At 41.8% G+C, this 71454-nt stretch overlaps 2 protein-coding genes and 1 non-coding gene across 4 annotated transcripts; 2 read left to right on the top strand and 1 right to left on the bottom strand.

The window, feature by feature from the left end:
- Positions 1 to 3303: 3303 nt before the first annotated feature.
- On the top strand, positions 3304 to 14465 carry EIF4G2 (eukaryotic translation initiation factor 4 gamma 2). 2 transcript variants are annotated; one of them, XM_036260237.1, is made up of 22 exons: positions 3304 to 3549; positions 4893 to 5019; positions 5347 to 5412; positions 5923 to 6063; positions 6612 to 6714; positions 7384 to 7515; positions 7604 to 7670; positions 7764 to 7915; positions 8259 to 8369; positions 8560 to 8643; positions 8736 to 8834; positions 9016 to 9157; positions 9253 to 9413; positions 9778 to 9891; positions 10497 to 10622; positions 10923 to 11027; positions 11121 to 11336; positions 11419 to 11677; positions 11981 to 12185; positions 12281 to 12492; positions 12575 to 12696; positions 13637 to 14465. In XM_036260237.1, exons 8-22 carry the CDS (start codon positions 7832 to 7834, stop codon positions 13700 to 13702), a joined length of 2106 nt encoding a protein of 701 aa, XP_036116130.1. In that variant the 5' UTR covers positions 3304 to 3549; positions 4893 to 5019; positions 5347 to 5412; positions 5923 to 6063; positions 6612 to 6714; positions 7384 to 7515; positions 7604 to 7670; positions 7764 to 7831; the 3' UTR covers positions 13703 to 14465. The 2 variants fall into 2 exon arrangements, with proteins under 2 accessions (XP_036116130.1, XP_036116131.1); XM_036260238.1 differs by lacking the exon at positions 9778 to 9891 and having other exon boundaries at positions 3319 to 3549.
- Positions 9945 to 10087, top strand: LOC118629196. The gene has a single exon (XR_004959431.1). It is a non-coding gene; the product is annotated as a small nucleolar RNA SNORD97 (small nucleolar RNA).
- Positions 14466 to 31794: 17329 nt separating the features above from the next.
- CTR9 (CTR9 homolog, Paf1/RNA polymerase II complex component) lies at positions 31795 to 70772 on the bottom strand. Its single transcript, XM_036258561.1, has 25 exons — positions 70561 to 70772; positions 69306 to 69404; positions 66858 to 67097; positions 66159 to 66276; positions 65605 to 65694; positions 54619 to 54767; positions 53057 to 53164; positions 47472 to 47579; positions 47131 to 47367; positions 46818 to 46907; positions 46576 to 46704; positions 46291 to 46474; positions 44528 to 44616; positions 43572 to 43757; positions 43296 to 43383; positions 42971 to 43119; positions 41585 to 41701; positions 41312 to 41457; positions 39545 to 39616; positions 38903 to 39038; positions 38620 to 38766; positions 38047 to 38204; positions 36916 to 37012; positions 36603 to 36715; positions 31795 to 32875 (listed from the first exon to the last, which is right to left on the bottom strand). The coding sequence occupies exons 1-25, from the start codon at positions 70603 to 70605 to the stop codon at positions 32449 to 32451; spliced, it is 3522 nt and encodes a 1173-aa protein (XP_036114454.1). The 5' UTR covers positions 70606 to 70772; the 3' UTR covers positions 31795 to 32448.
- Positions 70773 to 71454: the final 682 nt, after the last annotated feature.

The following is a 71454-nucleotide window of genomic DNA, read 5'->3' as shown; positions in this document are numbered from 1 at the left end:
GATTCCTTTTCATTATAATGGGAAGATGATCAGTGACATACTGAATCTGTTGAATTTGAACAAATAATTCAAAAAAGCAAAATGGCTATAGAGGCCAGACAGGAACATAAATGAGTGAGTTGAGTAAGCTTAACTATGGTGAAATAAAAGCAAAATATCCAGATGAGGCAGTCGCTACTCAGCTATACTTGAATATCTGTTGGAATTTCAGACCCCATATTGTCATATTTTAAGATTTCCCATGAAAAGATGGAAATCTGGATTTGCATGTAAAATCTCCTAAAATTTGAATGTCAACTAATTCAAATGTTTAAAATTACTGTGTGTTTCAAAGTAAATATGGCTGCAAGTCTGCATGTCTGATCAATAATAGGCTGTTGAATATTCAGAATTGAAGTTAGTGAGAGATCTGGACTCGAGATGTATGATTAGGGAATCCTTAAGTTCAAAGAGATGCTCCAGGAGCTATGTATGTTAGAATAATGACCAGCATTTAAAATGATTACTTAAAATAATGCAAAAAAAAAAAAAAAAAAATATGAGTTAACAAGTCAGGACTCTAAGAGGTTTTCAGTCTTGAGAGAAAACTAACATAAAAGGGAAGCATTAAACCCAGCAGATTGGCTCTGGCTGGTTTGGCTCAGTGGTTATAGTGGCAGCCTGAGGACCAGAGAATCATGGGTTTGATCCCTAGTCAAGTGCATATACCTGGGTTGCAGGTTCAATCCCTGGCTTGATGTGTCTCTCTCAAATCAAAGTGTCTCTCTCTCTCTCCCTCCCTTCCTTCCACTCTATCTAAAAATCAATAGAAAAATATCCTTGGTGAAGATTAACAATAAAAAACAAAACCTAGCAGATTAAAGTGGGTATATTTAAAATTCAATTTTCTATAAACTAAAAGCTAAATTCCAGACAATGACTTGAATTTTCATACATCCATGATGTGATTCAAGTATATCAAAATTGTGAATATCTATCTTTCCCACCAATTGAGAGATAATTGAAAGATTGTTTTATCCATCCCCCCCCCCCTTTTTTTTTTATCTTGGGTTACTTTTTCCCAGCCCAAGTTCTCACATACACTTTTCTCACCTGCAAAGCCCATATCAGAGGGGTTTTCAATTAGCAAAGCTTTTTTTAAAGAATGTAAAACCTTTTTTAATTTCTAATTATTGAGCTTCAAGTTCCTCAATTAAAAGACCAGGTTTTAAATTTTTTTTTAATTGATTTTTTTAGAGAGAAAGGGAGAGGGAGAGAGAGACAGAAACACCGATGAGAGATAACATCAATTGGCCACCTCCTGCATGCCCCCTACCAGGAATCGGGCCCACAACCTGGGCATGTGCCCTGACCAGGAATCCAACCCGCAATCTTTCCATGCATGGGTCCTCACTCAACCACTGAGCCACACTGGCCGGGCAGACCATCCGGGTTTTAGGGCTCAGTAAATATTCTCTTTAAAGTCTAGACTGGAGTAGTTTAACACTATTCTGTCAGATTAACGTATTATTTAGCCATGAATGATGTAAACCAGTTATGCAAAAATAAAATATTACACATATGAGAGCATTTTTGCAAACTGTAAAGCCCTACAGAAATTATAAATATCATTCTGGTGTTATTTTGAAGTTAGAAGGGTCCTGAAGTTATATAGTGGAACCTTTTGTATTTGAAACACAATTTGCGCCTTTCCCCAAAAAAAGTTTTTGTTTTTTTTAACATGTAACTAAATCCAAGAGTGAGAATATATTTTCCAATTGTTAAAGTTTAAATGAAGTTGACTTAATAGCAATGATGTTGGTAATATAATGAGGGGAAATGATCATCTTAAAATATGGCAAAGATCTAAAGATGCTGGAATTGTGTTTCAAATCTTCAGAATTACACCACACCTAGGTAGGAGTCCTATGATCAGGTTTAAATTTCCTAGGAAAAAACGGGGCAACTCTCTTGAAAATAACAAGGACTAGGTGCTTTCAACCCCAAGAGCTGTTTTGACCGTAAAATGTAAGTTTGGGTCTTTGAAAATCTTGCTCTTTATCGAACACTTTCTTTAAAAGTCATGGGTGTTAATGTGCGCGCGCGCGCGCGCACACACACACACACACACACACACACACACACACTTGCTTTTGATTACACATTATATCAAAAACTATCTCCAAAACGAAGATGGAAAATTTTCTGTTGGTTGTTTAGTATATGGAAATATGACTCCATTTTTGGATAGCTAAAATGTCGCAAACGATCTAACACTTCATTTTATGGTACCCCTCCTTTAAAATATTACCTGAGAAGTAAAAACAGTTCAACAGAAAAGTCTAATCCTATTTGTTACGGTGGACCTTACATAAAATGGAAATACACAGCTGACAATCTTCAAAATGCTTACACACACACACACACACACACACACACACACACACACACCTAAAAACAAAAAAATCCAGGGGCTACCAATTAAAATCCCCCAACGCCCGCGCTCCGCAAACTCTTTTCCAAATGGACCTGGCATATTCTGGGTATTCCTCCGTGACCGGGGCCGGACATTTCTTTGGGAAAAGCTGTTTTTGTGTAAGGTACTGAAACAGACAATAAATTCCTCCTTTCAACCCTTTCTCATTCACTCTGCAAGGATTGGAATAAATGGGGGCTTGAATGAAGCTTTCTTTACGCACTTGGGTGCACCGTCTAGTCTCCAGCACCCCACGGTCCCGGCTCCCCACCCTAAACCAGCCTAAGCGGAGCACCCGGAGCCAACAGTGATTCCATGCGCTGCGCCCCGGGGGCGCCAGGCCTCATCCCACAGGCCCGTCCCGGGGAAGCCCGGCCGGCGAAGGGAATCACGGCTCCTCGGAGGCGCCTAGGAAATCAATGCTCTGGCCGGTACGGACAGGACTCGGATAGGGCGGGAGGAGGGCGAGTTTTCTTCCCGCATTCCGGCGAGAAAACGAGGGAAAGGGGGTTGTATAACTCCAACGTGGGGAACGGACTGCGGGAACAAAGACTGGAGGAAGATGAGACAGCCACGCCAACGCAGACTCAGAAGGGATCTCCGACTTTACGCAAGTGGCCCGCACCTCCACGCTGCCCGGCTCCCCTTACGCCACTGGCTCGGCTCCGAGCCTTCGCGAATACGGCTTTGCGCACTGCGGCGGGGCTGCGCCGCAACCGAGCTTGGCCCCACGGCTCCTCCCCGCCATCCTGCGCGGATTGGCGGTAAGCAGCAGCCAGGCTGCTGATTGGGTGGCGCAGGAGCCATTCGGGGCGGCTCTGGCGGGTTCGGCTGCCCCAGAGTGATAAGTTCGGCTTCAGACACGCCTCAGCGCCAGCAGTGAGTCGGAGCTCTATGGAGGTGGCGGCGAGTACTGGGTGGTGGCTGCAGCAGCGACTCCTGTGAGCTGAGAGTTTCCAGCCGTTCCCGACTCCTTCCTCCCCCTTCCCTCCCCCTTTTTTGTTTTCCGTTCCCCTCCCCCTCCCTTCCCCGTCCCCGACGGCCGGATCCTGAGGAGGCAGCTGCAGTGGCAGCTGCTTGAGTTCTCGGTGAAGGTGAGTGGAGCCGCCGCCGCCGCCGCCGCCGAGTGGAGCGCTCTAAAATGGCCGCCGTCCCCAAGCCGCTTCTTCTCGAGCGGTACAAAATGGCGGCCGCAGGCGGACCCGGGCGGGGCGACCCTCTTCAGCGTTTCCTCCGCGCTTCGGGCGCTTGGAAATTCTTCGCCTTTGTTCTCCCTGTCCGATGTCGACGGAGTAGAAGACGGCGACCCTGGAGGCCCCCGCCGTCCTCGTGGCTGCGGGGCCGGGACCCGGGCGGGCCATGGAGCGGGTGTGTTCGGACCGGGAGAGAGCGTGGCGGGGCCGCATGCGCCGCCGCGGGGAGGAACGTGGGTCGGCGGGAGGGCCCGGCCGTTGGCGCGGGACCAGCGGAGGCGCAGGAGTCCCGGAGACCGGCCTCCCGGCGGGGAGGTGTGTGAATTCCCCACGCCGGCCGGGAGCGGCAGGGCTGTGCTTCGTGGGGCAGCGAAGGGCATCCCCGCGGGCCGCCCCTGAGACCGCGGAGGGGAGGGACACGAGGGCTGCTGTCCTTTGTCAGTTGGGGGGGGGATGCGAGGCTGGTGTCAGCCCCTGGGGACTCGGGTGGAGGGCGCCCTTTTGGAGGCGGCGGTGGGAGGGGGCCCCTTCCCGACTGGAGAACAAAGAGCCGGGCGCTGGGCCGGCGGGTCGGCCTCCGCTCCTGCTCGCCGGGCTCGCCCCCCGCGGCTTCGCGGCCCGGCTCGGAGACACTCCCGGGCTCGGGCCTGGGCCCGGTAGCGAGGAGCCCGCTGCTCTTTTGTTCCCAGGGAGGGAAGAGACGGGCGGAGGTGCCTGCTGCCATGTTGTGGCCCCGGCCTTCCGCCCGTTTAGTGCCGCCGCTGCCCACCCTGGCCCCTCGCGCATCTCCTCGGTGCCCCCTGCGGAGGGAGACTCGGAGAGAGGACGGGCGGGCAGGCCGCCTGTCCCTGGTCGCGTCCGCCTTGTCATTGGGGCGCCGACCTGTTGGGACGTTCCCCGCGCCGTGTGCCTCTGGTGAAAGTTAGATTTCTACGGCCGAGCTCATGCTCAGCTTGAAAGGCGGTGGAATGTGGCTTTTTCTCAGATTCGGTCCTAGCAGTTGAGATGTGCTTGTATTGCGGTGAAGGCTCTTTGCATTCTTGAACACGAGGGAATCTCCTGGCGGCTGAGCGGAACAAAATTGGACTGCCTGTTGGAGTACGCTTGGTTTTAGTCTCCGGAGGCTGCAATGCAGTGAAAGTTCCGCCGACTGCAGTGCCACGACCCGAAATAAATTACAATTGAGGGGGATGTAGGTTTGTATGTGAAATGGTGTCTAATTGTGTTATTCTTTCTCATTCTAGGTTTTTCATTTCTCCCATCCCCATCCCTCCCCACCCCATCCATTAATATTATTCTTTTGAAGATTCTTCATTGTCAAGCCGCCAAAGTGGAGAGTGCGATTGCAGAAGGGGGTGCTTCTCGTTTCAGGTAGGTGTACGTTTACTTTGGGGCAACTGTTAGAGACCAATCACAAAAAAACAAAATCACACCAAATAGTTCTGAATAAATGTGTTGTACATTTAATTTATCGTGTGTCTTGTTCGTTTTTTTAAAGTCCTTAAATTTTCACTCTCTTCTGTTAATTGCCATGTGAAAAATAAATGTGCTCAATGATTTGGCTTTCCATTTGGCCCAAGTTCAGTCTCTGTCTGTGGTGTAATTTCTCAAATACAGGATACTTAAAGAGATCTTTTGTCCCTCTGAATAAAACATACTTGGGGTATAGTTTTTAAACATGTTTTTTCTTTTAATCAGTGCTTCTTCGGGCGGAGGAGGAAGTAGGGGTGCACCTCAGCACTATCCCAAGACTGCTGGCAACAGGTATATAACAAACATGAAAACAATGACTTTTACAAATACCAGATTTGTATTAATAGTCTTTGTCATGCATAACAATATATTTATGGCAGTAGACATCAGGAATCCTAACCTTACTGGGCATGGTTTTTGCTACATAGCGTAAATTTAGGTTATATATGTGACAAGGTCATGAGACATTAGAAAATCTTGGTTCCCAAAGTGGGGCAGCATTGACATCACTTAGGAGTGTATAATAGAAATGTAAATTATCAGGTCCTCTCCAGACCACTCAAGTAGAAACTGGGAGTGGGCCTAGCAATCTGCTCTAACAATAGCTCTTCAGGTGATTCAGATGCACACTTGTTTGAGAACCACTGTGGATTGTGAGTTTTTAGTTGTAAGGGAAGTTGAGAAACCCTAAACTGGAATTTTTGTATTTAGAAGGATTTCTGATCATTTTGACAGTTGATATATGTAACTGTGTTACATTTGAAATTGTCTCAGTTTTAATTATAAATTTATTTTTACTAGCGAGTTCCTGGGGAAAACCCCAGGGCAAAACGCTCAGAAATGGATTCCTGCACGAAGCACTAGACGAGATGACAACTCCGCAGCAAACAACTCCGCAAATGAAAAAGAACGACATGATGCAATCTTCAGGAAAGTAAGAGGGTGAGTTTATAAGTCTATTTGGTCCTTTCACTAAAAGGAATGAAAGAAGAACGTATTTCTTTTGTGGATAGGCTATATTACTTAGAAGGGAGTGTTTATGCCCAAAGTGTATATTTAACAGATGTCAGTGTTGACAGTTTTATCTTAAAGAGCAGCACCATCAGTATTAGGGGGCATAGAGTTGGTTTCAGCCTGTTGTGCTGACACTGCTCACATGTAGTGTGTAACCCAATGAGGTACACAGAACAGGTCTTAGGTCTTGTATCTAGCCTTGATAATAAGGAGGCTCTTGTTCTCTGGGTTTTGAGGATATGTGAAAGGATTTCTTGTCAGACAGCTGGGGACCCCCAGTTAGGTACAGAAATTATCGTCTAAATTACAATGAGAGGTTTATTTAAATGTCTCTGGTTAGGTTGGTAAGAAGAAATGTCTTCATGATACTAAAGGGAGATGGTAGAAGAAAAAAGTTACTGCAATTTAAAAGCTGTTTTTCAACTTAATTCTTTGTGTGTTGGCTGACACTTAAAGTGTGATTCCTTTTCCCCCAGCATACTAAATAAGCTTACTCCTGAAAAGTTTGACAAGCTATGCCTTGAGCTCCTCAATGTGGGTGTAGAGTCTAAACTCATCCTTAAAGGGGTCATACTGCTGGTAAGTTAAATGTTGGCTTAACTGAAAGGGAGAGGAAAATATTTAACAAACCCATGTTGGTTTTTTTTACACTTGTATTATTGTTTAAAACTCTGAGGTGTGAGCTAGATAAGAGCATTTTTGAATAATGGTGATTTTTTTTTTTTAAACCCACTAACTTTTAATGGCATCAGATTTAAGAGTTGAATTTTACATTGTTCATACTATATGTATGCTTGGAAAGTTAACAGGCTTATCATAAGCAGGCTGTGTATGCATTTTTGTTCTGTTTTTCATTCTGTGGAAACACCATATTTTGATCTTGGGGTGAATTGTATGATAATAGATAGGACATTCAAGTGTCTGTTTATAGTTTTGATTTTCCACATATTTTCAACTCTGGTGGGGGGCTGACTAGTATGAGATCTGTACAACTGGACTTTTTAAAGACATTGTAATAGCTAACATTTAAATACTTGTGTATTTCCAGGCTGTGTGCTAAGCACTTTACATGCATTATCTGATTTAGTTTATTAATCCTTACAAAAGAAGTTTTCTTATTCACAAAATATAAATGAGGTATAGGGAATTTGAGATCTAAGATTATTAAGACTGCAGAGAATTAAGTTATAAAGGGAAGGGTTCTTTAAGTTGTCATATTTAGTATTTAAAATATGACATTTCCTGTAGATTGTGGACAAAGCCCTAGAAGAGCCAAAGTATAGCTCACTGTATGCTCAGCTATGTCTGCGATTGGCAGAGGATGCACCAAACTTTGATGGCCCAGCAGCAGAGGGTCAACCAGGACAGAAGCAAAGCACAGTAAGTGGTAGTGTTTGCTTTGCCTCCGTTAAAGTTGATTTGAAAGACATCATTAATAGAACTTGCCATATGTCTTTTGTTTCTATAGACATTCAGACGCCTCCTAATTTCCAAATTACAAGATGAATTTGAAAACCGAACCAGAAATGTTGATGGTGAGAATTTATATTTGATACTAAGCTGTAATAGTACTGTACGTTGTCAACTTAATCCTGAATGTTGACTTTATTATTTCGTATTTCTTCCAGTCTATGATAAGCGTGAAAATCCCCTCCTCCCCGAGGAGGAGGAACAGAGAGCCATTGCTAAGATCAAGATGTTGGGGAACATCAAATTCATTGGAGAACTTGGAAAGCTTGATCTTATTCATGAATCTATCCTTCATAAGTGCATCAAAACAGTAAGTATGATTAAGAATTAGGTTTAGGTAATTCATGAGTACACATAGTCATTTGGGGGAAATGAGTCAACTATAACTGCCTTTGCCATCTGAGAATGTTAGTAGACTATTTTAGATGGCCAGCAAAACTTTAAATGTTCTGAATACAGAAGCAAGTATGCAGTGTATGAGTTAGGGTTAGAACTGATGACGGACTTACGTTAAATTGCTTAATTTGGAGGGATTTCTTCAACACAGACCAAATAATAGTTCCTAGACACCATAGAACTATGAATCAATGCAAAATAAGGGGAAGTATTACATAAATGTAAGATATTTGTCAACATAGCATTTCTTTTGGTAGCTTTTGGAAAAGAAGAAGAGAGTCCAACTCAAAGATATGGGAGAGGATTTGGAGTGCCTCTGTCAGATAATGAGGACAGTGGGACCTCGATTAGACCATGAACGAGCCAAGGTATGTGTGTTACTAACGAATAATACAAGTAGTTTGTCTTAGTTTTATTTAAATCAGATGACATTTTTTGTGATATTTTAGGGGGTTGCCGTGTTTAGTCATTAACCTTGACTAGAATCTAGTAGTCCTAAAAGCTTTAAATAGTATACATTTGCCATATTTTAATTACATATTTTTTTTCTTTTATCAGTCCTTAATGGATCAGTACTTTGCCCGAATGTGTTCCTTGATGTTAAGTAAGGAATTGCCAGCGAGGATTCGTTTCCTGCTGCAGGTAAAACTGGTTTCTTTAATTATGTTGGCGAGCGCACTTTTTCTGTTTTGAATATTAAAATGAAACTTATTAGAACTGTTTTTCAATTAAAGGATACCGTCGAGTTGCGAGAACACCACTGGGTTCCTCGCAAGGCTTTTCTTGACAATGGACCAAAGACGATCAATCAAATCCGTCAAGATGCAGTAAAAGTAAGTTTTTTGTTTTTTTCTTTTATCTAGTGGGTTTATAACCAAGGGACCCTCTTAAAACTTGTTTGAAACTATCAGCTAGCTGGTGGAGCTCAGAAATTATATAAGTAGCACTTTGATAATCTACAATTTTTTTTGTTTTTCCCCAATATAAGTATTTTATTCACTTTTTTCCCCAAAGGATCTAGGAGTGTTTATTCCAGCTCCTATGGCTCAAGGGATGAGAAGTGACTTCTTTCTGGAGGGACCGTTCATGCCACCCAGGATGAAAATGGATAGGGACCCACTTGGAGGACTTGCTGATATGTTTGGACAAATGCCAGGTGATTTTGAACAAAACAGTGGTTTGGTTAAATTAAAAAAATTAGTATAACATAGTAGTAGAGTTGTAAAAAGTTGTCCGTGTATGTATTTCAAGGTAGCGGAATTGGTACTGGTCCAGGAGTAATCCAGGATAGATTTTCACCCACCATGGGGCGTCATCGTTCAAATCAACTCTTCAATGGCCATGGGGGTCACATCATGCCTCCCACACAGTCGCAGTTTGGAGAGATGGGAGGCAAGTTTATGAAAAGCCAGGTAAGAAGACATTTACGAATGTTTAGGCAGCAAGTATGAAACCCTGTAATGTGTGCTTTAGTCTTGCTTTTTAAAAAATGTAAATACTTGAGGGTTGTGTGTGTATTTTTCTAAACCAAATTCCCATCTGTGGCAGTTGTTTTAAACTGGGTGAAATGAAACGTTTATTAGTAAAGTACTGGTAAAATCACTTTATTTGACAGTTAGGTTAGATTTTTATTCTTCCCTGTTTCATCTTTTTTTACTTTCTCTGGGCAAATTCAGTTAAGCTTTTCTTAAGGCTTGGCTCATCCCTTTGGTACTTTATTACCATAATTTGTGGACCCCTTTTTATCTAGACTTTCTTTCTCCCTTTCTGAAATAGGGGCTAAGCCAGATCTACCATAACCAGAGTCAGGGACTCTTATCCCAGCTGCAAGGACAGTCGAAGGATATGCCACCTCGGTTTTCTAAGAAAGGACAGCTTAATGCAGATGAGGTACATTTGCCTATGTTACTTAATATACCACAGTTTGTCAATTCAGAAATCTATTGCCCGATGATTATAAAAAGACGCGTTGTTAAGAGGACTTCATGCTGGAGTTCTTTACCTTCTTTCTCTCTTTTCTGTACTACTTTTTCTTTCTTTTGATGTCCAGCGTCCTGTGAGCGAAGATTATGAGATATGAGGGCAAGTCTCTTAAAGTGTTTTAGCTGAGAACAAGGAAAATGGTTGTCAAGATTTTGATTGTAATTTCCCTCTAAATAGAATTACTTAACTAAGAGTAAAGCAAGGTATTTTCTAACTTACTGAATTTGTTATTTTAGTGATGCTAGTTCTAGGAGAATTCTGTTAAGTACAAGATTTAATAGTATCTTATCCTCTCGTGTATCAGATCTTTAGTTTTTTTGCCAGAAATTAAACCTGTTGACAAAGGAGTACCTTTTTTGTTATTAGTGAAACTTAGATTCCTGTCTTAGATTCTGTCATGTTTTGTATATACTGAATTAATCTTAGGCTTTTGGAATGTTGTTGCCTTTAGTATCTTCTCCAACTGCATGTTGTTAACTTAGATTTCTGTTTTGATTTGTTTTCAATTCTAGATTAGCCTGAGGCCTGCTCAATCGTTCCTAATGAATAAAAATCAAGTGCCAAAGCTTCAGCCCCAGATAACTATGATTCCTCCTAGTGCACAACCACCACGCACTCAAACACCACCTCTGGGACAGGTATGGGACTCTATAGTATGGCAACTTTTTCTACTTTGAAGATTAAAGATTTTTTTCCTTTTTATTTTTTTAAAATTATTTTTGTTACAGATGTTTCTCCTTTTCCCCCCATTAACAATCCTCTTCCCGATCCCGCCCACCCCCCCAGCACTGTTGTCTAAGTCCTTCGTTACACCTACAGGCATATAAGTTCTTTGTTTTGTTTTTTTTTGTTTTTTTATGTATTCCCTCTAAGTTCACAAGTTTCATTTTTAAATGTTTATTAAACATTCATACCTATTATGTTGCTGTTTTGTTTAGACGCCTCAGCTTGGTCTCAAAACTAATCCACCACTTATTCAGGAAAAGCCTGCCAAGACCAGTAAGAAGCCACCACCCTCAAAGGAAGAACTACTTAAACTAACTGTAAGTTTCAAATAATCCCATGGTCTAGTTCTTGAAGTATATTTGAGTTTTAAAAAATAAAAGCACTGAAGACATTTGGATTGTTCTTTGCAGGAAACTGTTGTGACTGAATATCTGAACAGTGGAAATGCGAACGAAGCTGTCAATGGTGTAAGAGAAATGAGGGCTCCTAAACACTTTCTTCCTGAGATGTTAAGCAAAGTAATCATCCTGTCACTAGACAGAAGTGATGAAGATAAAGAAAAAGCAAGTTCTTTGATCAGTTTACTAAAGCAGGAAGGGATAGCCACAAGTGACAACTTCATGCAGGTAGACCTTTTCTGATTCTGTGAGAACGCTTTTCATTCAGATTTGAGAACTAATAAGCTGACTGTTATATCTTCCTTTTAAGGCTTTCCTGAATGTATTGGACCAGTGCCCCAAACTGGAGGTTGACATCCCCTTGGTGAAATCATATTTAGCACAGTTTGCAGCTCGTGCCATCATTTCAGAGCTGGTGAGCATTTCAGAACTAGCTCAACCACTGGAAAGTGGCACCCATTTTCCTCTCTTCTTACTTTGTCTTCAGCAACTAGCTAAATTACAAGATCGAGAATGGTTAACAGAACTTTTTCAACAAAGCAAGGTCAATATGCAGAAAATGCTCCCAGGTAAGGGAATGCTGGGGAGTTGTTGGTGGGGTTTGGTTTGGTTTGTTTCTTTAATGCTGAGTCTAGATTGCTTGGTACCTTGAGTGGGTTTATATAGGTTAGATGGTATGATTGTCCACAATAAGCATTACCTACCACAAGTATATTTCACTTTCATTAAAAGCTACGGTTTTTACCTACTTTAATTTGCTTCAAACGTCAAAATTGAGTTTCTTTTGTTGGGTTAGTTCTTTATTCTTTTTCAAGAATTTTGTACATTTGGGAAATCATTACCTAATGATATAAATGGCTTTGTCTCTTCAGAAATTGATCAAAATAAGGATCGCATGTTGGAGATTTTGGAAGGAAAGGGACTGAGTTTCTTATTCCCACTCCTCAAATTGGAGAAGGAACTATTGAAGCAAATAAAGTTGGATCCATCCCCTCAAACCATATATAAGTGGATTAAAGATAACATCTCTCCCAAACTCCATGTAGATAAAGGATTTGTGAACATCTTAATGACTAGGTAAGAAAAAGTGGGCCTTCTTAAAAAGTCTATAGGACAAGGGACTAAAAATTGTCTGTTTCTAATTAGAAAATTTGTTTTTGGGTTCTCTGTAGCTTCTTACAGTATATTTCTAGTGAAGTAACCCCACCCAGTGATGAAACAGATTCTTCCTCTGCTCCTTCCAAAGAACAGTTAGAGCAGGAGAAACAACTGCTTCTTTCTTTCAAGCCAGTAATGCAGAAATTCCTTCATGATCATGTTGATCTACAAGTCAGTGCCCTATATGCCCTTCAGGTGCACTGCTACAACAGCAACTTCCCCAAAGGTGAGAGACTGATACCAGAAGAATGGCAAGGATGGGGTGATTTTTAAACAGCACACTAAATGAGATTATCTTTTGTCTTTAGGCATGTTACTCCGCTTTTTTGTTCACTTCTATGACATGGAAATTATTGAAGAAGAAGCTTTCTTGGCTTGGAAAGAAGATATAACCCAAGAGTTTCCGGGGAAAGGCAAGGCTTTGTTCCAGGTAAATCTTCTAGAAGTTGGGTCTGCTTTTTCATTTTACTTTATATTACTTTAATGAAGAGACTTTAAAACTAAAACTGAAAGAGCCTTTGAAACTGAAATACAAGCAAAATAGTCTTAGTGGTTTGTACATATTCTGCACTGTGTACACACTATGGTAAAGTAGGCAGTGAGCAGCAGCAAAATGAGGTAAAGCTATGAACTAAAAGACTCCAGTCCTGGTGTGGTGTGTGTGTGTAAGATGTTAGATTAGAGGTGGCTAATTATTTTTATTATTTAAGTAAAGCCACTTAGAAAGATTGAGTAATTGTGCAAAATTTGGTTTAGACTTTATTAAAAATGCCAGTGAAGAGGAAATTGCTTCTTCTCATAGCTTGATTTTGAATCTTAATGGAATTCTAGCCCTAGGGGATTCTAAAATGACAAAGCAAGTTCCAGGCTAGATCCCAGAGATTCTGACTTAATGGGACTGTGGTTCATAATCCAGGTGGTTACTATACTAGTTTTCCAGGGGACCAGGCTTTGAGAAACAGTGGTCCACAGTGTCTTTTTACTCCTAAGATTCACAAATTTCATGAGGATCCATCACCCTTGAAGCATTTACACTTTGCTCTGTGCTTAGGGAATCTGATCTAGCAATTTTGAGATGGAGCTAGAAGTCTATTTAGGAATTTTGAATCCTCACCCAAGGACATATTTTGTTGACTAGGCCTGGGGATTGAACCTGCAACCTAGGCATGTGCTTAAAAAACAACTTTAAAACTAACGTACAAATAGTACATTTGCAGTATGTTCTGGAGGCTGTTTGCAATTATAAAAGGTTGTAGTACATAAAACTGCCCTTTGTTGGGTTGTGGCTAGTTGTGTCCTGGATCAAAGCTTCTGTTTTGAGTTTTCCTGTCAGTACTACCTATTTTTTTACATTACAAATTAATTTACAGGTGAATCAGTGGCTAACCTGGCTAGAAACTGCTGAAGAAGAAGAATCAGAGGAAGAAGCTGACTAAAGAACCAGCCAAAGCCTTAAATTGTGCAAAACATACTGTTGCTATGATGTAACTGCATTTGACCTAACCACTGCGAAAATTCATTCCGCTGTAATGTTTTCACAATATTTAAAGCAGAAGCACGTCAGTTAGGATTTCCTTCTGCATAAGGTTTTTTTGTAGTGTAATGTCTTAATCATAGTCTACCATCAAATATTTTAGGAGTATCTTTAATGTTTAGATAGTATATTAGCAGCATGCAATACTTACATCATAAGTTCTCAAGCAGAAGGCAGTCTATTGCAAGGATCTTCTTTGCTGCCAGTTATCATAGGCTGTTTTAAGTTAGAAAACTGAATAGCAACACTGAATACTGTAGAAATGCACTTTGCTCAGTAATACTTGAGTTGTTGCAATATTTGATTATCCATTTGGTTGTTACAGAAAAATTCTTAACTGTAATTGATGGTTGTTGCCGTAATAGTATATTGCCTGTATTTCTACCTCTAGTAATGGGCTTTATGTGCTAGATTTTAATATCCTTGAGCCTGGGCAAGTGCACAAGTCTTTTTAAAAGAAACATGGTTTACTTGCACAAAACTGATCAGTTTTGAGAGATCGTTAATGCCCTTGAAGTGGTTTTTGTGGGTGTGAAACAAATGGTGAGAATTTGAATTGGTCCCTCTTATTATAGTATTGAAATTAAGTCTACTTAATTTATCAAGTCATGTTCATGCCCTGATTTTATATACTTGTATCTATCAATAAACATTGTGATACTTGACATCGTTGTGTGACTTGAAGTTAGCATCCACCAATTTATGAAGAAACAAAAACTTGAAAACTTTTAATTCTTATTACTCTAACTCCCTTTCCATGACAAAACCATTTCTCCTCAGGTCAGGTTACTGGAAGTAACCAACATACAAACAATTCCTATAATCAAAGGCAGTGCTGAGGTCGCAAGTCTCATCGATTTGGAGTACATTGCTAATGGATATCAACAGACTTTTCATACTGACATGGTGACCTCTGAGAGACTAACCACCCTCTTGACCAAGACGGCATGGCGGTTCATCCTTCAGGCACTCCCAGCGGCTGCTGGTTCTCTTAGGGGAGGGCCTCTAGGTAGACTAGTAACCCTGACAGAACTTTGATGTCTTCGGTGCTCTATCTGCTGGCTTATTCTCCAGGAGGGGCAGTGAGTAGAACCAATGTTTGTGTCCACTGAAATTTTAACATAACATTCCTAGCTTTGGGTGGATATTCTGAGTACAGTGAAATTAAGGCTAAGCAAAGACTTGTACAAACATTTTAGATGAAAGATCTCTAGGAAGCTGACTGCCAGGCTATGGAAAGAATGAGCTCTAAATCACATTATTTCTAGCCCTCTCCCCAACCTTCCCCATCAAGGAAACTGGGTTTTAACCTAGCAAATGTGTATCTTTTTTTTTTTTTTTTTTTATCCTCACCCAAGGATATTTTTCCATTTTTTGTACAGATAGAGTGGAAGGGAGAGAGAGAGAGAAACATCGACGTGAAGGGACACATCGAGTGGCTGCCACCCGCACGACCAACCAGGGCCGGGGACAAACTGCAACCGAAGTACGTGCCCTCAGCGGGAACCGAACCCGGGTCTCTCCGGACCGCAGGCCGACGCTCTAACCGCTGAGCCAAACTGGCCAGGGCGCAAATGTGTATCTTTAGAGAAGTAGATCTTTGGTTTACAGCCAGAATTCTCCCAATTCAGCTAGGGAACGACCAAAGGAAGTCTTAGACCTCATGTAGTTGTTACTGGTTGCCTAAGACAGGCTTTCACACACACCATCTCCCCTCCGTGCTTCAGCAACTCATACTGATGACCCTTTGAATAACACTCCCATCTTAACCCAGACACTGAACAGTGTTCTTCATAACCTATACTATGGAACATTTTTGGATGTACTCAGCATGCACCTTGTGTGAATAATGCCATTAGTATCAGCAACCAGATAATTCAGTGACTTATCTAAGATTCACGTTTACTGCCCCTTTGAGAGAATTGTCTATTTATTTAGCCAGTTCCTTTTCCATTCCCAGGCTGCACTCAGAACACACCAAAGCTTTATCAAGATTAATAACCAGTGCTATATTCAGTTTTCATCATTTTGTAGGTAGCACGTGAAAGTAAATTATTCCCTGAGACTTCTTTCCAGGTCAACAAACTGTTTCTACCTTGTCAGCTGTTCCTTCTCAGACTTCAGTTACACGCCTCAAAACACCTCAATTGCTAACTGTCGAACCCTATGTCTAAATCTAGCATCAGATCTTCGGTTCTTGTTGGCTCTCCTTCCAAAACAGAAGTCAACTCACCTCTCCAATTGCCACTCATTTATCTATTAGATGCCACAGTAGCCTTAACTGGAGTCTCTGCTTAGCCTTTGCTCTCCTTTCAGTCTCAATACAGCAGCCAGAAGAGAAATCCTTAAATAAGTAAAAAGGCATCACTTGGCCCCAAAACCCACCCAACAGCTTTCCACCTAGATTTTTAAGAATACTGAGTGGTCTACACAGCCCAACATTTGATCTAGTCTCCCCTACTCCCCATCCTTACCTCACACCCTACTTCTCTGTTCCAATTTCCTGGGATACCCTTGCTCATTTGTTCCCCGCCTCACTGGCCTGGCCTCCATTTGGTTTCTGGGACATGCCAAGCACTGGAGGTTTTCTGTTCCTACTTAATGCCCGAATGTAACACCTGACTGGCTACCTCAGCTTCATTAGGTCTTGGCTCAAATGTAACATACACTAGTAAAGTCCTCTACCCTCTTTAAAATGTAACCCTGCATACATATGCCTTCTTTTCTGCTTTGGGTATCTCTATGCCTACCATTATTATATGACAGGCTGAATATATCTGACCCCCTTCCAGAATGTGAAGAGATGAACATCTTTTACTGTTTTGTTCACTACTGTATCCCCAGCACCTAGGACAGTGCCTGTCACACAGTAAACTAAATCATTTGTTGAGCCAAACCACAACTTAATAAAATTATCTTACATCGCCCAGCCAGTGTGGCTTGGACTGAACGTCATCCCATGGACTGAGAGGTCCCTGTTCAATTCCCTGTCAGGGCACATGCCCAGGTTGTGGGCTCGATCCCCAGTGGGGGCCAGAGGCAGCCAATCGATGTTTCTCACACCAATGGTTCTATCTCTCCCTTTCTCTCTAAAATCAATACAGGCAAAATATTTAAAATATATATATATTATTATTAATTAATTTTTGTTACAGATGTTTCTTTTTTCCCCCACTGATTCCCCCCTCCCCCGCCCTCCCTGCCCTGTCCCCAGCTTTGTTGTCCATGTCCATTGTTCATGCATACGTGCATATAAGTTCTGTGTTTATCTCTCCCCCACCACCCCTCTTCTGGGGATTGTCAGTCTGTACCCCACTTCCACGTTTCTGGGACTACCCCATTCCTCAGACTGTTATGTTTATTATATTCCACAAATAAGTGAGATCATATGATACTTGTCTTTGTTTGGCTTGATACTTTCCAGGTCCCTCCATGTAGTCTCAAAGGATAAGAGATCTTTCTTTCTTACAGCTGCATAGTACTCCATTGTGTATATGTACCACAGCTTTTTTATTCATTCATCTACTGATGGACCCTTGGGCTGTTTCCAGATCTTAGCTATTGTAAATAGTGCTGCTACAAACATGGGGGTACATATATTCTTTCTGATTGGTGTTTCAGGCATCACTTAACTTTTGTAGCTCCAATTACCATCTATGTGCTGATGACATCTATTTCTTGAATCCAACCATTTTTCCAGAATGTCAGACTTGCACACCCAACCAGGTCCTAGACATTATCTGAATGTGTCCTGTGAACTTCAAGCAGAACATGTCCATCACTAAACTCTTCCTCCTCTCCTGGCTCTGATATCCCCATCCAAGCCAAAAACATGAGTCATCTTGACCTCCCCTCCTCCCTCTCAACTGACCACTGCATTCTACCAGTTTTATTTACATTATGCTGTTGAAGCTGCTTTTCTCCATCGCTCTCCATTGCCCACTAGTCCAAGCACCATCACCTCATGCCTGAATTACAGTGACAGACATCCAGTTGGTCTCCCTGCTTCTCATCTTGGCTCCAGTCCATTCTCCACATTACAATCAGAGTAGTCTTTCTTAAGAGTCTGGTCTTTCCTCTGCCCTTTAGTGGCTTATGGTTTTCCTTAGAATAAAGCTCAGTTTCCTTAATCTAACAATCAAGGCCTTGAGCCATCTCTTTTCCTCCTTTCACATTTTATTTTTCATCTCCTTGTCTCTGGGCCTTTGCACAGGTGTTTCCTTTACCTGGAACATTGCTATTCCCACCTCTTCATCTCCCTTCATCTCCCTTGTTCTTACTCTCCTTCGGGTATTAGCATAGATGTCCTACATTTTTTTTAAAATACGTTTTCATTGATTTTAGAGAGAAAAGAAGGGAGGGGTGAGAGAGAGAGAAAGAGAGAAACATCGATGTGATAGAGAAACATCGATGAGCTGCCTCCCGCAGAGCCCCAACCAGGGATTAAGCCTGCAACATGGGCACGTGCCCTAACTGGGAATCAAACCGGCAACCTTTTGGTGCACAGACAATGCTCACCCAACTGAGCCACACTTTTCCACATTTGGAAAGCTTGCCTTCCTCTTCCAAGGTTGAATTAGGAGTTTGTTCTAATCAGGGTTCTTGGTTGCAAAGAAGAGAAACTGATTAAGTAGAAGAGGAATTTATTGGAATTCCACTTAAAGGATCCACAAGCAGCCCAGAGAACCAGCGTTAGAAATGAATGGTGACTAAGAGAAGCTGGATAGCCTGAACCACAGAAATAACCTGGGTAGGACAGTGGTGTAACCAACCCCATCAAACCCTGCAGCTTCCCCTGCCAGAATGTGAATGAATTCTCCAGTGATATTGGGTGCAGGTTCAGAGTCCCAGGCAGAAGCCCACAATAATTGAGCTTGTACCATGTGTCTACCCCTTGCTACCTTGGTTTTCTTTTGCAAACAAGGATCGGGCCTTTTGGGCCCCTGTTGTGTCAAGCAGACCCTGACTCCACCAAGAATTACAGTATAAGGAAAAACAAAAACCAAAAACTTTGTAAGGGATGTCCGGGGACTGTCTTTTTAAAACAAAAAATTGCCCATTATGTGGCCTCTCTGAACCTCACTCCCCATCTGGCACTGCATTGTGACCACCTGCTTGCTGCCATCTTTCCACTGTACGGAGAAGGTTCCAGGAGGGTCAGGAGAGTTTCTTACTCATTGCTCCATTTCCAGTGCCGAGCACAGTGCTGGGCACATACTAGGGATCAATAAGTAGTTATTGAATGCAACAATAAATCCAGGTTTTGTGTAACTTAATTTGATACAATTGTGTGGAGAAGGTATGTCTCAGAGAGTTAGGTTCTTGCCCAGCCACTGTGGCTCAGCGGATTGAGCGTCATTTCATGGACTGAGAGGTCCCAGGGCTCATGCCCGGGTTGCAGGCTCGGTCCCCACTGCGGGACATGCAGGAAGCAGTGATCGATGTTTCTCTCTCACATCCATGTTTCTATCTCTCTCTCCCTTCCTTTCTCTCTAAAAAAAAAATCAATAAAAGATATATATATATATATATTTTTTAAAAAGTTAGGTTGAGGGTCCAGAAAGAGTCCTGTATAAGAGGATGGCTTTGAAACTTTCTTGATGTTGTGGTAATTCTGAAAGACTGACTAGAGTTGATACACTACCTTATAACAATGTTTGTACCTACCTACACCAGTACACTAGATGGAGACTGAAAACAGGGTAGTTACCAACAGATGCTTGTTGAAGTGACTTCAGTTTTTTCATTTGTGGCTGCCCCGGCCTTCCTGGTTCCCAATGCTTCCAATTCCATTACAAAGCACCCAGTTTCCTACATTAATTTATTCACTTGTACATTCGAAAGTGAGTGAGTGAGTGCCTCATCACTGCCAGCCTTGTGCCAGGGGCTGGGACACAGCATGGGTAAGACAGTGTCTCTCCCCCAAAGGAGTCTGCTGTTCAGCAGCGAGACAGGAGCAGACCATGTGGCCATGGGGCAGGGCCACACTGAGACATGAGCAAGGTGTCACCTGCGCTGACAAGAGGAAACATCCTGGAGAAGCTGAGACTTCAAGGAAGAGTCATTTTTCCAGTAAACATTCAAGGAAGAGCTTTCCAGGCAGTCAGGGAACCCAAGTGTGCTTTCTCTTAGCTCCACAGAGCTCCCATCTTCCTTCTTGTCTATACCAGGAGACAGAATATGAATGAGGAGACGTCTTTCATCTTCTTTTGGAGGTGGCTGTGCAGAGCAGCTTCAGCGATCAGCTGTGTAGTGGGGCTAGGAGGACAGGGACTTACAAAGCTCTTTCCCACGTATCTCACTAGGTTTAGAGACAGCCTTCCAAGGGGTGTCCTCCAAGGAAAGCCAGGTCTCTGGCCAAGGCCTGCCTGCCCTGTGTGTCTGCCACCTGAGCCAGCCCTTTAAAGGAGTTCCTGGAATCCTATTTCAACCAATAGGGTGAAAGCTGTCCTCATTCAATTGGAGCGGCATAGCTCCAGCCAATTAGTGAGTCTCTATTCTGACCAACCAGGACAGCATCTTTTGGACCAATCAAAATTCCAGGATTTGGAGTCCTCATTTGCATGAGGATGGACTGATCAGGGACCAGGGGCAGGGACTTCTGTCCATATAATCCAGGAGAGGGCACTTTCCTTTTCCACAGAGGTCTATGTCTCCTTGGTTGAGCTGAAACACTGAAGATGTCTTGCCAGAGCAGAACAGAGCAGAACAGAGCAGACCAGCAGAGCATGAAGCAGGCTGGCATGGAGCAGGGCAGAGCTGCCTGGCCGGGGCTGCAGGCCGTGCTATTTTACAGTGAATGAAGTTTCCTTCTTCACTGCACCCCAGTTTGGGGATTTCTGTTGACAATGAATTGGTGCCAACAGCCATTGGTTGACATACATTAAACTGACATGGTCCAGTCAATGCTAGTTTTTGATGTTTATGGAGGTCCCCTGATGGGCGTGGTGCAAAACCAAATCAACAAAACACAAAGAAATTTAACACAGTTTTAACCATTATTCCTGGAGACAAGATTACATAATCTAAAGAGTTAGAAAACGTTATAAGCAAGCATTTTAAGGATTGCTTTAAAAAATCATACACTAAATGGAGATTGAAAATACCCACTTGGACAAAAAAAAAAAAATGGCCAAATGTCCTGGTGTGATCCAGAAGGGCACTTGTAGTTCGGCGTTAAGATTTCCAGCTGAACACAGGCAGACTGTCGGGCCTGGACCTCAAACAATGCCATGGAAGGGAATGGAATGTTCTCTCGAAAACCATGTTAGATGTGATTTGGAAAGTGGTTTGCGACTAAGACCCTGCTCAAAGAGTTCATCATGGATTAGAATCAAGTTATTTTATGAAATGTGAATGACGTTCTTCATCTTTATATGCAATTTTAAATTGCATTCATAATTAAATTAATACAATGAAAATTAATTGGTAGACATTGAACAATTTTGCCTATGTCCCTAAAGTTTATACATTTAAGTTAATCGAAACGTGAGGGACAGTGAGAGACTGCTACAGTGAGGACGGGGTTTTGATTACGTTATATTCAGTCCACCATATATTCGGCATATATGATATTTGCAGCTCAAAACACAGTTATCGCTTTGTCTTTGGAAATGTTGAGCAGTGAATACAAAGTCACCCGTGTAATGTGGACACTGCACTGTTTAACTGTGTTGCTTTAAAAAAGAAACCTCGCCCTGGCCGGTTTGGCTCAGCGGTTAGAGCGTCCGCCTGTGGTCCGGAGAGACGCGGGTTCGGTTCCCACTAAGGGCACATACCTCGGTTGCAGTTTGTCCCCGGCCCTGGTTGGTCGTGTGGGTGGCGGCCACTCGATGTGTCCCTTTCACATCGATGTTTCCCTCTCTCTCTCTTCCTCTCTCTCCCTCCCACTCTGTCTGTACAAAAAATGGAAAAATGTCCTCGGATGAGGATTAAAAAAAAAAGAAACCTCACCCCTGGCCAGGTAGCTCAGTTGGTTAGAGCATCGTCCTGATACTCCATGGTTGCGGGCTCAATCCCTGGTCCAGGCACATACAGGAACCAACCAATGAATGCATAAAGAAGTAGAACAACACACTGATCTCTCTCTAAAATCAATCGATCAATAAGAACTTGAAATAAAAGACAACATCAATGGCAACATGCACGGAGCAGCAAGGTTGCATCCATACGCCTCAAGCTCCGAGGCCATGATACAACAGGGCCCCAGAGGAGGATGCCCCAGCCTCGGGTTCCAAGAGTGACATCGCTGCTATAGTTCTCACGCCCCGCTCCCCTCTGCCCCTGGGAGAAGATGCGTGCATTATTGGGGCTGCAGGGGAGGGCATCGCCCACGGGCCCCATGCAGCCTGGACTCACTATCCATCTACCCATCTTCTCCCGATGCCTCGCTGCCACCTCAGCCCACCACAGCCAGAGGCCTCCTGCTCATCCGCTCTGGACCCTTACCCGTAACTTCTCCATTGCTATGAATCTGTCCCAATTTCCCAACCCTTCTCTCTTGAATCCCTCCTCCTCGCCCTCTATGTCCCACAGTCTATCACCAGCAACTGTCCTTGTATCCTCAATCTCTCTCTGAACATTCCTGCCACCTTCCTGCTCTGACGGAAACCGGGCTGTCCCCCAGTGCCATCGCTTCCCCTGCTGGTCCTCCTCTCATGCCAATGGCCTTCCTGTGGCCAGTGCTCACACTTTCCAACCACACCTGCCCCCCTTTCTTCCAAGGACCCGGATCCTTTGAAGTTCCCTCCATCGGACTTCACGACTTCCCTGGTAGGCTCACCGTCCTGCTCTTCAAAATGTCCATTTGGCATCTTCTCTTTCCCTAGCCTTCTCTGACTCTTCCTCCTCTTCCTCATCTCTACACCGCAGCCCCACCTACGTAATTGCCTCATCAGGCCTTTGAGCTACATCAACACAAATTGTGGGTGCTCCCCCAGCAAGGATGCTTTTACAATGACATCCAACCTTGCTGCTAGGTGTAGTCTTTGGACTTGTGCCACCAGGGAGCTGGTAAGAAATGCAAACCATCTGGTCTCGCTCCAGACCCACTGGCTCCGAACCCCTAGGTTCTTCGTTAGCCCATTCAGGTTTGAGGAGCCCTGATACACAACCTAATACAAGCCCCCTAGCTGACCACCAAGGATTGTACTGTGTCCCCAGCCATGGCGTCCTGGGACTCAGCTTCTATACTTCACAGAGAACCAATTCTATCCCCTTCGTTTCTTCCTACCATCGAAACTACCAACTTGTCGACAATGGCCCTGAAATGTGACTTCCCTCTTTTTTCTATGGATGAAAGGTCATAGTGCTTTCCAAAGGCCAAACCATCTCCCCCTTCTCAGACCCCATTCCCTGGACCCGAAAAACTGTAAGGTACCTGCCATCCCCTCTGCAGGGAACAAGGGACCACGGGCCAGGACCTGCCGGTCATTGGGAGCACACTGCTGGCTCATACGACGGCTGCGAGCTTCAGGGTTGCCTTGAAGAGGGGCTGTGGAGACAGCTGTTTGCAACGTGAGATTCCAGCAGGAAGAGACCCTGAGTCCTCCTGGATGGTCAGAAGAGTGGAAACTGGATTTCTGCAATCGCTGTGGACCACGGAAAAGAAGAACGCTTGGTTGCGACGCCAGAGAGTTCAGACTAGCCCCGTGAGAGGGCTGCAGGTTGCTGAAGCAAGGTTCTCACAGCCATTGAACTTCTGGCCTTCACACAGCTGCTCGAGGCCAAGGAATACAGTGTCCTCCCTTCTCCTGCCTCCTTGGCCCAAGAGTGGGCCCTCGCACTGCTTCAGCTGCCACTCTGAGCAGCAGGAGGAGAGAAGCGAGCAGTGTGTCTGCACACAGGCCCAGGCACACACAGGGGGCCAAGACAATGCAGCAGCAGGCTGAGGCAGGAAATGAAGTCTCCATTTCTTTCCAGTCAAGGAAATTGAAGCACCAGCTCCCACTGGAGAAATCAAAGCAGCATTGTTTCAAACAACAAAACGGTCCAGGAGAGAACAAAGGTTTTGGCATTGATCCCCCTCTGGAGGAGATACTATCATAGACGCTCCACCCCACTCAGATGAACCCAGCCTGTTGGGGACTGAAGACCAACTGACAAGTTTGTTTATTAGGATCATGCTCAAGGGTGGTGATCCTTTGGTAGTTCGACTAACATGCAGTGCCATTGCAGTTGTCAAAACGGGAACAGAACCTGATGAGCAACCAGAATGGTTTCTAAGATACAGCAGCCTGACCGTTTACAGCCACGTGGAGAGTCCAGCAGCACGTCTGAGGGTCAGCATGTCTGCGACCCATGTCTGGGAGCAGATGCCCCTGGACTCAGACCAAATGGCTGCTGCTGGCAGCCCAAGATAAACATCAATCCAACAAAACGAATTTGCTGGAACACCTTGTGAGAGAGAAGGATGGAGCTACCAGAGATCGCAGCGTACAGAGTCCAATCCTTTGCACAACCTCTATTTTTAGATAAGAACTTTGATTTTTAAGAACAAAATATCAATGAGCAACTACTTCTTGCTGAGTCTTATGCTTGGCCCTTGGAAAACAGATGAAAAAGAAAGATATAATCCATGTCCTGTTTGGTGGGGACATATGAATAGATCATTTTAATCAAAAGTCTATGATCACTTAGGGCAGAGGCGAGGAGCACACACAATAGTCAATGTCTAAATTATGACCCTGAGCCCTGGCCGGTTTGGCTCAGCGTTTAGAGCATCAGCCTGCGGTCCATAGAGACCCGGGTTCGGTTCCCGCTAAGGGCATGTACCTCCGTTGCAGTTTGTCCCCGGCCCTGGTTGGTTGTGCGGGTGGCAACCACTTGATGTGTCCCTTTCACATCGATGTTTCTCTCTCTCTCTCTCTTCCTCTCTCTCCCTCCCACTCTGTCTGAACAAAAAATGGAAAAATGTCCTCAGGTGAAGATAAAAAAATAATAACAACAATAAATTATGACCCTGAATCATCAAAAGAGGGTTAAATTCCTCACTCAGAAGTAGTTATATGGAACTGGAGAGGGGTGCAACTGCGAAAGGGTGCACAGGGAGCTCCTAGGGACACAGGTGCTGTGTTATTTCCACATGTTACTGCATCACATTTTCTTCTGTATGCCTGACAAAAAGAATCAATGAGGGGGGAAGAGAGAGAGAGAAACACCTGCCCTGGCGGGTTTGGCTCAGCGGTTAGAGCATCGGCCTTGGACCAGAGAGTCCCGGGTTCAGTTCCCGCTAAGGGCACATACCTCGGTTGCAGTTTGTCCCTGGCCCCGGTTGGGGTCGTGTGGGTGGCAACCAATTGATGTGTCTCTCTCACGTGGATGTTTCTCTCTCCGTGCCCCCCACCCCATCTGAAGATAAATGCAAAAATGTCCTCAGGTGAGGATTAAATAAAATTAAAAAAAAAAAGAATGAATGAGCTGATTCTGATAACACTGTCTTCCGAATGAACTGTGCTCTCTTTTCCCCAGTCCCCCCATGTCCAGGGCGGGATCTGTCCTTACCATTAACTCAGTTTGAAACTGTTTTCTGTGATTTGTCACCCAAAGCACCCTAATTGCAATCGGGCTATAGAACACAGCATTTTAAAAATGTATTTGGTTATCCCACTGTTTTTTGAGGAGTGTTTTCTAGGACTAGTGTTTCACAGAAAACACTCTGGGGGACACACTGGATTAGAGCTCTAGTCAGGAGATCAAACTGACAAGAATTCAAAATGTAGTGACTTCTGGATAAGAAACTTGCCGATCGAGCCCCGTGTCTTGCACCAGAGTGTTCTCTTCACTACTTAACTGTGGGCCGCACGGAAGACACAGACGTGCCCGGGATGCTGCAGTCCACCAGCCCCCAGCTATGTCGAGGAAAATGCATAAAAAGTTGAGATATTTTCCAGATGAAAAATGTTACAAAAACATTTTTGCTGTAGTAAGCACAAGAAAAGCAATAAAAGAGCAAATACATATATTTCATAAGCGGAAAAAAAAAAAACAAAAAAACGTAACTTATCTGTATCTTTGGAAATCTTAGGCCTAAACTAGCAGACATAGTTTTCAATTATTGAAACAGAAAGACGTCAAGTTACTGAAGCAGCCGAAGCCGACTAGATAGTCTGTTTGAAATTCTCTGCAGTGGAGACCACAGACCAGACCACAAGTCCTGCAGCGGCAGCATGTGCAGAGGGGAGAATGCTCACCAGCTGCACCTGGAACCAAAGAGCCCCCCCACCCCCCACCCCCCATGGAAACAAAACAAAGGACTAGGACATAAACGGAGCCTGAACGCCAGAAGTGAAGGGTCTGTTGTCCAGGAAGATGCAGTGCAGATGCCCCTTACCATGAGTGGCTAAGGTCCAAGGTCCTCCAATTAAAATCTGTCGCACCAGCAATTCCACGTCCCTGCTCCTCCTAACTCCTTAGAAACTTTTAACCTAGTCCAGCGAGCAAGATGGATTTGAGGCACTATCTTCTCGGTCTGTCACTTCTAGGTCAATAAACCTTTATTACTCAAACAAATAAATGAATGAGTAAATAAATAAATAAAACTCTGCAGTGACCCTGGAATGTATGACTCGAAAGGATCGCAATCTTATTTTATAGATAGGGATACTGAGGCTGAAAAGTGAAGCATTTTGTCACATCAATGTAAGTGTCAGAGTTGGGCTAGAGGCCAGGACAGCCTTCCTATTGTCAGGCCCGGATGCAAAGTGAGACTCTGACGACAGGGTGCAGTCTGCTGATTTGCTCCACTCAGATCAGAGGACACACCGAGATCTAGATGAACTTGATTTACCTGTAGCACATACCCCTTCTGTGTTGCTGATGTATATGGCAAGCATCATGACTGACCGGTACTGCTCTACACATCCGAAAACCCAGAGCACCAGAAACCACCTTAAGGAAAAATCTGCACTGGCCTACGCTCCAAATTCTAGTTTTAGGAGCTGACACTAGTCTCCTTTAAAAGGTCTTTTCTTGCCTCTATTGGCTACTTACTCTCCCAGGGAAGAAATTGTTTATTAATGGAATCAAAACAAGGGATACTTAAAACGCTCCAGGAAAGTCATATGGTCTGTAGATTAAACATATGTTTCTCAAGGGAAAGTAGGAAGAAGCAAGCATTTTAAAAAGGACCTATAAAAGAGCAACTGACCCAGTCCCCTGCTGGTCTGAACAAGGCTCAGTGAGCTTGGTGACTATTGCTACACATTCAGAATCAACTGGATTCTAGGGAGGACTTTTCTAGGAATTCACCATATATGCTCATCACTGAACCTGCCTTCATAATCCTTGCAACAATCCTAGGAATTAGGTATAGTCTTCTGCTATAATGGAATAGTTGCTCACTTAGGAAACCTCATGTTTTAAAAATAGTTATGTCAGCGGAGGAAGTGATTTAGTTACACAGTCGGAATAACAATGTGGGTTTTCTTGCCTAAATTTAGGCAAAATTTATTTTAGAATTAAATAGCTCTAATTATGGTTGTGGTGCTTGGTTTGTTCTGAATGAACATCAAAGCCAATGTAATTCACATTGTCTAATTATGACAGATCCAGCTGAGCCTTTCAAAGCTGACAGCATAGGGCCCACTTCGGCAGGGACCCCGACAGAGAAGGTTAGCATGCCCCACCCCCGGCACAAGGATGACACGGAAACTCTTGAAGTGTTCCATATTTTTAGTAAGAAGTACGGCTTGGTAGTTACAAAATAGTCACAGGGAAGTAAGTAAAGCAGAGGAAACATAGTCAATGATATTGTGATAACTATGTATGGTGCTAGTTGGGGTACTGGATATATCGGGGGGAACACTGTAAAGTATAGGATTGGCTCACTGTGCTGGACACCTGACACCAATACAAAATAAAACTGAAAGAAATAAAAACTTACAGTGTAGGAGAAATGGCTCGTTTTAGATGAGGGAAGTGGCCTACCCAGGGAAGGGACTTGCACAAGGTCTCCAGGCCTGGCAGCGTCACAAAGCAGGGTTCCAGGGCCATCCCGGGACCCCTGATGCAGCAGGTCTGCTCTTAAGCAACCACCTAGGCGTCGCTGCCCAATGGAAGCCGAGGTTCGGCTGGAGATGGCGGCAGGGGAGCTGCTGAGCTCACCTCCTCCTCCGATGCACCAACACCCAGCTACATATGGCACAGTTTCCCCTAAAAAAAAAAATCCCTAAAAACTAGCCGAACGAGAAAAATCAAGCAGGTAGGAACGGCTGACAATCTCACCGTAAAGCCCACTGCCACCCACAGTCAGGAGGGCACTCAGCGCAGAGCTCCTCCGAGGAGCGAAGGCTTCATACCCACACAGGGCACCCCAACTCTGAAGAACTGCGCTGAGAGACGAGCCCCCCAACACCTGAGAACCGAGGCCGCTGGCGCCCAGACCCGCGGGCCAGGCCCAGGCGGACAGAGAACCTGCGCGCGCAGCTCCGGCCCAGCGCGGACCGGCCCTCGGCACGTGGCCGCCTGCCCTGCAAGAGGCTCGCCTGCTCGGCCGAAGCCTGGGAGGAGCGCAGGGGCCTCTGGGCCACTGTGCGGAGGAGGCTGGTGGGTCCACCTTTGCGCGCTCCCTCTGCCCTGCTGAAGCCCGGGCGCCACTTACTCCCCGGGCCGCCGCCTCGCCGCTCCCGCATGCCGGGGCCATCTCCCTGCTCCCGCCTTGCTGAGGCTAGCACGCACCATCTTTTTCTTTTTGCTTCTATTTTTGGTGGGTGCCACTGTTGCACCCCCCTCTGCCTTGGCCCTTGTCTTGCCCTCCCTGGAGGCAGACGGCTTGTGTTCCCTGGTCTTAGGGAACTGTAACATCAGACAGTTCTTGGCAGGTTACCAGCCCCTGGGCCCTGCGCAGACAGCGGTGACACCCCGCACCCCTAACCTCCCTGTGAAAGAGGCCTGTTTGCCTGTCTGGGAGCTCTGGCCTGACGGGAAGCTTCTGGTTTGGCACACACCGAGGGCCAGGGAGCTGCTCTCCGAGAACAGAGGCTGGAGCACCCAACCTCTGCCTTCTCCCTCGGCCTCGGCCCGCTGTGCCTCCCAGGCGTCCACTCCCAGGGCACAGGAGAGGCGGCAGGCCAGGCTTGGTCTAGAAAGAGGCCTGTTACTAGCTTATCGTCACGGTGCTGCCTGAGGGTCTGCCTTCTAATATATATAACATTTCCTTTCCGCAGCTATTCATCCATGGACGCCTAGGTGGTTCCCATGATTTAGGTTGTAAATACTGTTGCAATAAACACAGGTGCAGATATCTTTTTGAGTTAGTGGTTTTTTTGTTTGTTTTTAGTTAGCTTTCTTTTTATCGGATAAATCCCAGGCGTGGAATTGCTGGGTCTTATGGTAATTCTATTTTTAATATTTTGAGGAACCTCCATACTGTTTTCCCATTTTGTAACTATGTATGGTGATGGATGTTAACTAGACTTAATGTGATCACTTTGCAATATATACCAATATCAAATCATTATGTTGTACACCTGAAACAAATGTTACATGTCAATTATACTTAAAAAAAAAAGCCAGGCTAATCCTGAAGAGCAGGCTTCAGGACAAGGAAGCTGCTTTGAGTCCCCCAGGCCAGCAGCAGCAGCAGAGCAAACAGGTCATCCAGCTCCTTTGTCAGAGGAGGGACCTTCCCCCTCCTCAGTGGGCATTCCCCCATCTGTCATTTCTGTCACCTCCAGTTTCCAGAGGGGAGCTACACCTAAAGAAATCACAGTGGCTTCTGACTGTGGGCAACGTGACTCAGGGAGAAAACCGCCGTTCTGTTAATTTGAGGACACACCTGGGAGAAATAGCCACAGTAAGGCGGAACTGCCTCCAAAAATTGCCAATGAGAACATGCATGCAAAAGCACCTTTGTACCCAAGACCTGGAGCAGGTACTGAAATTACTGTCAGCATTAGGTTAAATCCCTACATAAATGGCTCTCCAAGGGACCATCTACCAATGAACGTTTGTTTAGATACTGCTGGAGATAGGTGAGTTATCAGTTGGGAAATGTTTAATTTAGACGGACTTTTGTTATTTGGGGATTAACTAATTCACCTGTTATATGGGACACTGGAAAACGCAAGCAGTTTGAACCTCACCTTTAATAGCTGCATGAACTTCTGAGTCGCAGGCTTTTCACCTTTCAAAGCCTTGCCTCCCTTGGTTATTCCACTTCCTAGAGCTGCACATGCGACTACCACTGCCCGCAACACCCTCAATTCTCCACTTGGCCAGTCCTTTGGTCATCTCAGGTCTCCTGTCCAGCAGGAAACTTGGCCTTGACTTCATCCTACCTTGTGCTCCCACAACCTGTGCAAACATTACCCTTTTTTTCGTACCACAGGGACAATGAACTTACCTTCCCCACTAGATTTTTCAGGATAGAAGACATTTTCTCTCTCCATTCTCAGTACCTAAATAATGTATTTAATATTTGTTGACTGTATTAATTTCAGCTTTTACAATCTGTACTGTGCTACCTAAAAATTTTGCTCCTGAACTGTTATTGAAAGTAAAACTCATACTAGTACCTCAGTTTTCTTGCATCTTTAAAAATAAAACTCCATTCCAAAATATAGAGTGCTCATACAACTCAACAAAAGGAAGACAAAGAACCCAATTAAAAAATGGGCAGAGATGCCCTGGCCCGTTTGGCTCAGCGGTTAGAGCGTTGGTCTGAAGTCCAGAGAAACCCAGGTTCGGTTGCAGTTTGTCCCTGTCCCTGGTTGGGTCATGTGGGTGGCAGCCATTTGATGTGTCCCTTTCACGTTGATGTTTTTCTCTCTCTCTCTCTCCCCCTCCCACTCTATCTGAACAAAATATCGAAAAGTATCCTTGGGTGAGAATAAAAAAAAAAAAAATGGGCAGAGGACCTAAATAGACACCTCTCCAAAAAGGACATACAAATGGCCAAAAGACATATGAAGAAATGCGCAATATCACTAATCATCAGAAAGATGCAAACTAAAACCACTATGAGGTATCAACTCACACCTGCCAGAATGGCTGCCATCAACAAATCATCAAACAAGTGCTAGCGAGGGTGTGGAGAAAAGGGGACTCTGGTACACTGCTGGTGGCAATGCAGACTGGTGCAGCCGCTATGGAAAACAGTATGGTGTTACCTCAAAAAATTAAAAATTGACCTGCCATTTGACCCAGTGATCCCACTTCTAGTAATATATCCTAAGAACCCTGAAACATCAATCAGAAAGATATATGTACCCTTATGTTCATAGCAGCACTATTTGTAATTGCTAAGATCTGGAAACAGCCCAAGTGTCCATCAATAGATGAGTGAATAAAAAAGCTGTGGTATATATACACAATGGAATACTATGCAGCTGTAAGAAAGATTTCTTATCTTTTGAGACAACTTATTTGTGGAATATAATGAACAGGGTGGACTGATGATCAAAAAAGACCCAAAGACATAGAAAGGAGTATGATTCAGACTGACAAACCTCAGAGGGGGGCGGGGGGATGGATGAGATGAACCAAAGAACTTATATGCATGTGTGCATAACCAATGGACATAGACAACAAGGCTGGGGGGGGGGGGAGGGCAGGTTAGGGAGGAGGGTGTCTAGAGGGGAAAAAGGAGAAACATCTGTAACAAAAATAAATTAATAAAACTTGGAGAAAATAAAAAATACAACTCCACAAATCTACAAAGAATTACTAAAGTTTTGAGTAAACAAACTTTGGTTTAATTCAGGTTCTTCCAAATACTTGCCTAGTTTATTTATGCTAAATTTTCATATACAAATGTAGCAAGCAAAAAAAATGACACAGGCCCAGCTGGTGTGGCCCAGTGGATTGAGCATCATCCTATGGACTGAGAGGTCCCAGTTCAATACCCGGTCAGGGCACATGCCTGGGTTGCGGGCTCAATCCCCAGTAGGGGGCGTGCAGGAGGCAGCTGATCGATGTTTCTCTCTCTCCCTTTCTCTTTCTCTAAAAAAATCAATAAAAACATATTTTTAAAAAATGACAGAGTTGTCCATAAAAGTTGGTAAAAGAATTTTATTATGCAGCTTAGGTAGGTCTTTGCATTCTACTAACAGTAAAGCATTTCTCCACATCGTAGTCAACCTAATGAATTATGTATTTGTGATTTTATCAACATGGCTGCAGTATTACACTACTGAAGAAAACCTTCCTTTCATTTGTATTTTGGTACAATTATACAGTAGGTACCTCTCTCTTCCTCCAGAAAATAAAAATATTCTTAGTCTAAGATTAAAATGGAACAAAAACATAAATTCCAAGTTTCTTTCACCACTTGGTAGAAGAATGCAATAAAAATCAAAACTGGATGCTGCTTAACACACAAACAGGATGAGACATCTGCCACAGTTTCAGTCAAACCTTTGTAGGAATGATTTAGCATCTGGGTTTATTTTCACTGCAGTTTTCACATATGATAGGTGGAATTGTACCATAATGAAGAATAGTCACATTCTTCATTTGCACAAGAGATTCAAATGTTAGACTCACACAAGGAAATGTCTCTTGAGGCTTAGCAATATACAAACAGATAAAAAAAACTGCCTTAGGAAAAATTTCACAACTGTTTTACTAAACATTTGAAACATTTTAATCACAGCTTTCATATATTTAAAAAGTTTCCTCCAGAGATGAAGCTTATTTATGACATAAAACCTAGTCACTATCATCCGACCCATGTTCTGAGCCCCGATCCGAGGCCTCATTGTTGGATCCCTCTGGTTCTGATTCATTTCCAGAGCCTCGGCCAGAACCCTCATTATCAGATCCTCTCTCCGAATCGCGATCTGACTCGGCACTTGGAGAAGCCGGACGAGAGTCCATCTCCGAGCCACCCGAGCGGCTTCTCCCAGACTGCAGAGATTCATTGTCAGACTGTTCGGAACCCGAGGGCCTTCTCTTTCTGGATGGCTGGTCACTGTCTGAATCCTCATCTGACCTCTGTCTCCGGGACCTTTGGGGGCTGCCAGCCTCACTGCCAGACTTGTTCTGGTTCTCATCTGAGTCGCTCTCTGAAGAGGTGCGTTTCTTCCGAGGTTCTCCCTCGTCCGAGTCGCTGTTGCTGTTGCTGTTGCGGGGATGTCTGGCAGAAAGACAAGCACTGATTAGACACCAGGATTCTGGCCAACCAAGAACTAGACAAGTAGAGAATGTGCTTTTAAAAATAAGGGCATTTAATATTCTGTTTCTTGACCTAAATAGTGTTTATACAGATGTTCATTTTTGTGATATTTGTTTTGTGTACTTTTTAATAAATGTGATATATTTCACAATAAAAAGAGGTTAAAAAGGAAAAAAGAATACGGCACTTTAGCTACAAGCAATATAAACAGTGAAGGATGATTCTCACTAGGCTTTATTAGGCACCTTTCATCAGAACGAAGCATTTAATTTCATATATAAAATTATAAAATGGACAGTTTTGCTTATTTTTATAAACAAATTCATAGCAGTAAAGGTAAAACCCAGGATCTTGCTTGGCTGTAGAAACTCTGGAGATTGACCCTCTTCAAGGGCTGGATCAGTGGGCCACTTATATCCTATGACCACCTATGCTCTGTGTCTGAGGGGCAAAGTCACTCTTTTTTTTTCCCATCTTCACCCGAGGACATTTTTGCATTTATCTTCAGATAGAACGAGAGGGAGAGAAGAAGAGAGAGAGAGAGAGAGAGAGAGAGAGAGAGAGAGACAGAGACATCGAGTGGTTGCCACCCACACGACTCCAACCAGGGCCGGGGACAAACTGCAACCGAGGTATGTGCCCCCAGCGGAAACCAAACCCTGGTCTCTGGTCTGCGGGCTGATGATCTAACCACTGAGCAAACTGGCCAGGGCCAAAGTCACGGTTTCTATCCAGGGTTTGCCACTGCTCTAGCGCCCTCCAGACCAGACTCACTCAAGCTAGGACGCTGGGCTCAGAGTTCTGCGGCTTGTTTACTTTCGCTGTGAGCCCCACCCCCTCTACTTATCAGCTGTGAGGTTAAATGAAGGGTACTGTGCTTATGGTTGGAACGGTGGTGGCACCAGGGAGTCTTGGGTTCCTGGAGGCTCTGGACAAAAGAATATTCCTTTAACCACTAACCCCCAGAGCTCTGGAGAGGGGACATACTTCTCCTCTGGCATATTCCTCAGTTCTGGTTCCCCTTACAGATATGCCAAGGTAGGAATATTGAATCCTATAGGGTTCAGTCTAAGAAGGGTGAGGGAGGTGAATATATTACTTTCTTCTGAACCCAACACATACATCATGTAACTCGGGTCACTCTGAGAGAATATGAAGAGTGACTAAGAAGAGGACATTATATATTCATTCTGTATATATACCAAAGGCCAGGGATCCAATTCACTCCATTCCATCTGGCCACAAAAGCAAGCACTTCACAGTGGTCAGAACACACTTAAACTGATGCAAATGGCTCAAATCAACTTGGCCTTGGCCTCAGGTGTAGGTTTGGCAGCAGCTCAGACTCACACTGGACCTTTCTGGCTACACATTTTAACAGTGCTCATTCTGAAATCACACTTCATTGCTCTGATCACACATGCCTCTAACCAATGGACCAGGGCAACACTGTGGACAAGAGCAAAACAGTGCTGTAGGGAAAGCAACCCCAGCACTGGTTGGTATCAGCCAGTGTCCTCAGAGACACGGAGCTGCAAATCTTTACAAATGGTTCCTCTACATCCTACCCCACGAGGCCAGCCTCTCACCAGCACCCTTAGCCCCTCAGTGTGTGAACTTCTCACCTCTGCCTCACCTGGAACTAACCAGGACTATGTATTCTTTTTTTTTGCATTTATTTTCAGAGAGAGCAGGAGGGAGAGAAAAAGAGAGAGAGGGAAACATCAATGTGAGAGAGACACAAGACTGCTTGCCACCTGCAAGACCCCAACCAGGGCCAGGGACAAACTGCAACTGAGGTACGTGCGCTTAGCGGGAACCGAACCCAGGTCTCTCTGGTCCGCAGGCCGACCAGAGCCAAACCGGTCAGGGCATGTATGCTTTTTCTAACACTCAACTCAAAACAGCCTCTCTGTCACAAAAAATCTCTCTACAATTTCCTTACCAGTCCTACTCCAGATTAGCTCTAGTCCCTGGAAAACAATAAATGCAAAACCTAAGTGATAACACTTAACCTACTATAATGTGGTCTTTATCTGTGATTCTCTGCTGCTTCTAAAGCATACATTCCTTGGGGTGGGGTCTATGTCTTTCCCCTCTCTATTCCCAGTACTTAGCACGCTATCTCATACAATGGTTTTTCAAATGTCTATTGAATGAACAAATGCAGTGACGGCCATCAGAAGATCATGGTGTAGTACAGAAATATGAGTCCTAGTCTTAGAATTCCAAATGGGGGGGGGGCACCTCAAGCATGAGGGGCAAGTTTAGGACAGTAAAATCAAATATTACTACACTGGTGGCTTTGAGGTAAAGTGTGCTGGACAAGCCATCTAGGATAAGCCTCCACACAGCGGGCAGAGCTGCGTCACCACTGCTCAGCATGGGAGGAAACAGTCCAGCAAGTCCCCATCCACGTGACCAGGATCAGGCTACTCATGATGCTCTTAGCTAGTCAATGGCAGATATATCTAGGAGATGTCATGTAGGGCATTTCAGCTAATATTGACGAAGAAATAAAATTTCAAAATAGATTTTCTTCTTCGAGGGACGTAGCGGGTTGAAAGGACGGATTAGAATAAAATGGGTGTGAAGGTTTCTTCCAACTATAAGATTCTAAGAAGCTGAAGATAGTGTGGCAGTGACCACTCTTCCTTCCTTTCTTCCACCTTTCCTTCCTTCCTCCCTTTCTTTCCCTCCCCTCCCACCCTCCATCCTTCCTTTCTTTGCATTTTAATTGTTTTTATTATTCAAACAAGCTTCATTTTTATTTTTTAAATCCCCATCCAAGGATATTTTTCCATTGATTTTTTTAGACAGAGTGGGAGAGAGAGAGAGCGAGGGAGACATTGATCGGCCACTTCCCACACAACCTCAGCCAGGGCCGGGGATCAAACCTGTAACTGAAGTACGTGCCCGACTAGGAATTGAACCGGTTACTCTGGTCCGTGGGCCGACATTCTAACTGCTGAGCCAAACTGGCCAGGCACAAGCTTCATTTTTAAATTTAGCCTTTTGACTCTGCTTGTGCCTTCCACACTTTCACAATGATTTTCTGCTCCTCGATAAAAGCATGCTTGATGCTGTCACAGGCACAATTTAGCACAAGGGGGCCCACCACAGACCCTGCTGACATGTTTTCACTTTCGAGAACCTCATCAGAACTTCAGGTCTCACAGCACAAACTTCACGAAGTAGGCCTGGGCATGCACCCCAAGCGGGTGTTGTGCTTTCCCACCCTTTTTGGAGGAAGGTAAACAGCTCTACTGCCAGGGGCTTGGGCCAACCTAGTTTTGTTAGGCTGTCTTGCAGGACAGCCTACGACGGTATGTCAAATGCTGGACCATTCTGAATGCCTGTAGATCATCCCTGGAAGAATTTGGCTATCTTTTTTTTTTTTTTTATTCCTCACCTGAGGATATTTTTCTATTTATCATTAGATAGAGTGGGAGGGAGGGAGGGAGAGAGAGAGAGAGAAACATCAATGTGAAAGCCACAATGACTGGTTGCCTCCTACATGACCCGACCAGGGCCGGGGATGAACCGCAACTGAGGTACGTGCCCTTGCCTGGAATCGAACCTGAGACTCATTGGTCAGTGGGCCAACACTCTAACCGCTGAGCCAAACCGCTCAGGGTGAGCTTGGTTATCTTTCATTAGAAGAATATATCAAAGAAAAATTTCCTACCCTTCATCAGCAATCTTAAGTTTATCCTCATCCGAAGAATCATCACTTGATGATATTATGGCTTTGGATTTTATTTTTCCCTTCATTGAAGGAGGCAGACGTTCTGGCTTAGGCTAACGAGAAAAGATCACACATATTAGTCAAGACTCTCATTTCAGGACATCTTGTTCAACTGGGGTTGCACTATAATGATAAAATCAAACAACAACCAAGAATTGGTGCTTGAAGAAACTGCAGAGAAGAATGTATCCTAGCATATTACAATCTCTTAGGTACGTAGGGGGACATAAAAACCACAGTGTTATAAACTTACCGCCTTCTTCCTCTCTGCTCTCGGTGGGCGGCGCTTTTTCTGTTTGGGGCCATTTTCTGTGTCTTCATCATCAGATCCTTCTTCTCCCTTTGGAGGTCTTAAGTAGTGAACAATAAGAAAAAGTCTGTCAAGATTCATCGATGCCTATAAATTCTAAGACTACTCGCCATCAAAATATTCATTCTGATCATCCTTTATGTGTACTGTCCTCAACGAGAGCAGAAGTCATAACTTATTCCTGCTGCACATGGCCCAGGAGTCTGAAAAAAACCATGTACTTATGCAACGTCTGCTGACTAATTAAGTCACTCTTGGGTCCTCTTATTAATCTAAATGAGTTTGAATCTTGCATTTGTTGGATAAAGGATGCAAGAAAAGACTCAGGTTCACACCTCAACATCTCCCTCCCCTCTTTCTTCCTTCCCAGCCACTCATTCCAGGCCTGCTGATGTCCTAGTACAGCTTCAGTTCCAAGGGTCTGTGTCTGAATGAATTCATCAGGTTCTTTCCCAAGTATAGTCATCCACCGGCTGAGAAGTACAGGTCTAGGCAAGACAGCTCACTGAAGGTTCCTGGGCAGGGAGCACCATGGGAGAAGAAGGGGCACCTTAGAGGCACCTCCAGGTGAGAGATGGGCAGGGCACTACTTACCTCAACAGTGGATGGCTTTGGAGGATTAAAAGACCCTTCTTTCACATTAATTCACTTTTAAAACAACCAGCAAAACCTTGAAGTGGGCATCACTATTACAGTTTTACAGAGGAAACCGAGGCGCAATGACTTAGTCTAAGACTGCACACGGGCAGGTAGTAGGGACACAGCGGGTTTCTCATTCTAAACTGCATACGTCTTCCAATAAATATCACCATTTTAAAGTTACAAGAAAGGCAATTATTAGTTCTGACTAACTTGCAGCTCTCAGAAGGGAAGCTGTGAAGATCTGTGGTGATTTCAGTACTCAGGGGACTGTGCAGTGGGTTCTATCTTAGGGTTAAATAGGAAGTGAGGTATCAAGAGGCTTTACTGTCTAAGAAGATCAAATGACTTCCAGGTGTTTGCAAATTCTAAACATAAGAAAATGAAAGGTCTTTCGTCACCTTTATAAGGTTCTTTACAACACATTAATGATACCTTCTCCTCTTTTTCTTCTTTCTCTCACCACCTTCCTCTTCTTCGCCTTCTTGTTCACTACCACTGCCCTTTCTCTTCTTCTTCTTTTTGGATACTGGCAGGTCTTCATCGCTGTCATCATTGACAAATTCATCAAACTCGCCTCCCTTCTTAGAACGCTGAAATCCAAATAAGACTATAATCAGCTCTTTCCTGGCTGATGGACTGTGGCTAGAATTCTAAGGTGAAGAAAGAGGCCATATCCTCTCAGTCATGTGATAAATGAAGGATCTTGTACCAAGTCACATGTTAGAGGTGCTTGGTGAGGCCCATATTTTAAAGACTTCTAATTAGGATAAATGTTTCAAATGGCAAAAATCATCAACTACTTAGGTCACTTCTACAAGATAAAATGTAAGGAGCTAACATTGGAATGCATTCTAAATACTGGATACCAAGTAAAGCACTCTGTCTTGGAAGACTGTCTTTAGCTAAGGACTAAGTACAGGGTGAATATAATCATTTTTATCTTCATTTCTGAAAGTCAGAAGACAGGGACTGGGGCCACCGGTGTCAGTGGGGGTAACATCTTACCCGTCCACCACCACTGCCTCTTTTCTTTTCTTTTGCTGCTTCAGTCTCTCCAGTAAACATAAGAATATTTTTGGTCTTCTCAACATACTGGGCCCGCTGTTCTAAAAGTTTCTTTTGCTCTTCCTTCTCTCTGAGACGTTTCTCTTCCTACAGGAAAAAAACCTCATCAAAATGTTCTTATGATGAAAATCATGGCTAACACCAGGACTTGGTTTTTACCATACAAAGTAGATTTATACACATAACTCTTTAATTCTAGTATAAGTGAAAGCACAATAAATACCTGTTCCTTAAGAAGTTTCTGCCTTAACAGTTCTTTTTCTTGCTCTTGTTTGGCCCGTAACTCCCTCTCTTCCTCGTCCTGTTTGCGTGCTCGGGCCACATGGTACTGGGCCTGGCTCAGTAAGTCAGAGCACTGCCTAGAACATTTCAGATTTAGAGAAACATGAATGTGGCCAAGTGTACTTTCTGTTCAAAAACTCAGAGCATCTGTTTTCCTTATACAAATTAAAACGTCTGCAGCAGCAGGATCATTAGCTGATAACTATGGGAAGTGTTAATTAGCAAAATTAACTTCATTTCTCATAAGCCAATATTGTCAACTATATTTCATTTCCAAATTATAAACATCCGCCCAAAGCAAAGCTAAAAAGGTTTCCAATATTATTTTCACACGTGACTGAGAGAGTGAGGAATCGTATCTTGATTCTGGTGACACAGCTGATTTATTTTCCCAACCAACCTAAGTACCAAATACATTTTGCCTTCTTCCCTGAAAGAACCCTTGGGAGAAAGCCTTGGTCCAGGTTGGGGGTCTTCCAGAGAGGAGTGTGAACAGTTGACCAGAACCCTGCTCACTACTGTCAATGTCCCAGCCCATCGAGACCCCTCCGCACCCAAGTCACCATTCACAAACAGCCGTTACCTGGCTTCTGTGGCAGCAAGGGCCAAGTCGAATCTCATTTTATCTCCCACTTTACTCAAGTAACTGAAGTATCTAAATAAAATGAGAAAATATTTAAAATAATTTTAATAAAACAGGCCCTTCAGATTTTTTATCTGTTGTTCAAAAATAGTCAAAAGACATATATTAACCGACTTACATGCATGTATTTAATACATGAAGGGCTAGCATCTCAATAGGAAAGTCATATATACAACTCACTTAAAAAAAGACTCATCAATATGCCACTCAATCTGTTTAATAAAAAACAAATTCATTAAGAAAAGCCGAGTTACACTTAATGTTATCAGTAAATTAACAAATAACCAAAATAGTTCAAGCAATGAGTATTTATTAAACACTCACTTTACTAAATATGTCAGCATGGAGGTTAGGAGTTTTAACGGTGAAAACACAATCTACCAACCAAGGCAAGAAATGCTTGAACAAGAATTCAAGTAAGGTTGGACAAAACCTGAAGAGATATCAGGTTTTAATTTTACCAAATACTGAATTATCAAATAAATACTATAAAGTTACACATTTTTAAAGCTGAATAAACCTATTCATTATTTAAGAGGGAAGGCCTTAATCTTAACTCAATAAAAATTAACATCCTAGCTCTGGCCGGTTTGGCTCAGTGGTTAGAGCACTGGTCTGCAGTCCAGAGAGACCCAGGTTCGGTTCCCGCTAAGGGCACCGTAATAGGGCTTGGTTGCAGTTTGTCCCTGGCCCTGGTTGGGTTGTGCGGGTGGCAGCCACTCGATGTGTCCCTTTCACATCAATGTTTCTCTCTCTCTCTTCCTCTCCCTCCCTCCCACTCTGTCTGAACAAAAAATGGAAAAATGTCCTCGAGTGAGGATACAAAAAAAAAAAAAAATTTAACATCCTATTAAAAAGACTGGGTCAGTCCTGGCCAATTTTGCTCAGTGGTTAGAGCGGCAGCCTGCAGTCCAGAGAGACCTGGGTTCGGTTCCGGCTAAGGGCATGTACCTCGGTTACAGTTTATCCCTGGCCCTGGTTGGGTTGTGCGGGAGGTAGCTACTTGATGTGTCCCTTTCACGTCGATGTTTGTCTCTCTCTCTTCCTCCCACTCTATCTGAACAAAAAGTGGAAAAATGTCCTTGGGTGAGGATAAAAAATAATAAATAAATAAATAGATAGATAGATAGATAGATAGATAGATAGATAGATAGATAGACAGACTGTGTCATATTACTGTCAGATTAGTGAAAAATCTAAGGCAAGCTTGCAAAGCTAGCTAACCAGCCAATTCTAGGGATCTGGCTCCATAATACAAATCTGGCAGGAGCCTAGCTATAGTTTGGCACCACCTGGTGGCAGGTATTTCCTTTGGTTTAAAAATTGCTGAAATGATATGAATAGATTTGAATGATTCAAATAGATTCCCTTTAAAAAATTTTTTTGTTGTTGTTTATTGATTTTTTAGAGAAGGAGAAGAAGGGAAAGGGAGAAAGAGAGAGAAGCATCAAATGGCTGCCTCCTGCATGCCCTCCACTGGGGATCTGGCCCACAACCTGGGCATGTGCCCCGACCAGGAACCAAACCTGCAACCTCTTGGTGCACGGGCTGAGGCTCAATCACTGAGCCACACTGGCTGGGCTGAACAGATTCCCTTTAGAGATTCCCCTTCTAAAAGAGTCCCAAGGAAAGTGATTTTCAGCACCTTTTGAGGCACACAAGTCTAAAGAAATAAAGCATTTCCAAGGTGGTTTCTACAAACTCTACCTATGTGCAAGCTCCAGTTCTTTCACAGCATTAAGTACTTCCTTCAGGTTACTCTTCTCATCTTTCAGGACAGAGGTAGCTAATCTTTGCAGGACCAAGGCCACATTAAACATAAGAACCGTATCACTGGGTGCCACATGTCTAGCCTGTAAGGAAAGAACAAAGCAAATATTGCACATGATCTAAGACATGAAATGAAAGCATTTAAGTCAACTAGAATGTCAGGGATGTGAATATGCATAAAACAATAAAAAATATATGAGCTCTTTTCACCTTCAGCAAAGTCTGTTTGCATTCCTGCAACTTGCCACACTTGAAGAGGGCCCGGGCCAAATAGAGCACAACTTCAGTGTTCTGGTGCTTATAGAACTTTCTGAGGCAGTTTTCATACTACAATAGAAGAGAAAGTTAAAACACAACAAGGACTAAATGATACTGTTATTTTGTAGTAAAATTTTAAAGCTATTTGAAAAGTATATTATCCTTTGAATAGTTAATTTCAAAGAATCTGAGAATGATTTTTGACATTCACCAGTGTACATTTTCACACATAAAAACCTGATCAAAAGAAAAATTCCTGGAAATAGTTTTTCCATTTGAAATTTGGACCAACATATAAAGGATAAGCAGATTGGAAGGCTGTTCTCATCTTAGCAATTCTATCTAGAATCAGCTTATTGACAACTTATTAGAAGACATACACCTAGCTCCTTTGGGGTTATACTCTCTACCACCTTTCTTTAGGATTGGTGGAACCTACTGGCAATGCATATGTGAAAGCTCATATTTCTGGCTGTTATCTTTTTGGTAAAAACAATAATATAGCAATACTGGTATTAATTTTGCCATGAACATGTCACTTTTTTGTTGTTAATCCTCACCTGAGGATATTTTTTCCACTGATTTTAGATAGAGTGGAAGGGAGAGAGGGAAAGAACCTGCAACGCAGGTTAATGCCCTAGACCGGGAATCGAACACAAGGCCCTTAAGTCCACAGGCTGACGCTCTAACTGCTAAGCCAAACTGGTCAGGGCAACATGTCACTTTTTGACATGGAATATCTTGCCATAGGTAAGATCTTTTTCATGAAAGATGATTAGACAGTCCCCCCTGAATAGCCTTAGTAATTAATTTGTATTTTAAAGGGCAACATTATCATTCTGCAGATCAGGAAGGTCCACCTTCAAAAACACAATTTCCGAGACTATCATATGCAATCTGGGTTCTGTAAGTCCTTGTAACTAGTGCCTTTCTAATATTCTGAATAAAGTAATACACATCCTTCTTTAAAAAAAGGTTATTAACCACACTTCCCAGAGCCGGGACTGCTCTTGTCATCTACCTTTACTAAGAAGCTTGTTTTTTCTGACCCTAATATTTCCCACAGAGCCCAAGAGCCTTTTAGCGTTTTAATTAGAGCAGTATGACTCTTTTACTTCAAGTTCAAGCACTCAACAAATATGAAGCTATTAGTGGTGGATCCAGAACTCGTATCTCTGGACACCAAAGACAGGCCTTAACATTTATAATTATGAATCTCTGAATAAACACAGTATCACAAGAGATAGCATGCAACTCCATGACAGGGCCAGAATGGTTAAGAAAACATCCGCTCAACAATGAACATGGTATAAAATATCTTGACAGATAAGACGTTACCATCTGAACAGCACTGATATACTGCTTCTGTTCCACATAGATGTGTGCTAGGTTCAGCCACACATCACTAATATCTGCTGTGGCTTCTCTTACTTGGGCAAACACATCACGAGCTTCACGGAAATATCCTTTGTGGGCCAAAACAGCTCCTAAAGTTAGAAAGAGGTTCATAGTTCAGAATTTTCTATTTGTAGCCAGAAAAACCACTAAAAGTCCTATTTTAAAACAACTACCTTCATTACATTTAGAGGAAAATTCTGATCTACCAACATTCTTTCAAAAGCATTCACTTCACAAATTATGGAGATCCAAATCTTATAATCACCTATTCCATTAGCGGCATACAGATTCTTTGCATCATTTCTGAGTACTTGTTTGTAGATGGCCAGAGCACGATCTTGATGTCGCTTTTCCTATAAAAAACCCCATACATTATTTTAAAAATCCAAACAAGAATACAACAAGTGCGCTGGCCAGTTTGACTCAGCGGTTGAGTGTCGGCCTGCAGACCAGAGTCCCGGGTTCGGTTCCCGCTAGGTGCACATACCACAAAAAAAAGAATAGACCAAGTAATGGTTTTAAAGAAACAAGAGGAAATTACTTTTTCTCGATCTCGGGTGGGCTGATGCAGAGTTTGAAGCCAGACGTTGCCAAGGGCTAGCATAGAGTAAGTGTCACTCTGTGTAGATGGTTGCTTTAATATCCTCTCAAATTTCTTCTGGCCTGGACCCCATTCTTGTTTTGCCAAATGAAGATTACCAATCAAAGACCAAGCATCTGGATGGTCCTGAAACACATATAAAAGGAAATAAAATCTGTAATTTGGATTCAGAGAGATCAATCATCTTTCTACAACAGCTGATTACTGAAGAGGTTTATAAGCTACATTTACAGTGTTTTCAAACTGAGAGTTGAGGTGGATTAGTGAGTTGTTAAATCAATTTAGTGTGTAATTATTAGCAAAAGAAGTGCAACAGAATGGAATACATCAGTGCCATTCACACGGCAAGAGCACATAACAACTGGCAAAACTTTCATTTCAGTTGTCTACATACACACACGTGTGTGGACTAAGCTAAGATGTGAAACCTATTTCTTAATGTTGAGCCACAATGTTGAGTTTAGACGATGCCTCGGTAGGTTTGGCTCAGTGGTGACAGTGTCGCCTGTGATCTGAAGGGTCATGGGTTTGATTCCTGGTCAAGGGCACACACCTGGGTTGCAGGTTTGATCCCCGGCCCAGGTTGGGGTCATGCAAGAGGCAACCAACTGATGTGTCTGTCTCACATAGATGTTTCTCTCTCTCTCTCTCTCTCCCCCTCCCTCCCTCCCTTTTACTCTATCTAGAAAATCAATAGAAAAATATCCTCAGGTAAGGATTAAAAAAAAAATTAGATGAATTCTATACTGTTTAGTATCTTTAACAAGTAAATGAAAAAAAACCAGGGAGATGCCAAGATATTAGAAATCATGATAACCATTAAAAGGAAAAACTGATTTACTAGGGGAAAGAGATGAAATAATCATTATTCAAACCTAAGCATTAATATTACCAACCTGATTAATCTGAAGTGCTTCCTTAAACCAATCTGAAGCCTCATAAAAATTTCCTTTATCTCTAGCCATGGCTCCCAGGCGCAGATAGCCTGAAAATATACATTGAAAAGTTTTTAAAATATTAGCTATAAAGCGCATAATTTTAAAGTCATACATTTGAAACAATTGTGTTTTGTTAAGATGTTCATACAATGAACAAAAAATAGTCCCACACATGAAAAAATATCAAACATCAATATAATCAATTAATAAGCTAACAAATGAAAGCCTCTCAGTCACCATCAAGTCTTATTGTTTGAAATCTGAGATTTATCTCTTCCACTCCATTCCCAATGCTAGCACCTTGTTCCAAGTCCTTATTTCAAACTAAATTATTTTAAAAGCTTAGAGCTATTCTGTCTCCAGCTTCTCTTTGATGCACAGCACTGTCAAGTCACTTGTTCTTAAAAAGCTGCTTGTCATACAGCAAAATAGTGAAAGCAGGGATGATTAAGAATTAGTTGTTAGAAAACCTGCGCTCTAACTGTGGCTCTTTCACTTAATAATAAAGAAAAACATGCCACACAAATTAAGTTATTTTCTCCAGAAAACATCACTCTCTTTGCCCAGCTGGTGTTGCTCAGTGGACTGAGCATTGGGCCCATGAACTGAGAGGTCCTGGTTTGATTCCTGGTCAGGGCACATGCCCGGGTTGTGGGCTTGATCCCCAGTGGGGGATGTGAAGGAGGCAGCTGATCGATGTTTCCCTCTCATCAATGTTTCTCTCTCTCTCTCTCCCTTAATCTCTCTCTAAAAAAAAAAAAAAATCAATAACATATTTAAAAAAACAAACAAATCACTCTCTTCAAGAAACCAACCATGGCTTACTACTGCCTATCAAATCAATTAAAATTCAGTCTGGCCTTCCACTAAAATCTTACTTATAATTGCGTCTATAATAGCATGTCTAGGAGGTGGGAGAAGGGCCAAGCTAATAGCTCCTGATTTGACCACCATAGTTTTAGGTTCTTTTAAGGGAAGTACAGTATGTAAATTATTTTTAATTAAAGACTTTAAATATTTTACAATGTTTAGGTTGTAAAAATTCAGGGTAGGACATTTTTGGTAATGATTATGTCAAGAATAAGCACTGTTTTTTCTCACTTTTATAAACATTGCAAAAATGTTTATATGAAATGAGAGCAGGACGATCATAAAGGTAAACCCATCATCAAGGAGTTGTTACAAGTCTAATAAAGGTAGTGACCCACTGAAGATAGCCTCATCTGTGAAATATGGTCGAACTGATTTTTTTTTTTTTTTTTTTAAATCCTCACCCGAGGACATTTTTCTATTTTTTGTTCAGCTAGAGTGGGAGAAAGAGAGAGAGAGGAAAAGACACAGAGAGAGAAACATCGACGTGAAAGGGACACATCGAGTGGCTGCCTCCCACACAACCCAACCAGGGCCGGGGACAAACTGCAACCAAGGTAGGTGCCCTTAGCGGGAACCAAACCCGGGTCTCTCAGGACCGCAGGCCGATGCTCTAACCGCTGAGCCAAACTGGCCAGGGCTGAACTGATTTTTAATTGTTTTAGTTTCTGGCCATAAATTTAAGTGAAGCTGCATCTTTTTTTTTAAGGACACAAGTTTGCCTTGAATAAAAGGGGACATTAAACCTTCAAAACTTTTTACTATTGTCTCTAAGAAAGATATTTTTAAGGCTAAATTTTTGCTGCTGTTGTAGGAATTTTAATACATAAAAAAAAGTTTAAAATTCTTACAGTCGACATAGTTAGGATGTTCCCGCAAGATGTTTTTATACAGTTTTTCTGCTTCATGAAATTCACACATCGCCTCATACAGTCTGGCTAAATTGTATGATGTTGTGACAGAAATGGCATTATAATAATGTTCATCATGCTCAGCTTCTGCCTTTGCGCGATCCAATGATGCCAAAAAATATTTCTATAAGAAAAGAAAATTATTTTGTTAAAAGACTTAGTTGATAAAGCTAAAAACGTGTGCATTCAACTTGATAGTAGAGAAGGGAATTTCTATTTTCCTACCTTTGCCTCCCCTAGATTTCCAAGTCTAAAATGGAGTGCACCCACATTATTGAGAATCTCTGGGGGGACATCAGCCTGTACTTTTTCCTGAAGGATCCGTGTTGCTGTTCCATAGGCTGAAAGAGCACCCTGTATTTTCAAGGTGGACAGAATAGGGTGTAAGTGAAAGTGAGAGAAACACACACTACACCAGGCTTACAAAAAGCACATTAGGTAGGAGATGAAAAGCACTGCTAAAATACCTGTATATCAGTCTGTTCTAAGATTTGTGCCAATTCAATCCAAGCTTCAACATCATCAGGATACTGTTCTGTGACTTTCTTCAAATGGCCCTGGGGAAAAAGAGATCATTAAGCTAAAGCATTTCAACGACAAGCTGTTAAAGTAGAAGCTAGTGCTACTCTACCCTGTTTAGTAAGTCAGCTGTTCTTTCAACCAATCTCAGCTAACAAAACTGCTCTTATCACATCTCTACTAGCAATGATAAGAAATAAGGAATGAAGAGTCTAGGTAGGAATATATAACAGAAAATAGCTAAGATTTTAAAAAATGTACCTTGGCAATGTCTCGTTTTTCTTGATCTTCTGAAGCAGCATACAGAGAGCCAAGAATTTTCATAGTTTCATAATTATTAGGATAAGCTTTCAAAACTTTCTCAAAGCACTGAGATGCATTTTCTTTGTCACCTCTATATATATACATTTGTCCCAAACCAAAAAATGGCAGCACAAAAGAGGATGAGGCAAACTGTGTGGCTTGATAATAGTACTGGAAAGCTTGGTCATAATCTTCCTAAAAAAATGAAAATAAGACCAACAATGCATACAAAGTTTTTCAAAGACTTAAAAAACTATAAAACAAAAAAGATTAGATAGAGAAGGCTGAAATGCTCCTACCTGAACATGGAATGATCTAGCCAGCTGGTAGCAACTTTCTGCTTGCATAGCCTCCACTTCTGTATTATGGAATGCGTGGAGAGCCAAGTGCTGGACTTTACTATAATCCTGAACAACGAAGATCCGGAAATCACTTGAGTGAATTCAAACAATTCTAACAGTCTTAACCATAAGGCTTCCTTCTTTTAAAATGTTAACTGAATTAACAACAACAGTATTGTATACAGAATTACTAATCATTTTTTTCATTTCCCTTGCTGATGAATTTAGGGCAGATAGGACTAACATTTACCCAATATTTAACATTTGTCCATTATATCTATTACTTTTTACAATCCCTACTACAATCCTTTGAAGTCATCAGCCCTATTTTTGTGATGAGAAGACCTAAGGGACGTTAAGTCCCTTATTTTCTTTTTATTGATTTTTTTTTGAGAGGGAGATAGAAATATCAATGTGAGAGAGAAATTTCAATAGGCTGCCTCCTGTACCACCCCCTACTGGAAATCGAGCCTGCAACCTGGGCACATGCCCTGACTGGGAATTGAACCGGGACCTCAGTCCATGGGATGGTGCTCAATCCACACTAGATGGGCAAGTCCCTTAATTAAGAGTAATGGGAACAGTTACAATTTACTGAAAGCCCTGCAAAGAGTGTCATTATTACCATTGTATTGATGGGGAAGTGGAGGCTTAAAGAGATAAAGTGTGTTGTCTCAAGTGGAAAAGCTAGAATCTGAATTCAGGTGTTTCTGACTCCGGGAAATGTATCACATGAGAATAGCAACTAACAGAGTTGGAACTGAATTCAGCTCTATTTGAATGCATGGGGTTATAACCTTTCTCACAGATCTGACTTTTATTTGGATTACTCAGCTAGCTAACCTCCTTAAAGTCTCAGAGTCAAGAGTTTCTACATCAGGAGTAGGAAACAACTTTCTGATTTTAATTGGACTGTGTTTTATTCATTTGACTAGAAATCTGGTCTGAAGTATAGCTTTTATTTGATCAATGGCCAGTTTTGACATTTTTTTTTTTTTACATTAGGAATAATAATGTGATTGCAGTTTTTAACAGTAACTGTTTCCCATTAGATAAGTATTTAATGTGCATATTACATTTAATTCTAACTACTACCTCTCAAATCCTATAAGTATTATTACTGGTTTTACAAATGAGGAAAATAAGTTTAAGGAAATTAATTTATTTCCCCAAAGCCACCTAACTATATAATGGTGATGCTTGAATTTGACCCAAGTGATTCAAACTCTACACTTTTAATTATGTTATAGTCTTTTAACTAAATTTATATGTTATTCAAGTGAAATGAGGGTAATGGTTAAATGTTGGGTTTGTCCTACTATGGAATCTACTTTAATTTTCTTATTTTTATTATTCTATGACTCATAACACACTTTTAGAGAATAGAATAGTTCTATTTGACATTTAACGTTATAATGTATTAAAAATAATATTCTATTTTTTTTTTCTTTTTTTTATCCTCACCCGAAGACATTTTTGCATTTATCTTCAGATAGAGCGAGAGGGAGAGAGGGAGGAATAGAGAGAGAGACAGAGAGAGAGAGAGAGAAACATCGACGTGAGAGAGACACATCGAGTGGTTGCCACCAACAGGACCCCAACGGGGCCGGGGACAAACTGCAACTGAGATACATGCCCTTAGCGGAAACCGAACCCAGGACTTTGCGGTCCACAGGCCGTCGCTCTAACCGCTGAGCCAAACCGGCCAGGGCTAGATTCTATTTTAAAATCCTCATTCATCTTCTTTCGCACAACTGAGACTTCTCTTTCTTAGTTTTTTCTCCCCTAAATTTATGTCCTCAATCCATTTTGCAATCTGGCTGCTTCTCTTTCTAATCAAAAGATCAAGCTTAAGCCTCAGCTCTTTTCTGGAGGTCTGTTAATTGCTCCAGGAGTTACATCTCGAAACCCATTTTACCACTCAAGTACTGACATGTCTGAGATGTTAATTAATAATACCTTTTTTCCTCCAACAAATTATTCTGCAGGGGAGGCAATGTAGTGTGGTGGGCAGAGAATTAAAAGATCACATTTCAACTTTACTATCTGCTAGCTGAGTGACTTTCAGCAAGTGATGTTACTTAGCATGGCGGACCTTCAATTTTCTTATCTATGGAAAGGGAACCAGAAATAGCCTGCCTACCTCCCAGGGCTGACAAATGGAGAAAATATATGTAAACACACTCTGTAAACCCTAAAAACATATATTCAATGCAAGATGACCTCACTTTACCTGGCATACCGTTGATCACAGATCAGGTGTCCAGTAACACTCAGCTTGACTTGATTTACATATTTACTTATGAAATCTATAAGGTTATATATATGCTGACTGTGTTAAATACAAACAATTTTTTATCTTCAACAGCGGAAGGGTGATTAGAATTTAATATGGCTCAAGGAAGCTGTCCTAACAGCTGTGAGCACTGATTAGATATGCACTCAAATATTTAGAATCTGTCCTTTCTTTTTTCCAGTAAAAACCAAACTAATATGTGTAAGTGTTTTATCTTAAACAGTAATACTTCATTTGCTTATTAGCTACATTTTCATCTTCTCCCTAAATAGCTGCCTTTTGGTACCATAACAGTTACAGCATAAAGTTTAATTAAGAATTCATTATGAAAGGGAAGTTTGCTTCTATAGCCAGAGGGAGTGAGTAAAGCATCATGGTTAAGAGCTGAGTGACCTTAGGCTATTAACTCTGCCTCAATTATTCAACCATAAAATGAGGATAATGCTATCTGCACCTCATAGGATTATTGTGGCTATTTCTTAAATTCATGGAATATACTTTTAACAGCACTTGGCATTTAGTGAGCACTGAATGCATATTAATAGTAACAATAACAGTAACAGTACTTACTAACAAGGATCGATACACATGTAAACTTTCACCTGAACTGTTATTATTTTAAAAAATTTTTTACTGATTTTTCCAGGGAGAGAGAGATAGAAACATCAATGTGTGAGAGAAACATCGATAGACTGCCTCCTGTACACCCCCCACCAGGGAATGAGCCTGAAACCTGGGCAGGTGCCCTGACTGGGAATCGAACCAGGACCTCTCAGTCCATGGGACAACACTCAATCCACTGAACCACCCCAGCCAGGCCCTAAACCGTTATTTAACTAGTTTAAGTTCTTAGCACAATTTAGTACCTGATTTCCATACGGCAGATTAAACTTTCATGCTTGCTGTATAACTTTGCCAACGAAATTTTGAATTTAGTACTTAAGAAAGCTAAACGACCATTGTTTCTATAGCATTAGTGGCAACTTTAATTACATCATAATCAATATGTAAAAATGTCAATGACTCTTTGTTGCCTACACAGTAGGTCCAAGCTCCATGTATTACACAAGTGCCCCACCCTGGATCCCATGTGTTACCTATCAGGAGCCTACCATATGCTTATGCTGTTACAAACTAAACCACTAAGACTATTTTACAGATCTGTGCCTTTCCTCTTGCAGCTACCTAGTGACCTCCTCCTAAAAACCTAGTTCAAGAGCTTTTCTTTCTTGGTGAAAACTATTTTTTAACCACACGATCACTTCCTCTTTCATTTCTCTACCACAGAAGGTAAAGGCTTTTATTTTCACATTTACATTTGTTTACATGTTGGTTTTCTACAAAACTAAACTCCCTGAGTGCAGAAGCCGTATCTTACTGATCTCTACATCCCTATCACAGTGTTGGGTACCACATAAAAGGGTCAATAAATATTAAATGAATTAATGAAAGAATGAACAAACTCACCCCCAGGTAACTACCCTCAGATACAAACTCTAATTTGAAAAAACTCTTGACATCTTCAATTGCTTTCCCAGTTAAAAATATAAAGTATCAACTCCAGTACAGAAAAACAAAAATCAGGACTTAAAAGTAAATTATGCTTTCCTGCCTGGTCTGCTACAGCTGCTATGGGAAACAGTATGGAGAGTCCTCAAAACATTAAAAACAGAATTATCATATGACCCAATACCCCACTTTTGGGTATTTATCCAAAGAAATCCAAAGCACTAATTAAAAAAGATGTGTGCATCCTTATGTTCACTGCAGAGTTATTTACAATAACCAAAGATATGAAGGTATCCTAAATATCCATCAACAGACAACTGGATAAAGAAGATGTGGTACAGTCTGGCTGGTCTGGCTCAGTGGTTGAGCATCAACCCATGCACCGAGAGGTCGCCAGTTTGACTTCCAGTCAGGACACATGCCCAGGTTGAGGGCCTGATCCCCAGTGTGGGGCATGTGGGAGGTGGCCAATGTTCTCTCTCTCCCTCTCCCAGCCCCTCTCTAAAATCAATAAAGAAAAAAAAAAAGGGTAGTACATATACACAATGGAATACTACTTGGCCCTGAAAAAGAACGACATCGTACCATCTGCGACAACATGGATGAACCTAGAGGGTATCATGCTAAATGAAATAAGTCAGACAGAAAAAAAACAAATACTATATGATTTCACCTATATGTGTAATCTAAAAAACAAATGAACCAACAAAACCATAGATAGGACAAACTGATGGCTGCCAGATGGGAGGGGGACTGGGAGCAGTGAAAAAGGTAAAGGAATTAAAAAGTACAATTTGGCTGTTATAAAACAGTTATGGGGATGTCAAGTACAGCATAGAGAACAGAATCAATGATAGTATAATAACAATGTATGGTGTCAGGTGAGTACAAGACTTATGGGGGGATCATTTTGTAAGTTATATAAATGTCTAACCACTATGTCGTACACCTGAAACTAATATAATACTGAGTGTCAACCGGAACTGAACATTAAAAATAATTTAGCCCTGGCCGGTTTGGCTCAGCGGTTAGAGCGCCAGCCTGCGGTCCTGAGAGACCCGGGTTCGGTTCCCGCTAAGGGCATGTACCTTGGTTGCAGTTTGTCCCCGGCTCTGGTCAGTCGTGCGGGTGGCAGCCACTCGATGTGTCCCTTCACATCGATGTTTCTCTCTCTCTCTCTCTGTTCCTCTCTCTCCCTCCCACTCTACCTGAACAAAAAATGGAAAAATGTCCTCGGGTGAGGATAAAAAAAATAATAAAATTTTAAAAAATTAAATGTATTGGGTTGACAGTGGTTAATAAAATTATATAGGTTTCAAGTATAATTCTATAATTCTATAATACAGTCGGCCCCCATTTATCACGGTTAATCAGTTCCAGACTCTACTGTGATAAATGAATAGAAGTAAGATTCTTTATTTATACAGTTGTCCCTTGCCACTTTGCGCTTCGACGATTGCGGCCTCACTCTATTTGTGGTTTTTCAAATATGAAACCGCGATAGAGTGAGGCCGCAAACGTCGAAGTGTGAAGTGGCGAGGGATGACTATATCATCTGTATATTACATTTTGTATGTTTATCACCCAATGTCAAATCTCCTGTCGCCACATATTTGACCCCCTTTACCCTTTACTATCCCACCACCCACTTTCCCTCTGGTAACCACCATACTGTTGTCTGGGTCTATGAGTTAAAAAGTTTTTTTAAAAAGAACTTTTAAGAAATGACTTCTCCTACCTTTTTGAAGAAAAAGTGATTTGCCAAGTGGTTCAATACCATAGGGTTGCTAGGATCAATAGTATAGGCTCTGGAAAGGAGTTGGACACCATTTTTGATGGAATCAGCCTAAAAAAACAATGATGACAAGGCTGAGCGAAAACATTACTTAATTAGCACTTTTTCAGTTTTCTTTATAGTCTGAAGAAGTAAGGTTACATATATCTAAGTTCAGATACCAAAATATAGCTCTTGTTTTATAGCTGACCTTTACCAGGGATAAAATATTTCAAATAGTGAGTTAAATTGTCAAAGTTTAGTTTTCTTATAGTTAACTGCAGAAGCACCTCCACTGGCAATTATATGCAGGGGAAGCATGACAGGGAGCTTCCTTCTCAATATAGGATAGAATGTTTTTGTAGACAGTACAGAGGTCTTTTCTTTTCTTTACACTTATCATGCCATGAATTCATAGGGAGTGGGTTCCAGTAGCTCTGGCTCCTTTCCTTTGGTTCTCACAAAGTGAGCTTCTCTGGGTGGAGCAGGTTGACACTTCAGCTGAACCAGGTACCTTTCTCTTTGGCTTCCTTCTTTTTCTATTCATTTTCCTTCACATGTTTCAGGAAGCTCTTAGAGTACTTAATATGCTCAATATGTACATTAATTCTCTGGGCAAGAATCTTGCCCTTGTTTGTTCACAACAATGCCCACCATAGGCTGGGTGACCTTGTAGATTCTTCCAGTTTTGCCATGGCAACATGTGTGGGCATTCCTTTTTGAACAGTGCCCATTCCCTTGATGTCTACCATATCACCTTTCTTGTAGATTCACACATATGTGGCCAAAGGAACATGTCCACATTTTCTAAGAAGCCTAGAGAACCTATACTAGGTGCCTCTATTCTTTCATGTTACTCATTTTAGTGAATTACTGAAAAATGGTGGTTCCAGCCAAAAAGCAGGATAGAACTTCTCTAAGTGAAAATCTTTTATCTTTTCCCTTTCTTCCCTCCTTATAAGAATAGAAGATGCCTGGAGATGTAGCAGTTTTCTTGTAACAATGAGGTGACAGACATGAGGAGGAAAGGCCACGTTATTAAGGGAGGACAAAAAAATATAAAACCCGGGGTTTGATGATACCAAGGTGCCAAAGTCAAGCCTAGCTGGTTTAGTACACAATAAACACCCTTATGTTTACGTCACTACAGTGTATGCTTTTTGTTTGTTACTTGCAATTGAACACTTTCCAAACTGATATACAGTCTACAATCTCATAGCTCAGATTCTGAAATCCAGAAACCTCTAAAAAACAAATTTTTGTTATCCCGGAGCAAGCTCATTTGGTGGCAAACTTTATCTGAATTGTGAGACTATCTTGTTAGGGTGAACAGTCATTTGCCATAGAAATACAAGTTTGCATTTGGGCTTGTGCCCTAATAATTGGGTGCTCTATATTATGCAGTGCAGGCACCACATTACATTTCTATAACTTGAAATTTTGATTCTAAAACACTCTGGCCTCAAGAATTTTAGATAAGGAACTGTGGGACTGACAGATCAGCCAGGATTTTTTCACTCACATACCTCTTTATTGTTGAGCTCTAGAACAGCCAGTCCAACCAATGCTCCCACACATTTGGAATTGAGTTCCAGGGCTCTGCTGAAAGCGAGACGAGCTTTCTCCAGTTTGTTTAGTTTCACAAAGCAATGGCCCATTCCTAAACGAACTTCCGCTAAAAATATAAAGCCATTCAATCGGTCAAACTAAAGCATTTTTAGGGTTTAAATTAAAAAAAAAATGCTTCAACATTTTCTATCTATGAGTTGCAAAAATCCCAAAATTAACCTCAGTATAACTACACTATGAAATCTTGTGGTATATTACAAACTTGATTTCACTAAAGATTAGATCATATTATTCTCTCCCTGTCCCCCCAACCCTGACCACTCACCATAGATATCTGTCACCGTAGAACAGAACACCTATAACATTGGTATTTTTCTTGTCTTCCAACACTCCTGGCTACACTATACCTACAATATCTAATTTTTGAAGAGCAGTTTTAAGACTGATTACATGCATGACTGATTACACTATGACTAATTACAAGCATAGACTACCATTCCCTTCACAGCTATGCTTGTATATACTACCCAATTTCAAGGCCTTGTCAAGATACAACCATGTTCCTATCTCTGGAACCTCTCCAGTGGTCACCAGATCCTACCCTTCTCATCTATTTAAGGACACTGCTTCAACAACTCTCCCCTATTTTTCCCAAATCATCAAATTTTCCTTCTCTACTAGATCATTCTTCTTTACATACATTCTCCCATCTTAAAAAAAAAACAAAACCTCCTTTCTTGATTTCATTTCCCTTTCCAGTTGTCAACCTATTCCTATTCTTCCCTTAACAGCAAAACCTGAGATCTATCTACACTTGCTACCTTTAATTCCTTTACTTCCATTTTCTCTTGAATCCACTCTGAGGATCTGACACCTACTATTCCAGTAAAACTGCTTTTATCAAGGTCACTAGTAATTTATATGCTGCAAAATCCAATGATCATTCTAAATCTGTTTTACTTCACCTAACAACAGAACTTGACATTGCCTGTCACCCTCTTCTTCTGAAAACACATAAAAAATTATTTTTTCAATTAGTTGACATTCAATAGTATATTAGTTTCAGGTGTATAACACAATGGTAGATATTTATATAACCTACCAAGTGATCCTTCTGGTAAGTCTAGTACCCACCTGGCACCATACAGTTATTATAATATTACTGACTATATTCCCTATGCTATAATTTATATCCCCATAACTATTTTTAATTGCCAATTTTTATTTCTTAATCCCTTCACCCTTTTCACCCAGTGCCCCAGTCTCCTTCTCTTCTGGCAACCATCAGTTTATTCTCTGTATCTATGAGCATTTATTTTGTTCATTAATTTTGTTCTTTAGAGTCCACATCTAAGTGAAATCATATGGTATTTGCCTTTCTCTGTCTGACTTATTTCACTTTGCACAATACCCTCTAGGTCCATTCGTGCTGTTGCAAATGGCAAGACTGCATTCTTTTCTCTGGCCAAGTAATATTCCATTGCATATATGTACTACTTCTTTACCTAGTCCTCCATTTTTTAATTGTTTAAAGTACTGCAGATGTCCTCCTTTTTTGCCCAATGACCCCCTCCTCCCCACTTCCACCTTCCCCAACCCAATGTCTGTGTCCTTTGATTGTGCATGCATGCTACTCATTCCTCTACTGATGGACATCTAGGTTGCTTAAATATCTTGGCTACTGTAAAAGTGCTGCAATAAACATAGGGATGCATGTATCTTTTTGAATTAGTGTTCTGAATTTCTTCAAATAAATATCCAGAGGTGTAAGGGCTGGGTCATAAGGCAGCTGTTTTTAATTTTTTTGAGGACCCTTCATACTGTTTTCCACAGTAGCTGCATCAATCTGCATTCCCACCAACAATGCATGAGTATTCTGTTCTCCACATCCTCCCAACACATTTCTTGATTTATTGATGACAGCCATTCTCACAGGTGTGAGGTGGTAGCTCATTGTGGTTTTAATTTGCATTTCTCTAATAATTAGTGGCACTGAGCATCTTTTCATGTTTACTGGCCATCTGTATGTCCTCTTTGGAGAAGTGTCTATTCAGGTCCTCTGTTTTTTAATAGAAAATTTGGGGGGAGGGGGTGAGTTGTATGAGTTCTTTATAAATTTTGAATATTAACCCCTTATCAGATGTAGCCTTGGCAAATGTCTTCTCCCATTCAGTGTGTTGCATTTCTATTTTGATGGTTTCCTTTGCTGCGCAAAAGATTTTAGTTTGATGTAGTCCCATTAGTTTTTCTCTTTTGTTTTCCTTGCCTGAGGAAATATATCAGGAAAAATATTGCTAAGAGAAATGTCAGTGAGTTTACTACTTATGTTTTCTTCCAGGAAGTCTTATGATTTCAAGTTTTACATTTAAGTTCTTGCCCTGGCCAGTTTGGCTCAGCGGTTGGAGCATCGGCTTGTGGACCAGAGAGTCCCGGGTTTGGTCCCCACTAGGGGCATGTACCAAAAAATAAAATAAGAAATTAAGTTCAATGGTATAAGAAGGTGGTCTAGTACCAGTTTTTGCATGTCTCTGTCCAATTTTACTAATACCATTTATTGAAGAGACTATATTTACCCCACTCTATATACCTGCCTCCTGTAATACATTAATTATCCACATAGACATAGGTTTATTTCTGGACTCTTAATTCTGTTCCACTAATCTGTGTTTGTTTTTATGCCAGTACCATGCTATTTCAATTATTATAGCCTTGTAGTATAGTTTGGTATCAGGTAGTGTTGTTGTTCTTTCTCAAGATTACTGTGGCTATTTGGGGTCTTTTGTGGTTCCTTACAAATTTTTGGATTATTTGTTCTAGTCTTGTGAAGAATTGGTATTTTGATAGAGATTGTATTGAAGCTATAGAGTGCTTTGGGTAGTATGGAAATTTTAACAATGTTAATTCTTACTATCCATGAGCATGGTATATGTTTCCAGTTATTTGTATCTTCTTTAATTTCTTCAATAGTATACAATTTTCCAAGTATAGGTCTTTTTACCTCCTTGGTTAAATTTACTCATATATATATACACACACACATATACACATACACACACACACACACATATATTTGATAAAATTGTAAATGGGATTGTTTTCTTAGTTTCACTTTCTAATAGTTCATTATTAGTATATAAAAATGCAATGATTTCTGAATTTTTATTTTGTACCCTGCTACTTTACTGAATTTATTGATCAGTTCTAGTAGTTTTCTGGTGGAATCCTTAGGGTTCTCTCTCTATAGTATCATGTAATCTGCAAATAATGACAATTTTACTTCTTTTCCATCTGAATGCCTTTTACTTCTTGCCTGATTGCTAGGGCTAGGACTTCCAACGCTATGTTGAATAAGAATGGTGAAAGTGGACATCCCTGCCTTGTTCCTGATCTTAAGAAAAAATGCTTTTAACTTTTCCCAGTTAAGTATGATGTTAGCTGTGGGTCTGTCACATATTGCCTTTGTTATGTTGAGTTATGTTCCCCCTATTCCCACTTTGCTGAGTGTTTTTATCATAAATGGGTGCTGGGTTTTGTCAAATTCTTTTTCTGCATCTGTTGATACAATCATATGACTTTTATCCTTCATTTTTTTGTTTCTTCTTGATTCAGCCTTGGGAGATTGTTGTTTCTGGGAATTTATCCATTTCTTCCAGATTGTCCAACTTGTTGGCATATAATTGTAGTATTTTCTTATAATACTTTGTTTTTGTAATATCAGCTGTCACTTCTCTTTCTTTTCTGATTTTATTTGTGAGTCCTCTGTCTTTTTTTCTTGATGAGTCTGTTTAAAGGTTTATCAATATGGTTTATCTGCTCAAAGAGCCAGCTCTTGCTATGATATTTTGTATTTTTTTAATCTCACCCGAGGACTTTTTTTTTCTTTTTGCATTTATCTTCAGATAGAGCGGGAGGAGAGAGAAAGGGAGAGAGAGAAACATTGATGTGAGAGAGACACATCGAGTGGTTACCACTTACACGGCCCCAACAGGGCCAGGGAAAAACCGCAACCGAGTTATGAGCCCTTAGTGGGAACTGGACTCTAGTCCATAGGCCAACACTCTAACTGCTGAGCCACCGGCCAGGGCTGTATTGTTTTTTTTTTTTATCCTCACCCGAGGACATTTTTCCATTTTTTGCTCAGGTAGAGTGGGAGGGAGAGAGAGGAACAGAGAGAGAGAGAGAAACATCGACGTGAAAGGAACACATCGAGTGGCTGCCACCCGCACGACCGACCAGGGACAGGGACAAATTGCAACCGAGGCACGTGCCCTTAGTGGGAACCGAACCCGGGTCTCTGTGGACCGCAGGCTGACGCTCTAACCGCTGAGCCAAACTGGCCAGGGATGTATTTTTTTAATTTTTATTTTTGAGGTTTTATTTTTTATTTTTAAACTTATCTTTATTGTTGAATGTATTATAGATGCCTCTCCTTCCCCCTCTTTGACCCCCTCCTCCCCATTCCTACCTCCCTCCTGCCTTCCCCACACTATTGCTAGTGTCTACCGGTTATGCATATATGCATATAAGTTCTTTGTTTTCTCCCACCCCCTTCCCTTTGAGGTTCTTCCGATTAACAACCAATTTGCATTTCCTAATACCCTCATCTTTTTCACCCATCCCCCAACCTCCCTCCCATCTGGAAACCAACAAAAAAGTTCTCTGTATCTATGAGTCTGTTTCTGTTCTGCTTGCTCATTTTGTTTGTAGATTCAATTGTTGATAGATATGTATTTATTGCCATTTTATTGTTCATATTTTTATTTTCTCCAAGAAGACCCATCAACATTTCATATAATATTGGTTTGGTGGTGATAAACTCCTTTAGCTTTTTCTTGTCTGGGAAACTCTTTCTATGGTCATGGATTCTAAATGATAGTTTGGAGGATAGAGTAATCTTGGTTGTAGGTCCTTGCTTTTCATCACTTTAAATATTTCTTGCCACTCCCTTCTGGCCTGCAAAGTTTCTTTTGAGAAATTGGCTGACCATCTATAAGAGCTCTGTTGTAGGTAACTGCTTTTTTTCTTGCTGCTTTTAAGATTCTCTCTTTGTCTTTAACCTTTTGCATTTTGATGATGTGTCTTGGTGTGGACTTCTTCAGGTTCATCTTGTTTAGGACTCTCTGTGCTTCCTAAACTTGTATGTGTTTCCTTCACCAAATTAGGGAAGTTTTCTGTCATTATTTTTTCAAATAGGTTTTCAATTTCTTGCTCTCTCACTTCTCCTTCTGGTACTCCCATAATGTGAATGTGATATGCTTGAAGTTGTCCCACAGGCTCCTTATACTATCCTCATTTTTTTGGATTCTTTTTTTATTTTTGCTGTTCTATTTGGGTGTTTTTTTGCTTCCTTACATTCCAAACTGATGGTCTGCTTCTTGGCTTCACCTACTCTACCACTGACTGCCTGAAAATTATTCTTTATTTCAGTTAGTGCATCCTTCATTTCTGACTGGTCCCTTATTATGCTTTTGAGATCCTCACTGAGTTCCTTGACATTCTCATGAAGTTCTTTGAAATTCTAAGTTCATTGAATATCCTTATCCTTATCCAGAGTTTTTTTTTTGTTTTTTGTTTTTTAACTCTGCACTTGTTAGATTGCTTATCTCCATTTTGTTTAGCTTATTTCCTGGAGTTTTGCTCTGTTCTTTCATTTGGGACATGTTTCTTTGTCTCCTCATTTTGGCTGCCTCCCTGTTTGTTTCTATGTATTAAGTACAGTTCCTATGTCTCCTGGGCTTCCTAGGGTGCTCTATTGTAGTAGGTGTCCTGTAGGGTCCAGTGGCACAGCCTCCCTGGTCATCCAGCTGGGCCCTCAAGGTGCATCCCTTGTGTGGACTTTACACCCTTCTGTTTGTAATTGAGTATTGATTGCTGTTGGCACGTCAATGGGAGGGATTCACTCAGGTTGATGAGCTGCAAGGATGGCTGTGCCCACTAACCACTGACCTCTATCTTGGATGATCAGCTGTGCAGGGGCCCGCCACACAGAGCAAGGTTTACTTCATCAGGGCTCTGGTACCCACTGAGTCCATTACTTTAGTGTGTCACTTGTGGAGGTGGTTGGTGCTTTGATGTGGACTGAAGCTGTCCACTGGGTGTGCTGGCTCTGGGGCAAGGTCAGCCACTGTCTGTGTTCTACCCGGGACCACCAAGCATAGCTACAAAGTGATCTGCCAATGGCTGCTCTTGTGCTGGGCTTGGAAATGCCCAGGCAAACCAAACTGTGAACCAAGGCTGGCTACTTCTAGTGCCAGGCCTGAGGCCACTTAGGGAGAGATATGGGGTTCATTGTAGCCAGATGCTGCTTGTTTGAGAGAATTTAGGAAAATCTGAAGCAGGAGCCAAAAATAGGCCAATCCTATGGTAAAGCCACTAGAAACAGCTTGGGTGAGGCAGGGCCTCAGGGAATCACCAGGGTGGGGCAAACAGTGTTAGCCAGGTTGCTGGAGCCACAGATATGGTGCCCCTCTGCCCGCCTTGTGGGGGAAGGGCTTACCAAAGGAACAACAGCTTCCACCAGCACTTCTGTCCAGGAGAAAGCTGCCTCTCTAGCCCTCACCCTGATGCCAAATAACTGTTCTACCCTGTATGTCTCTGGTACCTTTCAATTCATTTGGTCTAATGTGTCAAGGCTGCTGTTTGCTTAATTTTGTCTAAATGACCTATTCACTTATGATACTGGGGTGTTAAAGCCCCCTACTATGACTGTATTACTGTTGATCTCTCCCTTTATGTCCATCAAAATTTGCTTTATATATTTAGGCACTTCTATGTTGGGTCATATATGTTTACAAAAGTTGTATCTTTTTGTTGGATTGATCTTTTTACAATTATGTAATGTCCTTTTTTGTTTCTTATTATAGCCCTTGTTGTAAAGTGTATTTTGTCTGATATAAGTACTGCTACTCCAGCTTCTTTTCTGTTTCTGTTTGTATAAAAAATCCTTTTCCATCCCTTTCAGTCTGTGTGCATTTTTCTATCTGAAGTGGGTTTCTTGTAGATGACATATGTATGGGTCTTATTTTCTTATCCATTCAGCTACCCTATGTCTTTTGATTGGGTCATTTAACTCAACTGCATTCAAGTGATTATCGATAGACACATAGTTATTGCCATTTTATTATTCATTTATGTTCCCCCCTTCTTCTTTTTAAAGAAGTCCCTTTAACATTTTCTGTAATACTGGTCTTGTAGTGATGAACTCCTTTAACTTTTTCTTGTCTGGGAAGCTCTTTATCTCTCTTTCAACTTTAAATTATAGCCTTTGCTGGGCAGAGTAGTCTTGGTTATAGGTCCTTGCTTTCCATCCCTTTGAATAGTTTGTGCCAATCCATTCTGGCCTGAAATGTTTCTGCTGAGAAATCAGCTAACAGTCTTGTAGGAGGCTCCCTTTTAGGTATCTAATTGCCTTTCTCTTGCTGCTTTTAAGATTCTTTGTGTTTAACCTTTGCCATTTTAGTTATAAAGTGTCTTGGTGCAGGAGTCTTTGGGTTCATCTTGTTTAGGATTCTCTGAGCTTCTGTCCTTGTGTGTCTTTTTTCTTCACCCAGTTAGGAAAATTTTCAGTCATTATTTCTTAAAATAGGTTCCCAATCCCTTGCTCTTTCCCTTCTTCTGTCATCCCAATGATGCAGATGTTGTTATGCTTGATGTTGTCCCAGAGGTCCCTTAAACTACCTTTTTTTTTTTACTCCTCACCTGGGGATATGTTTATTATTATTATTATTATTATTTTTAGAGAAAAAGGGAGAGAAAGAAACATCCTGTATGTGCCCTGACTGGGAATCAAACCTGCCACCTTTTGGTGTATGGGACATTCCAAACAACTGAGCCATCTAGCCAGGGCTATCCCCATTTTTTAAAATTCGTTTTTCTTTCTGCTGCTCTGATTGTTTTCTGCTACCTTGTCTTCCAAATCACTGATTCGATCCAGTTTCATTTAATCTGTTATTGGTTCCTTCTAGTGTATTCTTCATTTGCTACTGCATTTTTCATTTCTGACTGGTTCTTTTTTATGGTTTCTATGTCCTTTTTTATGCTTACTATCTCTTTGTTTAAGTTTTGAGTTCAACTATTCTTCCCCTAATTCCATGAACATTCTTTTTTTTTTTTTTTTTTTTTATTCCTCACCCGAGGACATTCTTCCACCTTTTGTTCAGGTAGAGTGGGAGGGAGAGAGAGGAACAGAGAGAGAGAGAGAGAGAGAGAGAGAGAGAAACATCGACGTGAAAGGATCACATCGAGTGGCTGCTACCCGCACGACCGACCAGGGCCGGGGACAAACTGCAACTGAGGTACGTGCCCTTAGTGGGAACCAAACCCGGGTCTCTCTGGACCGCAGGCCGATGCTCTAACCACTGAGCCAAACCGGCCAGGGCACCATGAACATTCTTATAACCATTGAATTGAACTGTGTATCTGGTAGAATACTTGTTTCAATTAAATTTAGTTTTTTCTCTCTGAGAATTCTCCTGTTCTTTCACTTAAGGCATGTTTCTTTGTCTCTCCATTTATATTGCCTCTGTATGTTTCTGTGTATCAGGTAGATTACTATGTCTCCCAGTCTTTGTAGAGGGGCCTTATATAGTGTCCCGGAGGGGGCCCAGTGGCACAGTCTCCCTAATCACCAGAGGCAGGTGCTCCAGTATTCCTTGTGTGTTATGTATGCCCTCCTGGTGTAGTTGAGCCATGATCACTGTTAGCAAGTCGATGGGTAGAGTTGACCTCAGGTTGGCTATGAGGATTGGCCACACCAACAGTGCATTAACTACTGTGTGTGGGCTTATTCAATGCAGTGGAATTTGCCCTAGCAGGGTCTGATGACTGCCAAGATCTCCCTTTGGGTGTGCCGCTTGTGAAGCTAATCAGGTGGTGCTCTGCAGCCAGCCCTCTGGTGTGTCGGTTCTGGGGTCTGTTGGGAGAATCTCCAGTCCAGGTCAATGTCAGTCACTGCCTAAGACTGGCCTGGGCTATGTGTTAGGAGCTACTAATGGATCCATGGCTGGTGGCTGCCTCTGTTGGACCTTGGTGTGTATGGGAAAGTCCAAGCTGTGAAATGAGGCCAGTTGCCGCCAGTACTGGACCTTGGGCAAGACAGCAAAATGCCCAAGGCACACCAAGACCTATTGCCACCTCTGGCTGCCCGTTAAGCTCAGCCACTGAAAGAGCCTCAGGCGGTAGGTGAGTTATATGAGGCAGGTTCTCAGGCAGTCACCAGGTAGGGGCGAATGGTGTTAACCAGGTTAATGCAGTGTTAAACTTGGCACCAGTGCTAGGTCTGAGGCCATTCAGGGTACACTGAAACCAGCTGCTACCTGACTGGGGCCTTTGAAGTGGAGCAAATTCTCAGGGATTCATCATGGTGGAGCTAGTAGACTTCACCAAGCTAAAGCAGATTAAAATTTGGCCATGTGGAGAGAAGGCTCTGCAGGGAAAATTGGTGCCTGTCTACCATGTTGAAAGATGGCCCTTGCCCTAAAGCCACACAACTCATTTTCTCCGTGTCTCTGGCACTCCACAAGCTTGACTGGAATTCCTGGAGAGCTTTTTAAGAAAGACTGCAATGCAGGTCTAGGTTGGCTGCCTCTAACAAAGTCCCCAGCTGTGCAGGAGTCAGCCAGGGTAGGGCTGCAAGGAGTTGTCAGGGTAAAGATAGTGTAGCTCACCAGGTTAATGCCATGTGCAAGGAGTGCTTAACCCAGGAAACAGTGCCATGGGCCATGCATTAGGACTCAACAAGGGGCTTTGGAGGCTATCACTCTAACCCTAATCCTGAAGCCACACAACTTAGTCTCTCCTTGTATAACTGTGTGTGTGTCCCCCCACCCGGGAATGCCTACAAGAGTTTATGCATTGTCACTTTAAGTTTAAGAGGACACTTGGGTTTCTGGAAACAGTTTACATTTGATTTCCGGGCTATTGTACTTATTCTTTTTTCCTCCTCTATTTCTGGCTGCTGCTTCTTCTCAAGCACCTTTGCTGACTCTTCCTCATTTCCATAACCTCTGAATGTCAGAGTGCCTTAGAACTCCACCCTAGGATCTCTTTGCTAGCTACCTCACTTCCCTGTTACTGTTTCAGTGATGCGTTTCCCTGGTCAACCTTTTTTTTTTTTTAATCCTCACCTGAAGATATTTTTCCATTTATCATAAGATAGAGTGGGAGAGAGGGAGAGTGAGAAACATCGATGTGAGAGAGACACATCAACTGGCTGCCTCCCACACAACCCCGGCCAGGGCCAGGGACGAACCGCAACCAAGGTACGTGCCCTTTACCAAATTGAACCCACGACTCATTAGTCTGTGGGCCGATGTTCTAAGTACTGAGCCAAATTGGCCAGGGTGACCTGGTCAACCTTTCTAAGCAACCAATCCCCAATGCTTCTCATACTCCTTTTCTGCTTAATTTTTCTCCTTAGCCCTCACTGATATCTTATATAGTACATGTTTTACTCATTTATTCCTCATCACTGAAAAATAAATTCCATGAATGCAAGGACTTTGGTTTCTTCAGTTCATTGCTATTTTCCCTAGGCCTAGAACAGTGCCTGGCACATAGCTGGTACTCAATAAAATCTGCTAAAATAATGAGATTTTAGAAAGAAAAGTAGTAGCCCTGGCCAGTTTGGCTCAGAGGTTGGAGCATCAGCCTGTGGACCACAGAGTTCCGGGTTCGGTTCCCGCTAGGGGCACATACCAAAAAAATAAATAAGTAAATAAAATGTTTAAAATAAAAAAGAAAGAAAAGTAGTATAGGGCAAAAAGATTATACGATCTACTATTCAGCATTTGAATCAAACATAATGTTTTCTAAAGTCTCAATTCTGTTATTTCAACAATCCTACAGTATCTTTTCACAACTAACCTTATAAGCAACTGCCAAATCCTTAATATCTTAAGTTGGATCAAACACAGCTTAGACTTAAAATAAGATTTTTCTCTTACCTGGACATCCGGGGTTAGTACGTAATGCTTTCTTATAGTAAGCAAGAGCTCCCCTGTAATCCTTCTTGTTAAATGAAATGCAAGCCTTACCTGTAATGGTTTTTAAAAATAAACATGCACTAAATAAAGAACTCAAGTCTCATATGCTCTACACTCATCTAAATCAAATACATCTTAGTAAAACATACTTGAAATAGTGAAAGTGATTTCATATCAAAACTTGTTTTCCATAAGAGTATATTAATTTATGCCTACCAATAAAACAGTCCTATCTTTATGTTGAGCAATAATTAAAACAACTTAGAGTTGTCCAAATAGAGATTGTTTATTGACCCTTTAGAAGTGGATAACAAAACTATTTTTAACTGGTATATATTTTAGTTCTGCAATTTCAAAAGAAACAATGATCTATTGCAGATAGTTATATTTTTAATAAAGTAAAGCTTTTCTACTTTAGTGTCCAGCCCATTACTAAGGAGATATTCTAAAGATATATATTTCAGGCACATGCTGAAAAATATAGATTTGTCAGATGGTTGCTGAAAATGACTTACCAAGAAGGGCTGGAATATTATTTGGAGACTGGTTGAGTACAAAATGAAACTGTGCGTCAGCCTGATCCATTTTGTCACCTTCAAGTAGGCAAAAGCAGGCTCTTCCCAACAAATGGTTCTGAAAACATAATGCATCATCTTAGACTTGACTTTACCAAGGACTAATCACAATTTAGCATTAATGTATTAACACTAAAAGGAAAACCATACAGAAAGGAGATGTAGCATCACCAAAATTCCTCTGTCAACTGTAAGATGCTTAAACTAGTAATATGCAATTCTTAGTAACAAATTGAGAAATTATCCTGAAATGCAACAAGTCTTCTAGGCTAATGACAAAAATAAAAGTTCAAACTCCTTAAAATATGCTTGAAATTCACCTGGAGATGCTGAAATTACTGACTAAATATGTGGATAAGTTTTATATGCTAAATCACTTCAACAGTACAAGGACCAAAGAAATTCCAATTTTAACAAGGGGGGGGGGCCGAAAAAAAAAAAGGAGGAAACAAATAAAAAACAAAATAAAAAAAAAAACAAAACAAAAAACAAGGTACCCCTCTTCATTTTGACTATTTAAATCAACCATGCTATTTTAAGAAAAATTCTTTTAAAAAAATCTATTGCCTATCATACACATTTTGCTTTCATGTGCTATTTTTTCCTTTTATAAATTCAAAGAAATATGACTTATATTACCTGATCATACATAATAATTTTATCGGCCATTGTATACAATAGGGTTGCCTGTGTAATAAGGTCTTTCTTATTGTCCTTATTCTTTTCCTTCCGAGCCTGCTGTACATAGTAGGCGGCCAATGTATCCAAGCAAGTCATCTGGTCTTTTTCATGGTCTCTATAGTCCAAATTACCATCTATACGTGCTGCTTCCAACAACTTTACAAACTCTTCTGTTTTTCCTTGCTTGTAGTATTCCAACTATGAGGTAAAGAATCAAATTAGAATTACTAAAGCATATGTCCATACAAAAAGTTGTACATAAATCTTTATAGCAGTTTCATTTGTAATAGTCAAAAACTGAAAACAAACCAATTTTTGATCAACAGGTGAATGGACAAAGAAGCTGTGGTTTATCTGTATAATGGCTACTGTTCAGCAGTAAAACAGAAGGAATTGCTGATATATACAACAACATAAATAAATCTCAAAATAATTATCTTGAGTGAAAGAAGCCAGATCAAAAGGAGCACATATTGTATGTATCCATTTATATACAACTTTAGAAAATTCTACAATCTATAGCAACAAAAAGCAGATCAGGGGTTGTCTGGACACTGTACGGGACAGGGAAAGAGTTTGGAGGAAAGTTCTGGGGGAGCGGGGGAGTGATGGATATATTCATTACCTTGATTGTGGTGATGATTTCACAAGTATTTACACAGCTGAAACTTCTCAAATGATACTCAAGAAATATATGCAGTTTATTATAGGTGAATTATATCTAATAAAGCTATTTAAAAAATTATAATCACGCCAGCCAGTGTGGATCAGTGGTTGAGTGTTGACCCATGTACCAAGAGGTCGCCGGTTCGATTCCAGGTCAGGGCACATGCCCTGGTTGTGGACCAAATCCCCAGTGCGGGGCATGCAGGAGGCAGCCAATTGATGTTCTCTCTCATCAGTGTTTCTATCTCCCTCTCCCTTCTTCTCTAAAAAATCAATAAAGAAAAAAATCTAAAAAAAAATTATAATCACTACAAATGTTTCCAACTTACTTCTTACCTAGTAATAGTTGATTTCAAACTAAATCAGAGCCCAAAAGAGAAAGCAATGAGAAATATAAAGAACTCCAAACAGAAAACTTGGGGTTCTGGTTCTACGCCTATAAAAATTATCTATGCCTTTGGGCTTGTTATATAACTTCCCCAGGCATGTTTCATTTATTAATAATAAAAAGGAATATCAATCATTCATTAACCACCTACTATGGGCAACATGCTATGCCAGAAGCTTCATATACATTATATCTAATCTGTACAACAACTCTTAAGTGAATAATAACACCCCTATATTTTAGATGAGTAAACAGGCTTAGAGGTAGATGATTTATCTAGGGTTACACAGCTAGTTTGAAGCCACGTTGGAATTTGAACAAAAGATTCTCTAATCTATAGCCCACAATGTTTCACCACTTTGTTTTACCACAGGTGCCCTACTAATCCTCCCACACTCCAATTTTTGTGAGTGCTATTAAAGAAAACATTTGTACTAAAAAAAAAAAATTAAAGTTACTTTCTGGTTTTAAAAACTGTGTGGCAAGCATTAATGACTTGTTCTGCATAGTCTAGATAACTCAGCACTTTAAGTCAGAAGAGCACTGCTTGTCATTGAAAGTACTTCTCAGTAAACCCATATCTAAGAAACTCAGAGTTAGGCTTGAGCACTGGATACAAGCCCAATTCCAGACCTACTTTTCTGGCCTTTCAAGACAGTATTAAGATTTTCCTATTTATCTTTCCATAAAACTGATCTGTGGCACACTTGCTTAGGAATGATTATAGATATTGTTTACTATATTATGATAATCATTTACTATAATGTTTCCATAAAAAGGAAACATCATTATGCAGCTAGTGCTGGTGAGAGTGGGAGAATTTTAGGATCTTTGAAGTGATTTTCCTGAGAATCTCCAGTAGTACTTATGCTATGGAAGGGACCAAACAGGACAAAAACCTTAAGCCTGAGATGAACGTCATCCAAAAGGGCTTTGTGAGTTAGCCCGGAACCTAATCACCTTCTAGAGTATTTTACAGGAAATATTTTATTGTTATGGAAAACAATGTTAAGGAGCAATGTTTACAACCTGACACCTTGTCTATTCTCAGCCTATCCTTAAACATTAAGCAAGTTTTCACTGAGTGACCAATCATCAAATAATCAAACACTTAATACAGAGTACTATTTAACTTTAATGAATTTTGCCTTTACCAACATACACTAATTTAATAGTAGAGGAGTACATCATTTAGGAAACTGGCCTTTTTGCTCCATAAATGGTAATACAGTTAACTTCCATACACATGATACAATTAACTTATTTAACATGCACCCAAGCTGGCTATTACTATATTTGATAACCACTTTCCCAGTCAACATATAAAAAGTATTTGTTGCATGAATACTGACCGCCAAAGCAATCCATATGTGCAGTTGTGTGTGTTCCTGTTTCAAAATACTGATAACTTCATCTCCCTCTGGTAACTGATCGAAGTCAAGTTCAATGACCTAAAACACAAAATGCAAATTTTAAACATTTTCTTTTTAAATTCACATTTCTTTTTGCTTTTCCTGAATATACATCAATATGGATATATGTCACTTTCAGAAGGGCTGAGCAAGTGTATATATTAAAAAAAGTTTAAGGAGCACATGACAAATAGGTTATATGGTAATATAAAGAAAATGGATACAGAAGCAAGTAAGTCCTGTCAGTTGTCTTCAAGTCACTATAACTATAAAACATTACAACAGCTTTGCTTACTCAAAATTTACAAAACACTGCTTAACATATAATGTAGGCAGAGTGCTGGTAAGTATCCTAGAGACACTGATGCCATAGGTCTGATAATCCCAGAGGCAGTGCAAAGTTGAATGCCACAGTACACATTAATCACCAAGGCAGCATTTGTGTGTCCCAGGCACTCCTGAATGTGGCACAAAATTAGCAGTAGGACAATTTTCAGGAATTAGATAGCGGTGATGGTTACACAACTTTGTGAATAGTACCAAAAACCACTGCATTTTACAGTAAGTGAATTATATTTCAACCAACCAGACGAACAAAAATAAAAGTATGAGATATCCAATAAGAGAATATTAATGCTGAAAGCTTTGCTCAGACAAGCCATGGGCCACCATGACGGAGGCATCAGAAAAGCGAAGGGGGTTAATTCTATCAGAACATAGGATGGGCTATATTTTGGGGTCTCTATTTCGTGCACCATGACAGACTAGAGTTTCTAAGGGAGAAAGGGCGACATCCTACATGTTCCCGGAGAAACATACTTGGCTTGCGCAGCAGAGATCACGGTGACATAGCACCCACCTCTCTGATCTGGGAGGTGCTTTACAGTTTATTGAGCACTCTCACACACCTGCGCCCGAAAATTAGGAAAAGAGCAGAGCATTGTCAAACGAACAGGTTGGAGAGGAACTTTCAACAACTCCTTCTTGAGTGGCCCCCAGGCTGCAGGAACACAATGCTCCCAGGCTGGGAGGGCACAGGGGCTGAGGAAGGAGGTGAACGTAGCTTCAGCCGGGGATTTCGAGCTGGGCTCCTGGCGGCGTGGGTGCTCTCGCTTCGGAAACGAAGCCGACGGAAAGTGGGAAGAGAAGACGGTGCAAGTTCAACGCCCAACCCTCCCCCATACCCGACACTTACCTCGTCAGTGTCCCGGAGGGGAATCTCGATGGAGCCCCGCGACATGATGAGATCAAAAGGCGAGCGGGCGTCTTGCCCCGCCGCTCCGCAGCCGGTACTCTTGGCTTCTGGCTCGTCCAGAGGTTAGGAGTGGTTCGGGGTCTGGTCGTCGCGCCCGCCGGTCCGCGGCGCCGCCGGAGCTCCGGTTTCTCCTTCCCGTCAGCCGCTAAAACAACGAGCAGCAGACGGCGTCCTGCCTCTTCCGGCAGCCCCGCCCCCTGCCCCGGAAGCACTCCTCGCTGGATGGCCAATCAGACCGCGGACTCCGAAGCTTTCGTTAACCTGTGCGCCCGTCTGCTGGCCAGCCAGCGGCTTCTGAATCTGAGCCCCTGATTGGTGTAAGCCAGCGTATACACGCCGAAGGCGACGAATGAGGTGCGGGTTCTGGGCCTGGCCTCTGACTGACGTGTGACCTCAGGCCAATGCTGTCAATCCTCTCCTCGGAGCCCTGTGGGGTGGGCGTGGCCAGTCTTGTTTTCCTCTCCAGATCGCTGTGAATATTTCAATCATTCATTCACAACCCAAACATTGGCTCCTGGTTTAGCAGCTATAATGAATGAGTCATCTTTGTAGTAATTTTATTGTTTCAATTTTTTATTAATTATTTTTGTTAGAGATGTTTCTCCTTTTTTCCTCCTAGACACCCCTCTCCTCATCCCGCCCCCCCTAATCCCCCAGTATTGTTGTCTATGTCCATTGGTTATGCATACGCGCATATAAATTCTTTGGTTCATCTCATCCATCTCCCCCGCCCCCCTCCTCTGGGGTCTGTCCGTCTGAACCATACTCCTTTCTATGTCTCTGGGTCTATTTCCTTTATCAGCCCACCTTGTTCATTATATTCCACAAGTAAGT

Source organism: Molossus molossus, unplaced genomic scaffold, assembly GCF_014108415.1.
Source record: "Molossus molossus isolate mMolMol1 unplaced genomic scaffold, mMolMol1.p scaffold_m16_p_13, whole genome shotgun sequence".
In the NCBI taxonomy this organism is placed as follows: domain Eukaryota; kingdom Metazoa; phylum Chordata; class Mammalia; order Chiroptera; family Molossidae; genus Molossus; species Molossus molossus.
Note: the sequence above shows the minus strand (reverse complement) of the source record. Positions and strands in the feature narration are given on the sequence as shown.

Excerpts from the sequence above, each read along its gene's own strand:
- EIF4G2 (XM_036260237.1), top strand. The coding sequence starts at position 7,832 with ATGTTGGGGAACATCAAATTCATTGGAGAACTTGGAAAGCTTGATCTT. Across the intron at positions 7,916-8,258 it reads TTCATAAGTGCATCAAAACA|CTTTTGGAAAAGAAGAAGAG; the intron begins GTAAGTATGATT and ends TTCTTTTGGTAG. Across the intron at positions 12,697-13,636 it reads AAGGCAAGGCTTTGTTCCAG|GTGAATCAGTGGCTAACCTG; the intron begins GTAAATCTTCTA and ends ATTAATTTACAG.
- CTR9 (XM_036258561.1), bottom strand. The coding sequence starts at position 70,605 with ATGTCGCGGGGCTCCATCGAGATTCCCCTCCGGGACACTGACGAG. Across the intron at positions 66,277-66,857 it reads AAATTATTATGTATGATCAG|AACCATTTGTTGGGAAGAGC; the intron begins GTAATATAAGTC and ends TTATGTTTTCAG. Across the intron at positions 65,695-66,158 it reads TAATATTCCAGCCCTTCTTG|GTAAGGCTTGCATTTCATTT; the intron begins GTAAGTCATTTT and ends AAACCATTACAG.